This window comes from Medicago sativa, chromosome 6 (assembly GCF_051527215.1).
Source record: "Medicago sativa cultivar Bolivia chromosome 6, Bolivia_mono, whole genome shotgun sequence".
Classification (NCBI taxonomy): domain Eukaryota; kingdom Viridiplantae; phylum Streptophyta; class Magnoliopsida; order Fabales; family Fabaceae; genus Medicago; species Medicago sativa.
The window spans coordinates 35,763,393-35,824,340 of record NC_140754.1 but is presented as its reverse complement, the minus strand read 5'-3'; the positions used below and the strand labels follow the sequence as shown (position 1 = coordinate 35,824,340).

The window sequence follows — 60,948 nt, the reverse complement described above, 5'->3', positions numbered from 1 at the left end:
TGGACCCTTAGAGAAAAATTCACCAAACATACAAAAAATAGAAAGCCTCCAAGGAGAGGCTGGCTAGCAATCATGAAGCTTATTTCTTGGAACCGTCGTGGGTTAGGAAACCCATGAGAAGTTAGGGCCCTTAAATGGATGTTGTTAACTCACAACCTGAATTTGGTGTACTTAATGGAGACTAAGTTTGCTTCTCTTGATCCATTTTACTCAATGTTGAAATCTATTGGTTCCTTAACCAATTGTTTTTCTGTTGACTAGACATGGCAAACCAACCCGCACCCACCGGGTCCCCCCGCCCCCGCCCCGATTTTTAACGGGGAAAAGCCGAATTAACTGGGTCCGGGTGCGGGTCTGGGGAAAACCCGCAGGTTTAATGCGGGGACGGGGGATACTCGCACCAGCCCCGCCCCGCACCCGTACATGAGAATTTACAAAGAAAAAAAATAGTGTAAAAATATGTCCCACATCAGGCATTTCATAGATATTGAAAGGAATGGGTGCTTATAAATATAGAAGCTCAACACTTCCATTGAGAAACAAGCAATAATACTAGTATGGTGGGCCCATTACTTACTTTTATGTAGTGATGATGGGCCATGTGGTGGCTCATCTCTTTAATTAATAAAGTGATGTTGTGCTTCCCAAGTCCAAATAATTAGTTTAAATTTTTATGTGACTATGGTTTTTTCTGCTGGGTCTGTTGAGAGAGAACAACAGAGTTTTGGCAGTTTTGTTTTTCTGTGGCTGCGGTTTTAATTTGTATCCGTAGCAGTTTTTTTTTTTGCTGCTTCTGTTGTACCGCGGGTGGGGGTGGGTGCGGGGCCGGGGAAACCCGTCCCTGTTGGGGGCAGGTTTGGGGGTGAGTTTTCTATCCCCGTCGGATCTGGGGGTAGGGGCGGGGCTGGGTACCATCAAACGGGGCCGGGGTCGGGTGTGTTAAAACCCGCCCCCGCCCCGCCCCGTTGTCATGTCTACTGTTGACTGCAATACTGCTGGTGGTAGTTAATCCATTACCCATGTTTTTCTGTCTAGGAAAGACTTGGTGGACTATGCCGTTTACGGTCTATCTCTCTTACCTGGGAAGTCAACCATACTCTACATATTGTATTTTACTGGGTAGAAGTAAGGTTTTTGTAAGGACATAAAGATATAGATACTTTGAGGTTATAGATTGTAATTGGCACTCAATTTAGGTGAATGGAATATGTTATGACCAAAAAAGTTGATATGATGGATTCTTGAGGAATGATATAGTGCTTAGAGTTTGAGTTGCCATGATTTGATTGAGAGTGCATATAGATTTGCATTGAGGAATGTGTAAGTCCACTGCCGTGTGTTTGAGCGCATGAGGTTGATCAGCTGCCTGAATCTTGACGAGGATGATTATTATTGCGCGCTTGGTTAGACTATAGTCGGGACCCAAAGAGCTTGGTTAGACTACGGTCGGGACTCGAAGAGCTTGGTTAGACTATAGTTGGGACTCAATATTTTGAATAGGGGCAATCGACTTATAACACTTGGACTTCATGTGAAGTTAGGTGGCGTAGCTCTCTGAAATTGGGACTACGTTTGTGGCAAGTGGTCTCGTGATATTCGTTATCCGAAATTGAGATGAGTATCCTTGACAACGTCAAAAGGCCTGAGTCAACATATAGTTATGCAATGCATGGGAACATATAGACTATATTTTTGGGATAGAATTTGATAGAGAAATAATTATGTTCAATAAGATGGATATAGATAGTTAAGTTTGATCTAAGAGATAGTTAAGTTTGTTGTCAAAAAAAAGAGATTCACTTGAGTATGATAGATATAATTCAAGATGAGAGATATCCATCAAAAGGATGGTACGTTTGTATGACTGTTTGTGTTTGTCATGTATATATTGTTGTCTTACAAGCCCATCCCCTCTGTTAAACTGGTACTTAAATCTTAGCTCCTATGTTTTCTTGTCTTGTGTTTTATCTATGCTTTTAGATCCCGGTGAAGAGGAGTACAAGGCTGAATACAAAGTGTTTCTTTCTACTCCTTATGCAGCAGGCGATGTAGACGTCATTATTTCATCATAAGTATGGTCTTGTTTGTATAGCCAGGGTGTATTTTGCGGTTTTATCTTTTGAGTCTTTTGATTTATAATGTATTCTAGATAATTGGTTTATCGAGTACCACGCAGTATCTGATTGATCTGCATACAACCTTGTACTTATGACATAGATATATAAATAATATATGACTGGTTCTGCTTATGTGTATTTGATGTATATACGTTTAATTTTAAATTCCTCCGTAATTCCCAATGGAGAGAGATTATTAATATAAGCGAGTTAGGATGGTTAATAAGGTTTCGCCGAGACGTTGGGGCGTCTCACAAATCGCCTAAAACTTCAACCTTTATAAAAAGGCTCTGACGCGGCCAAATTGCCTAAAACGTCAACCTTTATAAATGGCTCTAACTCGGCCAAATCGGCTCAAACGTCAACCTTTATAAAAAGGCTCTGACGCGGTGAAATCGCCTAAAACGTCAACCTTTATAAAAGGTGTTGACGCGGCCAAATCGCCTAACATGTCAACCCTTATGAAGGGCTCTGATGCGGCCTAACGTGTCGACCCTCTCCGACATTGATTAAAATGCCAGTTCTTACAAAGAGCTCTAGCGCGGCCAAATACGTCAACCTCCAGAGGGGGCTCTGACGATGAAACATCATCAACAAATCGACACCAAGAAATTCCACCAATGATGAAGAAATTTAAAATAATAAAGGTTGAATACAAAAATACATCAAGAAAGCGAATGACATCCAAAGACTAACAAAGCAATTACCATAAGGTTGGGATAACACTGAGACTTCCGAGGTGAGCCTATACTAGGTTGGATCATCTCACTAATATGATGTTCAAAATATACTCATTCATCCAATGTAGAACGTTAACTCACATTTGACACATCATCTTTACTTAAAATGTCTTAAAAGCATGTATTTTGTCAACTAAACATAACACATCTACAATTTTTCATTGTTAGATTCCACCAAAGACCAAAAGTTAAGTAATTTGAAACAATAGATGGTAAATAAATAAAAATAACATCAATCCGAATGACATAAAAAAATAAAATTTAAGATAAAAATTAAACAAATTATAAAAAAAACTAATAAAGAAGTTAATCATAATGTTTTTAATTTCGTGGGAGCCCTAAGTTGGATTGGATAATCACGTTAAGCTAAGAGCAACCATAAAAATGAGATTGACACCGCATATTCATCCAAAACCTTAAAGCATTAGGTATATGTGTCATCTCATTTATAATTTTCTCACCATCTACTCTTGGATCCAATATGGAATTTTAACTCATGTATGACACATTAACATCTCTCTCTCTCTCTCTCTCTCTTTAGTGTGAGACTTTCTGCATCTCTAATCCGGTGACATAGAAAATAAGGTTAGAGTGGTGCACAACATGATAAGAAAATATGTGTTGATGGTGGTTTCATGGAGGGAGGTTTATGTTCATTTCTTTCATGAGAATGAAGAAAATAACTAAGAACAAGAAAGAAGGTGAAAAAGGATTTTTAACATGAGGGAATTGGTAAGGAAAACTAAGGAGTGTGTGCTTTGACGGTAAGAGTATAATGAATAAAGTGAGTTTCTGGTAATTTTATGGGTTTGTTGAAGGATTTGAAAATTTTCGGGTAGTTATTTTCCCAAAAAACCAAACTCAATTAAAAAACGCCACATCATTTTAAAATTAATATTAAGTACGTATTTTGTTAACTCAGTAGAACACATCTGCATTTTCCATTGTCAAATTCCACCGAAGAACAGAGTGAAGGAATTTGAAATTACGAAGGTTGAATAGAAGAAACAGCAAGAAAGTGAATGACACCTGAAACTATAAGTTAAGTAAAACAATTAAACAAATGACATCTAAGAACTAACAAAAGATGTCATCATAAATTCAAGTTATCCTACACTGAGTTTGATCACCACATTAGATTAAAATCAATCACACAAGTTTGATTGATATAGCTTTTTCACCCAAAACCTTAAGACATTAGGTATATAGATCTTATTTCGTATATGTTGTTCAAAATATTTTCTTCCATCCAATATAGAACTTTCACTCACACTTGACATGTTAACTTCTTTTAATCAAGTGTGCAACTCTCCACGTACTTAATCATGTGACATAATCAAACAAGGTAAGACGGAGGCACAACATGTTCAAAGAGGTAGGGTGCATGTTCCTTTCTTTCATGAAAAGAGAGAAAGGAAATTAGAAGTAAAAAAACATATACGAAAAAGGAATTTGAACATGAGAGAGCATAAGTGAAACAAATAACTATTGTATATTTTGCTCGTGAGAGTATAAGAAATATCGTGAGTTGTCAGTGATTATATGGGTTTATCGAAGGAGTTGGATATTTTTGGGTAATTAGTTTACAAAAAATCATATTCAATTAAAAAAACACCATATAATTTTATATGTCTAATAAACAAGTATTTTATCAAACCAGGATAACACATCTACAATTTTCCATGGTCAGTTGCCACTAGAGACCAAAAATGATTGAATTTGAAATAACAGAGTTTGAACGAAAATGTTCACATGAAAGAAAATGACAACCAAAAACGAAATTTCTGGGATCTACCATGAGGAACCATCATGCTTCACGACAAAGTCGAACCGGGCTATGATACCATCGTTGGACCTTGTGGGGGAGCCAACACTGGTGTGCGTCGATTCATTGGACAAAGAGCAACCACACAAATGAGAATGATACCACATCTTCATAAAATTTGCCATAAATGTCTTAAATAGTTTTTATGTGATTGATACCATATTTTTTATATGATACCATCGTTGGACCTTATAGGAAACCAAAATTGAACAGAGAACAACCACAAAATTGAGAATGATACTACATCTTCACCCAATATTTTAAATTAAACGAAATCCTAACTCGTGTTTGGCATGGGTTTCCATACTAGTTTTATTAATAATGACTCTGGAAGTGTCACAAAATACCATTAATCTAATTCTTGAATTCAATCAAACCTATAACTAAGTAGGATTTTAGTTGAGTGACATAATGTCATATGAAACTGGTCAATTGTGACACATTGTAATATGTTTTTTTTTCCAAAGCAATTGACTTATGTGTCACAATTGAATTCGTCAATGTCATGCGACATTTCTGCCATAATGTTACTGAAGTGCAATCTAACTAAGCATTATAAATCATATCATTCAAAATAAACTAAAGCAAGCATTCAAATCATTCAAAATAATCTCAATTCGGATTAACATGACCTATGACCTTTAGCTGTGTAACTCAAAAAAAAAAAAAAATTGAAGGAACTATGCAACTGATGTGTTAGTTATGAATTTATAAATTTGATTAAGTTAAAACGGATATGTCCTTGTCTCAATAAGCTAGATTAATAATTTCTCAAAGCAATTCTACAATAGTTTCTTTTAGGGAAATTACAAAGTCATTCAAACAATAATAACAACTTAGATTAAACTTATATACATTGTACCTCAACATATATGTACTACAATTTTCTCCGCAACTTTCTACTATTTTATTTTTATTTAATGCAACTATCTACTTTATTATTAGTAAATTATGAAATAATAAAAAAACATGTGTTGGGCACAACCCAAAAGCCGCCACCTCCTATCTATAAATAATTACCCAACCTAGTAATCTTAAATCATTCCCACAAAGAAATCAAACAAAGATGGCTAAGAATAGTGTTTCCATCACTTCTTTCTACTCTTTGCTTTTGATATCTTCCATTCTATTTGCTTCATACTTCCATGCCTCTAAGGCACAAACCAATGCCCCACCAGTAGTGAAAGGGTTGTCCTATAATTTCTTTACCCAAACATGTCCCAACCTTGAAAACATTGTAAGGAACCATCTCACCAAGGTGTTCAAATCAGACAATGGCCAAGCTCCTGGCTTACTCCGTATTTTCTTCCATGATTGCTTTGTTCAGGTAATATATGTCACCAGTTATTCATGCAAAAAAATATTATTTACTATTTTGAGCTATATAAATTAATATTAAAGTGAAGAATAACAAAGAATGAATTGAGATTGAGTTTAGCAGAAGAGACTAGACTTATATAACATGACAAAACAATTGTCCGAATCTCAAAATATATACGGGCCAAGGTTTTTATCGATGGTAGGGTCCATAGGGAAAAAAATATCAATATAAAATAAGGATTTAGTTGATATGTTTTTGACTCTCTAATTGTTTTTAACACTGGAAATAATATAGGATCATGAAAAATATTTGACATTAATTGTATCTATATTAAAACCTATTTTCGTTAGTTTAGTGATGTTGGCTTAAAATTTTGGAGTGTGTTTTTCTCAAGTTCTTAGTTTTGATTTTCCCATACAAATTTTGTTAGGTTAGTTTGACTTTTTAAAAAAATATTGTATCTACGCGAAAATTCATACAATAATGATTTGTGATCGATTGGTAGTGTAAAATATTTTTATTCACGGTGTCTAAAATTAATATCGTTAATAACTCTTATATTATTACATTTAAACTTGTATATGTTCTAGTTAATTTTCCTAACAAAACTTTTTATATTCTCAAGTTTTCTTGCATGACTTAGTAGTTGATATATATGTATGTAGGGATGTGATGGATCAGTGCTACTGGATGGAAGTCCAGGAGAAAGAGATCAACCACCAAATGGAGGCATGAGAACAGAAGCCTTGAAAACCATTGATGACATTAGGGCTCTTGTCCATAAAGAGTGTGGAAGGATTGTTTCCTGTGCAGATATCACTGTCTTGGCTGGCCGTGAAGCCGTTTTCCTAGTAAACTCTATACTCCATTTTACTTTTATTTTATACATTTTTTTTTGGTACATAATTTTTTTCCCTACTAATCATGTTTTTGATGTTTCCCCTACTAATTTTTTGATACATTACTAATAGAAAAAATTGAAATAACCACAAAATTTTGTCTCTAATATTACTTTCAAACGATTTTTGAGATGAAATTAATCTTTTTTCATAACTAAACTCTTTTCATATTTCAATTTGGTCTAGTAGTAAATATAATTTGTTGTATAGAGAGTGCATATATTTTCCTTAAAAAAAAGGGAGTGAATATATTTATTGTTTCAAAAATAGATCAATGGCTCTAAAATAGATTTCAAGTTAGTGAAATTATTTCTTTGAAATAAAAAGTCATGTGGAGTTATGGTGAGAGACGATGGAGGTGACATTTGAGTGTCAACCTAGTTGGGATGTTTTTGTCTCCTCTTGATACCGTTACTACTTCTTTGCCTATTAAAAAAAAAAAGTTATGGGGAGAGTATAATTTATATTATTTTCAAAGGAAATAGGAGACAGTGGTTTCATTTCATTGACCTTTGTTGTCACATTAAACAGTTATTAGCTATAAGTTTATTATAAAAGTTATTAATATTGTGTACCCCAAAAAAAATATTCATTTTAATAATATGTAAACTTCACTTGTCATGAAAATAAAATATCATTACTAGTCACAACACACACATATATAAAATAGTTTCTTATACATATATAGTACCGTTGATACATACTTGATCAAGATTGTGATGAGTTTTACTTGTAAGACTATAGATTTAAATATTAACACACACTAGACAATCCGACAACTGATCGGTAGGTGAAAATTACAGGAATAGAAAGAAAAAAATAAGCAGCTAATTAAAAAATTATTTTGATAGACCCATATATTAATTGAACAGTGATATTTGTACAACTATTTTATAATAAATTATTGAACAACTTTCTCCTAGTTTCGTTATTTTTCTTAAACAATAGTGAGAGGAAACGAAAGAGAGAAAGTAAAAACGACATGAGAACATGAGAAAGACAGTTGTTCAAAAATTATACTAAAATAATTACAATATCATTTCTCATATTAATTTATTTTTGAAAGAAAATATAAATTAATATGAGAAATGATATGAAGACTAGAGATATTAAAAAACTTGAGTTTAGCTAGGTTGGTAAGGACAATGCATGGACAATGCATGATATATGCAAGGTCCGGTGTTTAAACCCCGGCCACCACCAAAAAAAAACTTGAGTCTTTTTTTATTACAAAATATTGACAGATTTTTTGACAAAAAATTTCTCACAAAGTCAAATAATCGAGTTATAAACATCGGAAATATATAAAATACAAACATAAAGTTGAGTCTAGCATAAAATGTTAGACTCTCATGTGTGACGAACAAATTATTTGGATATTGATATTGAGTGATCCACATATTTAATCGATGCTCAACAATATTTCCAATTTGATTTACTCAAACAAATATTTCCAATTTGATTATCTCAAATGTATGCAAACTTAGAAAAGAAAAGCAGACAAAATATAATATTTTTTCTTTAAAAAAAATATAATATTTTTATAGGAAAATATTTAGTAAAAATCCTTATAAAATATTTTACGCGGCGCCAGTCATTCAAAAAAATTATGAGCATATAGATAAGTATATTCTTGCCTCACAGAATATAAAAATTTGGCCACTTGATCAAAGACTTTGGTTTTTTCTCCCAACCAAAGTCTTGCTAGAAGTCTAGAATATATCTCAAAAGCTCAAACCCACGTTGCAAGACTTAAAAGTAAACTTTAATTATTATTTTTCAGACAATTGTTCTAACAACTTTTGACCTTTTCTTTTGTTTGACAACTCTTTTGTCATATTCTAATCCTTAAACTTCAAAGTATGATTAACTTTTTACATTATTATACTCTTAGTTTTAATTTTTTAAATATGCTTTACCTAAAGGTTATTATTTTATATTGACTATGCTAATACAGCTTTTTTGTAATATAATTAAATTAGAAGACAGCTTTAATAAAAGAGAAAAGGATTGAGTTATTTCTGTTGATACATGAGGAAAATGATGCTAATAGTAGATAAAACATAATATAGAATCAAAAGCATCTCCCATCATAAAAATAAACCAATCAAAAGCACCTCTCCAAAGAAATAATCAAAAGCATATTTCAAAAGCCAGCTTGTATTGGACTTTTCTGTTTGCATTGAACTTTGGATGTCTAAAATCGATTATACCAAGAGTTGCAAGATTGAACTTTGGAAATAATTGTCTCAGAAAGGGTAGTGTTAATGAGTCTCACTTAGTATAAGTGAGAGCAATCATTACCTCAATGGCTAGTATTGTCGGGTTGTGTTAAGCCAACTTCAATTTTTAAGATGGTATCAGAGCCTCCATTTAATATTTTCTAACATTATTTGACATAGTGATAAGGGAAATGTTAACGAATGCCCTCGGGGCGTTCTTTAAGCACCAAAAGTAGTAAATTTTTATGAAAGTTTGTGCATTTATTGCATTGATAATTGAAGTCATAAATTTTTTTAAGAATAATTTCTTTATTAGGAATGCTTAAAGAGTGCCCCGGGAGCACTCATTAACACACTACTAGAAAAAGCAAAATTAGAGAGGGAAATTAGTGACGGAAAAAATAAAATCCCTCATAAATTTCTTGGTCGCAAAATTTAGTGATGGAATTTGAGAGGGATTTCATGTTTTCCCTCACTAATTTTTGTTTTTTTAGTAGTGACATGACCCTTAAAGAAATAATATTTTGCTATGATCTTATACTTAATTGTACATTTTTCATTTTGTAACCATGATTTTCCTTTCTACAGTCAGGAGGACCTAATTTTCCAGTACCACTAGGAAGAAGAGATGGAAAAACTTTTAGCATTAAAGAAACAAGCAATCTTCCACAACCATTCAACAAAACAGATGTTACACTCAAAGTTTTTGCAGCCCAAAACTTTGATGTCACAGATGTTGTTGCATTATCAGGTGCACACACATTTGGTCGTGCACATTGTGGAACATTCTTCAACAGACTCTCCCCAGCAGACCCCACAATGGACAAAACCCTAGCCCAAAACCTTAAAAACACTTGCCCTAATGCAAATTCAGGCAACACTGCAAACCTCGACATTAGGACCCCGGCAAAATTCGACAACAAATACTACCTTGATTTGATGAACAAACAAGGTTTGTTTACTTCCGACCAAGATTTGAACATTGATTCGAGGACGAAGGGTTTGGTTAATGACTTTGCTGTTAATCAGAATTTGTTCTTTGAGAAGTTTATTAATGCTTTTATTAAGGTGAGTCAGTTGAATGTTTTGGTCGGAAATCAAGGAGAAATTCGTGCTAAATGTAATGTGGTAAATGGTGGTAAGAAATCTGTTTTGTCTACTTTGGTGGAAGAGGGAATGGACTTGATTGAGCAATTTTAAATTTAAGGCATAGTTTGTTAATTACTTATGTTGTCCTTCTAGTATGTTGTTGTTGATGTTGGTTTTTGGTGTATTTTGGGGTTTTAATGTTTCTTGGTTTAATGTATGACTCTTGTTGTAATAATAAGAACGGTTCACTAGTTCAATATGTACTTGAGTTTGCTATGGAAAGAAAATCTTGTTTTTCTTTCTTGTATTTCTGTTACTTAATTATACTTTTCAATTTTAATTATTGGATAATTGGGTTTGTCAAACTATTGAGAATCATTATATTAGAGAAAAACGAGACAAAACTTAGGTTTGTATTGAAAAATAATGGGAATGATACAGCAAGGAAAAGTTTGATACAAAATGGATAATTCTCTACCTTAGTATTATATAATAAACTAAGTTATGAGCCAATCTACTTATATTTCAACAGCCTCCGTAAGCTAGAAGATGTTCACAACACCTCACTAAGAAAGAAAGAAGAAAAAAAAAAACAATCAAAATAAAAAAGAATAATCCTCAAACTGGTGGAAGTTTAGGATCATAGCTCCTAAAAATCTTTGATCAACTTTTGGGTCCTTTCAAGCTTGTTTGACCACAACATTCATTTTTTTTTCTTTTTTAGATTTTTTTTGACAAAAAACTGGGATTTATTGATTACTAAACTTGTTGGAACATGTGTGGAAATTGAGTAAAAAAGACTAAACACAAATTCTCATGTTGGGTAGAACTAGTGTTGTGTGAATTGAAAAAAGTGGAAGTCCCACATCGGATGGAACACACACATTAGTAGTATTTATATAGTGGGGGTGTACCTCTAATTAATGGGGGTACATAAGCACTAGAGAAAAAATAAATATTGATATATATTTTATTATTTGGTTTGGAAATGATAAATTAAATAATTAATTTAATCATTATTAGAAAGTGCTTTCTTAGTCCTCAAGTTTTGCTAAAATATTTTGGTACATAATATAATATATTTTTGTACTAAATTTAATATATTTTAGTACTCAATTAAGATATTTTTGTACTAGATCTAATATGTGAATTACTTAATCGCAAAGTAATATGTTACTTGTTCCCAAAGTTTCTCATATTACTTGTTCCCAAAGTTTCTCACTTATTAGTTGTGAATTTTCTCTATAAATAGAGAGCTCACACAATGCATTCCACACACCAAAGAGTTTCATTGAGTTGTCGGGAACTCTTTCTCTCTTCTCCCTTTTTTGACTTGTGTTGACGAGTCTTTCATCTCTTCTCCCTCCTTCGACTTGTTTAACAAGTACTTCTCCTTTTTCTACTCCTTTATGTCCCTTCGGAATTAAGAGTGTTCTTAAGACTATAGTCCCTTTTTGGTTTAATGTCCCTTCGGAATTAAGAATGGTCTTAAGTTCATAGTCCCTTCGGTAATATATGTCCCTTCGGAATAAAGAGTACTTTTAAGATCATAGTCCCTATTTGGAATAATAATGTCCCGTCGGAATAAAGAATGATCTTAACGGTATATAAATATTATAACAATATTTTTCTATTTGAGGAGAAATGGTGGTAACACCATATTTGAGTGGTCATAGTACCATATTGATAGTTTGGAGAGCTTAAAGGTTAGAATGGTGGAAACACCATATTTGAGTGGTCTTAGCACCATAATAGAATGGTAATAATACCATATTAAAGTGGTTTCAGTATTAAAGTGTGGTCTTAGTACCATATTTGAAGGTGTAATTCTCGAACGATTTTCTACAGTGCAGTAGTTAATCGAACAGTTGTAGTTGGGCTTGTTTTATCCTGGAGGCGGCGTGGTTGATAGTCTACCTTGCACAATTTTGGGTAGTGCCACGAAACGTCTTAAAGAGAGCGACCTGGTCGTGACTCAATCTAGTAACAACTTCGGTAGATAATAGAATTTGGAAATCCAAATACAACAGTTTGGAAATCCAAAAACAACAATTTTAAGACGTTTAGATATGCTATGTCTACCGAAGAAGTTACTTATTGAGGTTCAATTGTCCCTAAATACAATAAGGATAAATCAAACTATAGATATACATCTTTTGACTGAAACGGTGAAGTGATTGTTGTTAAAACAACAACACTAAGAAATTCACATATCTTTTTTCATAAAATGTGAAATTAATTGTGGATAATTATAACTGCCCCTTGGAACATCACGTAATTACTTTCCCAAAATTCTTATGATTCGTGGTGATGTTGCTGCTTATTCTGTGAAGGGAATTGGACAAAATCATATGATATTAGCAATTACTTCTGGTTCGGCAGTAGGTTGGTACTCTTTGTACTGTTTTACGATTTTTTTGAAAATTGGAAATATGGACAAATTGTTGCCGCCTCATTTGAAAAAACAGAACATAGGTAAGCTGCTAACAATACAATGTTTAGAGTTCCAAGCTCCAAACCTATAATTATGCAATAAAGGAAAATAAATGGAATTGTGAAATTCTACTTTAAATTAGAAAGAATTTGAATTTCAGATTTCTATTGAATAAGATTGAGTTGACTCAGACTTAAAGAGAGACTTGTCTACCATACATTCTTGTGCAAAAAGATTGCACCTTTGATGGTATGTTCAAAATTAAACTCTCCTTCTATTTTATTAGTTGTATGATTTTAATATTTGACATATCAAAATTTATTGTGTGAACAAGCGTTTAATTTTAAACTTGAGTAACTTGGACTTAATTCCAACGTTATATGATTAGACAATTTTATTTATTGCAGTCAAGAAATATGAACCAAAAGTTCATATAAATCAGAATTTAGAGACATAATAAATTATGATATGTGTGAATTTGATGACACATAAATTAGAAATGATAAAATGATGTTTTTATCATATTTATTGATGACTGTGAATTTTGGAAAATAAAATGATATGCTCGAATGTTCAATTTTTATAACGAAAATTGAAATTTATAGAGTACCCAAGTCTAAGAACAAAAATTCTAATTAAGAAATTTTTGAAGAAAAGACAATCCAACTTGTCTTATTTTTGAACTTGGGATTGTCCGGACTATATTTGGCTTCAGGACCCCAAGAGAGTTAAACTCACTAGTAGAGCCTATGAATGTGTATTCATTAGGTATGTTATAAATAACGAAGCATATAGGTTTTACGACCTAAATGTTAAAGTGATCATAGAATTAAAGATGATGATTTCTATGAAGTAAGTACCCCTGTAAATTAAAGAATAGTGGGGGCACTAGTGGGGGTAAACTAAATCCCCTTCTAAAAATTAAGAAAGCTAAAAATGCTGAAGAGTATGAACTTGGTTTATACATTGGAAGAAGATTCATTAAGCCTTAAAGAAGTTATATCCTCATTGGATGCTCATTGGATGCTGAATTATGGCAAAAAGCAATAAACGATGAAATGAATCTTCTAGAGTCTAACAAAACATGACACTTGGTTGACTTGTCTCATAGTTGCAAAATCAATCGGTTGTATTTGGATTTTGGAAAAAGGAACTAAAACCTGATGGAACGGTTGATGAATACAAGGCTCTCCTTGTAGTCAAAGGTTTTAGACAAAGAAAAATATAGACTTCTTCGACATTCATTCACCAGTCACGAAAATCATATCCATAAGAGTACTAGTCCCTTTAGCCGCCGTTCATAACTCGATAGTACTCCAAATGGATGTGAAAGTTGCCTCTTTTTATGGTGAACTAGAAGAAGAAATCTATATGAAACAACCTGAAAGTTTTGCGATTCATGGACAAGAAAACAAGGTCTGTAAGTTAGATAATTATTTGTATGGTCTAAAATAAACTCTTAAGGAATGACATGAAAAATTTGACATTCTAATGCTATCGAATGAGTATAAAGTGAATGAAAGTGACAAATAATATTTGCACGATCATAAGTCTCTATAAAGACGACTTGCTCATATTTGCTTTAAAGATTCATTCAATGAATTATGTGAAATCATTGTTTATCAATAACATTGATAAGAAAGACCTAGACAAAGTTTAAGTAATTCTTGGTTTCAAGATTACTAGATCAGAAAAAAGAATTTTTTTTGATAAATCTCGCAAAGTTGAGAATTTCTTAAGGAAATATTATTATTTCACCGTAAACTTGCAATCATATATTATGATCCAAGTGTAAGAACACTTGAGATGGAGTTAAACAAACAGAATATGCGAGCATCATTGGCAGTCCTTAGGTAAGCCACTGATTGTATTAGACCCGACATTGCTAATGTCGTGAAACTCTTGTGCAAGTTTACTAGTAGACGGATGAGAAGCATTGCCATGCTATAGAAAGAGTCATGAGGTGCCTTAAGAAAACTATGACTCTAAGATTACTTCACTAGGAGTAACCTATTGTACTTTGATGAGTCATAGATTAGTATATTTTAATGCTTTATTTAGTTTAGTTTTAAATAAGATTTGATTTAATTATATTGCATTTTATTTCCTTTTAGAATATTTTACTTTAAATTGTCTTTTATTTTATTTTAGGAATGAATATATGGTGGAAGGTGCCTTGGAGCGAAAGAAAGAGGACTGGAGCAAATACAGCGCAAGAATACGAAGATACGGGACAAAAATATGTTTCCCCAATGTCAGAAGCTGGGCACGGCCCGTGCCAACATGTGGCATGGCCGTGCCCGTCCCCAGATTCACTTTTGCTGCTTTTTCTTCGGGCCCAAGTTATCCTGTTGCAGCTTTACCGTTTTATCCCTTTAGTTGCTTAGTTTCTAAGTCAATTGTAAATCTATAAATAGAGTAGCTCTCCACCATAAACATTCACCCTTTACTTTGTTTATTTCAAGTATTATTTCAATAAAAAGTCTTTATTTTCCTTTTACTTTCTTTGCAATTTATTTTACTGTTTTTCTCTCTTCTTCCCCCATGTCTACGATGAACATGAGTGAGTAGACTTCCTCGTTTTGGGATTGTTGGGGAGTCTAATGACTCAATCCTAAACAAAACAAGCCTAAACCCTAATTTCTATGTAACCCTAATTTCTAATCTAGATTCACCGTCTTAACGTGGATTAACAATTATCAAACTGTGGAAGCGAAAGCGGAGGGTTTGATAATCGTTAATCCATCATCCCAAACATCAATTCATAAAGCGAGAGCGGAGTCTTGATGTTGGAACAAGTGAATCTAGACAATAATTGCAAAACAGTGAAATAATCTTTGCAATTATTGAGATAAAGAGTAGTTTCAATCCTCTATGCATCTTCTAGTAATCATGTCAGCGAAATAGGCTTGGTTGCTAGAGGTAAACTCTCACCGGACTTTCATCGGAAAGGTGAGGGGCTAAGGGAAACCGGTCTTTAGAAATTAGTGTGTAAACCATGAAATTAGATGTTTAGGTCTTGTCTAGTGAAGGATTTGTCATTATGATGAACCAATGATCCAAAGGCTTTTTATTAATATTGTTTTTATCTTCAGCAATCAAAACCCCTTTTTACTAAACTTTCTCTCCCTCTAATCATTCACTAAAGGTTAATTAAGTTGAACAACTCCCTAGCGGAACGATACTTTTACTTACTACTATTACTTCGATAGGCCGTGCACTTGCGGTTTGGCTCTATCAAGTTTTTGGCGCCGTTGCCGGGGAGTTAACAAATTTAATTAGCTTTTTCTTAGTGATTAGAATTCTCTCCTTCTTTCTCTTTTCTCTTTCCTTTTATTTTTAGCCTTTTATTTTTCTGTTATCGTTAGCTTCTTGGGCTCTCAATTTTTTATGCGAAAAACCAGAAATCGAGTTGTAATAATCAACGAGATCGAAAGGTATTTGCATAAACGAAAGAGAGACGCACGAAATAACACCGCCATGGCCATTCGCACTCTCAAAGAGTATGCAACGCCGTCTACGACTGAGCCACAAGCTGTTATTGTGTACCCAACGGTTGAGGATGACAATTTCGAAATTAAGCCTGCCCTACTTAACTTGGTGCAGCAAAACCAATTCTCGGGATCCCCCACTGAGGATCTCACTCTTCACATCTCTGTTTTCCTACGAATTAGTGGAACCATGAAGGAGAACCAAGAAGCCGTAAGACTTCATCTCTTTCCCTTTTCCTTAAGGGATAGAGCTAGCGCTTGGTTCCATTCCCTCGAAGTCGGTTCCATTACCTCATGGGATCAGATGAGGCAAGCATTCCTTGCCCGTTTCTTTCCACCATCTAAAACCGCTAAACTTAGAGACCAAATCACGCGGTTCAACCAAAAAGATGGGGAATCTCTCCATGATGCGTGGGAGCGTTTCACACCATGGCCTAGAGAAGTGGCTTATTGTCCCCACCATGGCCTAGAGAAGTGGCTTATAGTCCACACTTTTATAATGGCTTGTCTTATACCACTAAGATGTCTGTTGATGCAGCTGCAGGTGGAGCACTTATGAACAAGAACTACACGGAGGCGTATGCCTTGATTGAAGACATGGCTCAAAATCATTACAAATGGACCGACGAGAGAGCCATCACTAGTTCTTCATCTTCCAAAAAGGAGGCAGGTATGTACGAAGTCTCTAACTATGACCACCTTGCTTCTAAAATTGATACACTAACTGAAAAACTTGAAAAACTCAATGTTAGTGCTATCAACTCTGCTTCTACTCCTTCTTGTGAAATATGTGGTATAACTGGTCATGCTGGTGTTGATTGCCAACTAGGTAGTGCTATTAATGGTGTTGAGCAAATGAATTATGCTCAATACAACCAAGGGATGCGACAAAATCAAAATTTTTATAAAAACCAAAATCCCTATGGACAAGTAGTACCACCCGGTTATGCAAACAACCAAAGATTCACTCAGAAATCCAATTTGGAAATTTTGTTGGAAAATTCTATTGCCAACCAAACTAAACAACTCCAAGAACTTAAAAACCAAACCGGATTTCTGAATGATTCTCTTTCCAAGCTCAATACCAAGGTTGATTCTATTGCTACTCACTCTAAAATGCTTGAAACTCAAATCGCTCAAATAACCCAACAAGTGGCTACCTCTTCCCAAACACCGGGAGTCTTTCCTGGTCAAACCGAAGCCAATCCCAAAGCCCAAGTTAATGTCATATCTTTTGGGGGTAGTAAGTTAGGCGAAACTTTTGCTAAGGTTAAAAACATTGGGAAAGAAAGTGTCAAGCCTTTAGATGATAAAATTGTGATAGAAGAAGCAAAACCGCTTGAAGAAAACAAAACTCCATCCCCCTTAAATCTTGATAAGCTTAAACTAGAGGGTAAGTTTGAAAAATTTGTTAACATACTTAGGAAGATTTGCATTAAACTTCCCTTTGCTGAAGCTTTGTCTAGGATGCCTCTATATGCCAAGTTTTTAAAGGAAATTTTTTCAAAGAAAAGGCCTATAGAGCATAGTGAGACAATAGCTTTGGCTAAGGACACTAGTGCAATCATTCAAGAAGCACCCCCTAAGCTTAGAGATCCAGGTAGCTTTGCCATACCGTGTGAAATTGGGAATGAAACCATAAACAAAGCCTTATGTGACTTAGGAGCTAGTGTTAGTTTGCTGCCTTTGTCTCTTCTTAAAAGGATAGGGATAGGAGAATTGAAACCTACCAAAATAGAGTTGAAGCTAGCTGATCGTTCTACCATGAAACTTGTAGGATTTGTCGCGGACATACCCGTTAAGATAGAAGGGATATATATCCCAACTGATTTTGTAGTCGTTGACATTGCGGAGGACGAAGACGTCCCCATAATCCTAGGTAGACCTTTCCTAGCCACTGCAGGAGCTCTTATAGATGTCAAGAACGGTAGGATAGTCTTTCAAGTGAGTGATAAGATGGTAGGATCTGAGTTGGAAAATGTTATGAAGGGTCCCGCTCTTTACTCTTATTGTATGCTTAACGATCATGTTGTGAAAGAACGTTCTATAGCGTCATCTACACAATATGATATCTTTGATCCATTCTAAGGACTCTTTCTAACCGTCAAGCTAATGATATTAAAAGAGCGCTTCGTGGGAGGCAACCCACGCATTTAATTGCTTTTGTTTTGTTTTTCTTTGTTTTAAGTTGTTTTGTAGGTAATTGTCTAAGTGTGATTCGAAAAAAAATCAAGAAATTGAAAAATTCTGAAGCCTCAGGACCAGAAAGGTGGCACGGCCCGTGCTAGGTATGGCACGGCCGTGCCAAGTTTTTAAGGAAAAAATGATGGTTGAAGTTAGAAAGATGGCACGGCCCGTGCCAACAGGTGGCACGGCCGTGCCCGACCTCTACACCCCATATATACACAAATTTTTCTTTCTTCTTCCTCATTCACAAACAACAACCCTCTTTCATCTTTCAAACTTCATTCTAAACCTCCATAACCTTCAAACCTTCAAACCCTCATATCTCCCTCAAATCTTAACCAAATCACTCAATTCTTTCACCAATCAACCACAAACTTCATCCAAAACAAAAACCACCAATCAAAAACATCTTTCATCCATCCAAACCCATAATTCACCAAAACCCTAATCTTTCAAAACCTAACCCAAACACCACAAAACCTTAACCAATCTCCATATCCAAACCAACAAACCTTCCTTAAACATCAACCCCAACCCTAAACCAATCCTTTCCACCAAAAATCCCCCCAAACCCTAAAACTTCAAACCAATTCCAACAAGGGTCAATGGCTTGAAGAAGAAGTGGCAAGGAACCAGCAAGCTCTCAAGGAGGACCTCCCCCAAAGAAGCAAGCACAAGTGAAGAATCATGGAATCCAGTTCAAAAACAACAAGCAAAGGGACAGGTATAAAATTCTAATCTCTAAACACTTGCATCCTTCTCGTTATCCTGATCCCAATACTTTGGATGCGCTAGAGCTTTTTGATGATGTTTCTAGGTTGATAGGAAAATTAGGTTGGACTGAATTGCTGAAACCTATGCGGGGTTATGAAAATTTTACTTATGAATTTTTAAGCTCAATTGTTTTCACTAAAGATAAGATGGATTATGATAACCCTAACCATAGAGTTGTTTTCCGGTTGATGAATATTGATTATGACATGTCACTTCAGCACTTTTGTGAGGCCTTAGGTTTTGCAAATGAAGGATATATTCATGATCATTGGGATCCTAGTCTAAAACCGGTTAACTATGACCCAGCTGCCTTTTGGACACGTATCACCGGCGTTTCCAACTATGTTCCTAGAGCCAACAAAGCTAGCAACATCCACAACCCCGTACTTAGGTACCTCCAAAGGGTAATGGCTTGCACTATTTGAGGTAGAACCGAGCTAGGAAATACTAGAACCGATGAGTTGTTCATGTTATGGGCAATGCTCCACAACCACCCCGTCAACACATGTTTCTATTTGATTGACTACCTAGACTTCTTAGGTAATAAACCAGCCGGTAAGGGAGACATAGTGGTGGGTGGCATCATCACATACATAGCTAGGTGTTTTGGAGTAGGTGAAGATGAGGGGATCAAACCAATTGAGGGCAACAATAGACTCAACATAGATACCCTCATTGCTATGAACTTCATTAAACAACGTCCACCCCTCCATTACCAACTCAAGCTAAATGTGCCTATCTTGTTTTTACTTCCTAACCCATCTCGGACTACCACCGAGGTGGAAGAAAATTGGTTGTATGTTGATGATGTGCAGGTTCTAGAGCAGCAAGATGATGAGGGAGAAGGTGCTAACTTGCACCAAGAGGGGCACCATGGCCATGAAACCGGTGAACTTGATGAACATCAAAGATGGGCATGGATTCACAATGAGATCGAGAGGATGAGCAACGAGCAACAAAGGTAAGGTGTTGAGTTATCCGGGCTTCGAAACGATGTCCAAAGAGGCAACCGTGTGAACAATGAAAACAATGAAATGCTCCGAAGGATGATGCAACACCTCCAACTTCAAGGTCCTCCTTATGGACCTCAATAAATTGTGAGCTTTCCTCTTCCTCTCTTCCCTTCTCTCTTCTCTCTCTACTACTCTTCTTCTACTCCTTCTTTCTTCTTCTTCTTCTTCTTCTTTTTAATTTCTTTTCTTTTTGAATCATTGAGGACAATGCTTCCCCTAAGTGTGGGGGGGCCTAATAAAGTGTCTAGAGTCGTAGTGTCCAAACTCCCTTGAACTTTATTCTTTTGTTTTGTTTTTATAGTGAAAGGCATGACTAGTAGCTTGTTTTTAATGTAAAAAAATTGGCATGAAAATTTTTGTTTTGTCTCTTCTTTAAAGGTTGCTTCTTGTACATGAAAGTAGTTTCTTGTGTTTCACCCATGTCTTGTTTTATTGTGAAAATCTCCAATGAGAAAAGCACTCAGTTGCAATCTTTGAGTAAATGTATGAATAGGTATTTTAAGGAGCACGTTCTATCTTTAGTGTTAACTTAGACCCTTTAAAGTCTTCAGAGTAAAAGTAATATAAGTTTGTGTGGGAAAATCAAATGTTCTTAATTGTTATATGCTTAAATTGTTAAAGTTATAATGGGGCGGGAGAATGGCACCAACATGTGGGGGAAAGGACATTCCCTAACTTCCTAATTGTGGTGGTGACTCCCTAATTTGAACTTAAATTAAAACAAATTCATCAATGCTAGGGGGAAAGGACAATTACATCCAAAAAGACTTCCTACGCGGAGATGAAACAAATAAAATTTTGCAGCACTGCTTAGGGTGATTTTGAATCTAGGGGGAAAGGACAATTACATCCGAAAAGACTTCCTACGAGGATAGATAGCCCCTAAGCATCTGCAGCCCCTTGTGCTTAATTGTTAATCTAATCTGATTTTAACTTAAATTCCCATCACTCTTCTATGAAATGAAGAAAGGACTTTTCTCGGTTACTTTAGCACTAAGGATGGAACCTATTCCTCATAATATATGTCTTATACAGGAGCAAGAAAAGGGTTGGACTGCACACACACACTCACTTGAGACTTGATGTTGGGTAGAATAGGTTCATGAGAAGTATTTGAAATTATAATTAGTGTACTTGAAGCAGAACCTTTCTTTGAGACATGTGTTCTTAATATTGCCATGAATAAATCTTTTGTTGCTGCTATGTCTATTGCCTTTTGCTTGAGGACAAGCAAGGATTCAAGTGTGGGGGAGTTTGATGAGTCATAGATTAGTATATTTTAATGCTTTATTTAGTTTAGTTTTAAATAAGATTTGATTTAATTATATTGCATTTTATTTCCTTTTAGAATATTTTACTTTAAATTGTCTTTTATTTTATTTTAGGAATGAATATATGGTGGAAGGTGCCTTGGAGAGAAAGAAAGAGGACTGGAGCAAATACAGCGCAAGAATACAAAGATACGGGACAAAAATATGTTCCCCCAATGTCAGAAGCTTGGCACGGCCTGTGCCAACATGTGGCACGGCCGTGCCCGTCCCGAGATTCACTTTTGCTGCTTTTTCTTCTGGCCCAAGTTACCCTGTTGCAGCTTTACCGTTTTATCCCTTTAGTTGCTTAGTTTCTAAGTCAATTGTAAAGCTATAAATAGAGTAGCTCTCCACCATAAACATTCACCCTTTACTTTGTTTATTTCAAGTATTATTTCAATAAAAAGTCTTTATTTTCCTTTTACTTTCTTTGCAATTTATTTTACTGTTTTTCTCTCTTCTTCCCCCATGTCTACGATGAACATGAGTGAGTAGACTTCCTCGTCTTGGGATTGTTGGGGAGTCTAATGACTCAATCCTAAACAAAACAAGCCTAAACCCTAATTTCTATGTAACCCTAATTTCTAATCTAGATTCACCGTCTTAACGTGGATTAACAATTATCAAACTGTGGAAGCGAAAGCGGAGGGTTTGATAATCGTTAATCCATCATCCCAAACATCAATTCATAAAGCGAGAGCGGAGTCTTGATGTTGGAACAAGTGAATCTAGACAATAATTGCAAAACAATGAAATAGTCTTTGCAATTATTGAGACAAAGAGTAGTTTCAATCCTCTATGCATCTTCTAGTAATCATGTTAGCGAAATAGGCCTGGTTGCTAGAGGTAAACTCTCACCGGACTTTCATCGAAAAGGTGAGGGGCTAAGGGAAACCGGTCTTTAGAAATTAGTGTGTAAACCATGAAATTAGATGTTTAGGTCTTGTCTAGTGAAGGATTTGTCATTATGATGAACCAATGATCCAAAGGCTTTTTATTAATATTGTTTTTATCTTCAGCAATCAAAACCCCTTTTTACTAAACTTTCTCTCCCTCTAATCATTCACTAAAGGTTAATTAAGTTGAACAACTCCCTAGCGGAACGATACTTTTACTTACTACTATTACTTCGATTGGCCGTGCACTTGCGGTTTGGCTCTATCATACTTAAATGGTACAAGATATAAAATAGAACATCTTTCAGATGAATATTTAGCGACTAGTGTTTGTATATTGAGCATCACTAGAGGAATTGTTTGTTAAAACAAATGATATAGACTCAGTCCACTATGCAATGAATCTGAGATGAGAACACTAGAGAAAACTAGTGGAGAAGCAAGTTGACAAGATGCTTGCTAATTGATATCCCTTAGTGGATAAAACCGTTTCCAGAAGTGTTAAATCATTGTGATAGTCTGCAGCTATTACAAAAATTGAGGATCGTTAGAGACGATAATTAAGGCATGAACACATAAAGGATTAGAGAGCTAGCTACTCTCAAAAGGAACGGTTAAAGTAGATCATGTACGTACCGATAAAGAATTAGTCAATCCTTTGACGAAAGGAATTACTAAAAAGAAAGTCCTAAATACATCCAATAGGATGGGACTAATGCCCAAAGGTCACAAGTGATGGTAACCCGACCTACATGACTGGAGATCCCAAGAAATAGGTTCAATGGGTAATAACAAGTCACAAGTGATAGAACATGCTATTACAAAGGTAAGAAAGCATGAATCCTGCAGTGACAGAAGGATGGGATAATAGAAACTCTTAATGAGATCTATACTCTATGTGGAGTGGAGTACATAGCTACAGGAGTACTCTTGATAGACTCACTTATATGAATGTGGAACTGAGGCCGGTTTCTATGGGATTCGGGGCAGAATACCTAGAGCGTTCGTTAAATCGGGATACACGTGCAAGGCCATAAATGCACGGGCTTTTAGAATACACCTTATGAAAAGGTTTGTGTGTGGGTTCTATGTCTGAGATAGAGTTCAATGCTGTAAGCAACTCTTGTTAATCAGAATTTTACTCGCTATGCAAAGGTTCAAGTTGTAGACGACACCTTTGTTTACTAGCAAATCTTATGGAGACGTTTTTGACGTTATTTCAGAAACCATTTTTTAAATTCAAGTGGGGGATTGTTGGACCATGTGTGGAAATTGAGTAAAAAAGACTAAACACAAATTCCCATGTTGGGTAGAACTAGTGTTGTGTGAATTGAAAAAAGTGAAAGTCCCACATCGGATGGAACACACACATTAGTAGTGTTTATATAGTGGGGGTGTACCTCTAATTAATGGGGGTACATAAGCACTAGAGAAAAAATATATATTGATATATATTTTATTATTTGGAAATGATAAATTAAATAATTAATTTAATCATTATTAGAAAGTGCTTTCTTAGTCCCCAAGTTTCGCTAAAATATTTTGGTACATAATATAATATATTTTTGTACTAAATTTAATATATTTTAGTACTCAATTAAGATATTTTTGTACTAGATCTAATATGTGAATTACTTAATCGCAAAGTAATATGTTACTTGTTCCCAAAGTTTCTCATATTACTTGTTCCCAAAGTTTCTCACTTATTAGTTGTGAATTTTCTCTATAAATAGAGAGCTCACACAGTGCATTCCACACACCAAAGAGTTTCATTGAGTTGTCGGGAACTCTTTCTCTCTTCTCCCTTTTTTGACTTGTGTTGACGAGTCTTTCATCTCTTCTCCCTCCTTCGACTTGTTTAACAAGTACTTCTCCTTTTTCTACTCCTTTATGTCCCTTCGTAATTAAGAGTGTTCTTAAGACCATAGTCCCTTTTCGGTTTAATGTCCCTTCGGAATTAAGAATGGTCTTAAGTTCATAGTCCCTTCGGTAATATATGTCCCTTCGGAATAAAGAGTACTTTTAAGATCATAGTCCCTATTTGGAATAATAATGCCCCGTCGGAATATAGAATGATCTTAACGGTATATAAATATTATAACAATATTTTTCTATTTGAGAAGAAATGGTGGAAACACCATATTTGAGTGGTCATAGTACCATATTGATAGTTTGGAGAGCTTAAAGGTTAGAATGGTGGAAACACCATATTTGAGTGGTCTTAGCACCATAATAGAATGGTAATAATACCATATTAAAGTGGTTTCAGTATTAAAGAGTGGTCTTAGTACCATATTTGAAGGTGTAATTCTCGAACGATTTTCTACAGTGCACACTACAAGAAATTTGCCATATAGCAACGGTAGCCTTTAGTAACCGCAGTAAAAAGCGTTGCTATAGATAAAATATAGCAACTGAAATTTCAAACAGGGGTTGCTATAGGTTGAGAGAGAATGAATTTATTTTATTTAGTTTTCGTTAAGAGTACAATAGTTAGTAGATTTAAAACTTTAAGCCTTTCATTTTCCTCCATCCACGTTTTACTACACACAAAGAAAAATGACCACACATTTTTATCTTCATATTCTTAATTTCTTTCCTCTGCTCACGTGGCAGAAAGTTGTAGGACACTTAGTTTATTACTTCCACTTCTCTACACTAGCTGAACTCATCTTCCTCATTCATACAACCATCTCTCACCATCTTTTTCTTCTTCCAATTCCATTTTCCGGCAACCACATGAACCGATGGAAGATATGAAAACCATTTTCGAGCTCCTTGTCGCATAGGCTTTCTATTGGATAGAAGAAATCAACATTTGAAACAATTCTATCGGAACCCATTCTTTCTCATTCACGCGGCTCCATATTCAAAGTTGCGGTGCCGGAGAAACCGCAAAGATTGTGACCCTTTTAGCTTCAAGGGTGAGTTTTCCTCCTTCCATAATTCTTTAGTTGTGCTTAAAAATATGAAAAACACAGTCCTTGTTTGAAATTCTCATTACTCTTTAAAAAGAAAAGAAGTAGAATCAATTGCTTTTGGTGATTCATTGGAATATTAGGTTCAATTAAATTCCTACCATGATCTGTTCTGCTTGTGCCTGAACATCCTTTAAGTGAGGTTTAATTTGCTTCCACTATTAAAATCCAAACTTTAACTTCAAGGACCTAAACTAAATCAATATTGTAGTAGTTTAAAACCCATTATGGAGCTGAATTCTAAACTTTCCTTGTATTCTGTCACAATGTGTTGCTGGAAATGTTGTTATGACTTATGTCTTGTCCATCTTGTGCGGCTGCGATAAAGATTTGGACTAGGACATTACTCACCCAACTATCAACGTTCTGTACTTGCGGTTAAAGTGTATCTGGTAAAACGCTAAGGTAGGGGTAATGAATTGTATTAGTGTAGATTTGGGTTGATTGTTTGCTAAATTACTTGCGTATGATTATTTGATTGTTGTTGATATGAAACTGCTTGATTGTACTTTTATGACATTGGATTGTATTTTGTTAGATTGATTGAGTACTACCTTGCAATAAAGTCTGACCACTATTGTGAACCCCTATTGTGGTTTATCTTGTTGGTTCTATGTATAGTCATGCGTCCATTTATTCATTAAGTCGTAGGACTAATTGTTGAAATGTGCATATGTTCCGAATTTAATTTGGAATGGTTGGAATTTGATTTTGATTGACATCGATATAATTAAAAACTCTTGGTTCCTATTCGTGTTGTCCTTCGGAAAATAAATTCCAACCAAAATCATAGTCGTTGTTGTTTGACAATATGGATCGCCTTTTTAGGAGATTAGCAAAGTGTGAGGAGTAGGTGTGTGTGAGGCATGTGCCAATGGCTTAATGAGTAGCTACATTGATGTCGGTAATCCCTCTGGACAGCATATCTAATTTAACCCTCCACTAAACTAATTCGGGATCAATGCAGAGCACTCTAATGAAAATTCCGAGGAGTACCATGATGGTTACTACCATTTGAGGACTTGTTAAATTATGAGTTGCGCGTCTTGATTGCCATATTGACAAACCTTGACAACATTAGTCTCCATGGAGCGGTGTCCGTCTTAGGGGTCAGCATGCATACTCAAATAATTTTTTTTTTTTAAACTACTACTGTTGTATAAATGATTTAAATATACATAATTGGTTGTTTATTGTTATATGTGTCCCTATCTACTTTGACATATAGCAACGGTCACCTATAGGTTAAGAATGAAAAAGCGCCAGCTCATTTTTTTCCCATCTTTTAATTTTTTTTCCTCTTTCCCACGTTTTCTTTCTTTCACATAACAAAACTAAAAGAAAAAACAAAAAATAACAAACCTAACTTCAAATACTCACGATTGTAACAAAAAAAAAATCACTACTCTCTAAATCCATTGAACCTCCAAAGCGCAAATCACTTCCTTATAAAACGCAAATCTCTAAATCCTCTTCTTTATAAAACCCAAATCTCCAAAACGCAAATCACTTGCTTATAAAACCCAAATCTCCAAAACGCAGTGACCTCCATCCATCTCCCCGTCAGCCATTCTGCGACCGTTACCTTCTCTAACTTTTCATCAAACTTGAAGCTCACACTAATCTCACCTGTCTTCTTCTCTTCTCTCTGTATCGATCTCTGATTCCTCTTCATTTGTCTCCATCTCTCCCACAAACCTAACCGAGTAAGTGTAAATTTTTTTTTTTGTTTGATACTTACACAGCTTCGATTTCCTATTGTTTGTTGATGAATTTGGTTTTTTATTTGGTTTTCAATTTCAATTTTCTTATAACCCTAATCAAAACAAAAGGGGAATAATTTCCATTATTTTTGTTTTAGTTTGGTAATTATACTGCTTCAATTTCCTATTGTTTGTTGATAATTTGGTTTTTTTATTTGGTTTTCAATTTCAACTTTCCTATAACCATAATCAAATCAAAAGGGGAATAATTTCAATTTCTATCTTGCTTCTCAATTGATTGTAATGTTTCAAGTGTAACGTTGATTTATTATAGTTTGAACTGCTGGCTTGCTTATTCTTACCCTTTAACACTGCCAGGAGCCTCACAGAAATGTCTGATACAGAAGAAAGGGTAATAATATATTTGAATGAAACAATTTCTATCTTGCTTCTTCAATTGTAATGTTGATTTATATTAGTTTTGAAGTACTTGATTGCTTATTCATACCATACCAATACAGAGACATAGTTTATTTTGAAACTGAAATTCGCTTCATTATGAGTCTTTTAACACTATATGATTATATCAGTAATGTTGATTTATATTAGTTTTGAAGTACTTGATTGCTTATTCATACCATACCAATACAGAGACATAGTTTATTTTGAAACTGAAATTCGCTTCATTATGAGTCTTTTAACACTATATGATTATATCATTTTGATAAGTGCATGTATTAGTTCCGAGTCGGTTATTGATGATGGTTTAATACGAATGGTGCTGGAATCCGACGGTGTGCCTTATTAGATAAGAGCTATGAAGATGGAGAGATGACAGTAGTTTTATGGCACTGTTATGTAGTTGCTGCGGCTGCTAGGTGCTGTCTGCAACTTGTGTTTTGTTTCCTGCTCTAGGCTTTGGTTTTAGAGTTTTTTTAGTGTATTAGGTGAGCATAGCAGTTGCTGGTGTTTTAAGTGGGTATGTTGGTTCCTTTGTGTGGCTTTTCGGTTTCCTTATGTACCAGTAGACTTGGTGCTTCTTTATGTATTTGTACAATTGGCAACAATCCTATCCTTGTTCAGGTGGAGCGTATTCATATATTTGCTGTTTAAAAAACAACAATTTATATATTTTAGTTTATTTGATAGTGGCCATCCCAATTTTTTTCATCTGGCTCCGCCACTGATTTAAAGGTGGATGTGACTAAAAAATGAAGTAATTGCAGTTTGTATTTCTAGGTTATGAGATATAATTCTTCTGATAGTGTTGTTTATTAATAGTCCATACCTTAAGATATATTGCTGTTTGTAGAACATACAAAAGTTCTATAGTAGTGTTACTTAATTTTAGATGGAGTTCACTTTGCAATTGTGCATTGTTGATAAAAGTAGAAATATGAAATTAAGTTTAGTGAAGGATTTGATTCTATATTTTATCATTCCCTTTGTATTTTATCGTCAGCATACTATTTCTTTTTATGTTGATTACAATGTTTTAGTGAATGTTTTGATTCTATATTATGTTTGGTGAAAGTTTTGATTCTATATTTTATCATTCCAATTGTATTTTATGGTCATCATACTATTGCTCAAAATGTTTAGTGAATGTTTTGCTTTTTGTATGCAATTGGACTTGACTTATTACTTTTTATGGTTGTCATACTAGTGCAAGTTTGTGTTCATCACTCAATTTAAAGTATTGCAGCAATGGCAAAGAAGAGAAAATTGAATATTGGGAGTCGTAGGTTAAAAGACTCAAGCCAAGGAACTAGTGCAACTCATACAGCCTCAACTCATGCACAAGGAAGTAATGCAGAAGAAACTCATACAACCTCAACTCATGCCCAAGGAAGCAATGTTGAAGAAACTAGGCCCAACCCAAGTCATGTGGAAGTTTGTGTTCATCACTCAATTTAAAGTATTGCAGCAATGGCAAAGAAGAGAAAATTGAATATTGGGAGTCGTAGGTTAAAAGACTCAAGCCAAGGAACTAGTGCAACTCATACAGCCTCAACTCATGCACAAGGAAGTAATGCAGAAGAAACTCATACAACCTCAACTCATGCCCAAGGAAGCAATGTTGAAGAAACTAGGCCCAACCCAAGTCATGTGGAAGTTGTCACACATGAGTCTGAAGATTTCGACTATATTCCTTCAGATATAGAAGCAGAAGAAGAACTAGAAATTAATAAAGGTTTCAATTATATATAGTTTCTGTTTTTGTAATTTATTTTATATATAGTTTATGTTTGAATTATATAACATCTTCTGTTTTGCTTGTAGATGTTCAACCCAAGAAAAAAAGAGGCCCAACAAGAATGTATGATGTATGGGAAATGGATCCAAAAAGTTACATAGTTGTTAAGATGGACAAGCGCGGTCGATTCATTGGTGACGAAGGGTCAACTCTTACTCGTTTCATAGGGAGTTTGGTTCGAAGGAAACAATATGCTCCAATTAATCTCACATCTTGGAAAGATATGCCTGCTAAGAATAAGAATGACATGGTTTTTCAAATAGAGGTATTATATTAACAATATATTAAAATAATTATGTACCCAATTTTTTTTATCACTAATGCTGTATTTACTTAACACATCTATATATGTGTTGAAATTCTTTGGGTTTGATCCTCCTATGAATGAGACTACAAAAGAATATCTGTACATGAGATGAATATGAAGTGGAAACAATGGAAGTGTTCTATAAAAGGAAAGACATTTGACACAAGTAAAACGGAAGAAGAAGTTGCAAATGCTGTACTAGATTCTCGAGTTGACCGAAGTCAATATCGTGAATTAGTTCATCATTGGTTTTCTGAAGAGGCACAAGTAAGTCAAATTTAAAAGAGATATTATCATACTATAAAAATCTTCGAATTTGGTTCCTTCTTTCGACTAACATTATGTTGTATCAATTGTAGAAAGAAAGTAAAAAGAATAGTCAGAATCGTAAAAGATATGAAGATATTCATTGCATGGGTACAAAAAGTCTCTCAAAATTGATCAATGAGAAGGTTAGTTAATATTTGAACTTGTAATTGAATAAATTGTATTTATAAAACAAATTACTTATAATTTCATTTGTTTGGTATCAAAAAAGAAAAAGCCAAAGGAGTGTCGCCCACACGCAAAGAGATTTACATTGATACACGTACTCGTAAAGATGGTTCAATTGTTAATGAACATGCTGCAAGATTTATAGTAAGACTTTCTTTCGTTCATACCTTTTTTGATTCTATAACTTATACTGAAACGATATGTTAAATCAATGAAATTGGATCCCCGGTTGTTGTATAAAATTGAATTATGGCCGTAAGAATTGAAACCGGTTCAATTGTTCTGTTTTAATTGTTCTGAATTATGTTCTGATTGTGACATAAAATTGGACTTGCTTATTCAATTTTAATTGTTCTGTAACAATTGTTCTGGTTCAATTGCTCTGATTGAATTATGTTCTAAAGTTTATTTTGCAAGTATAGTTCAGTTAGTTCCCTTTGAATGATTTTTATGATGCCATTCAGGTGGGGAATTTTGTTATTTATATTGGCCTCATTTCGGATTGTCTTGTCATTATGCTGTGTGTTTTTATTGTTGGTAAAATTGAACTAGTAGTTACAAATAACTGATATATTCGAATGAGCGGTCCCCTATTCGAATGACCATCCACAACCATTACTTTGACCCTACTTATTCTGTTTTAATTGTTCAGGTTCAGTTGTTCTAATTTAATTATGTTCCGAATTTTGTTTTAAATTAATGAACTCTGTTTTGAATTCTGTTCTGAATTATGTTCAATTGTTCTATTTTAATGAACATTTCTGTTATGATTATGACATAAAAGTGACCCTTTTCAATTGTTTTGATTGTCATATGAATGAATTCTATTTTAAAATGTATTCTTATAATCTATATATCTTATAATTTTTCAGGAAGAACTAAACAAACATAATAATGAGGCAGAAACTTCTCAATCGGTTGGGACACAAAGTCATATGCCTTGGAAGAATGACATTTATTCCCGAGTAAAAGGAGCTGAAAAGAGGGGACATGTGCGTTGTATAGGCAATATTCCGATACCTAAGAAATCAAAAGCTACTTTGTCTGAAAATCAAGAATTGAGGGATGAACTTAAGAAAATGCGAGAAAGTCAAGAGAGGACAAATGTGTTTATGGCAAATATGATGTCAGTGATACAAAATCGATTATCTCAAGAAGATTTGAATGATATTTTACAAGCTGCAAAACAGGTATATTATATAATTGATATTTTACTTTTCGAGTTCAGATTTCGAATATTATGATAACATGAATTAAGTAGAGTTTGTAACATTTTATTTTTATTTTTAATAGGCCACAGATGATGCTAGTACTCCAAACCAGATAAATTCTTCAAGTCGATGCAGTGATGAAGACGGAAGAGAGGAAGATTAGAAATTGTTTTTATCTTGGATATGTTTAGGCTCATCTAATGTTTTTTTGATGTAGTATCTATTTTTGTGTTGATTATTATATAAAATTGACATTATTCTTTTTTATTTTGATATGTTTGTAAGACTTACTACTTTGATCATATAATTGAAATTTTCTTTGATGTTACCTTAAATTTTGTGTAGTGCAATAAAAAAGTATTGCAGAATATATTATTTTTTTGGTCTTGTGAAAATTTTATTATTATTAAAAAATATTTATATTAGGGTGAATTTTATTAAAAAAAAAGAGAGAAAGTATAAGTATAAAAAATATTTATATTATTATTAAAAAAAAAATTGTGTTGCTATAGCTCCGAAATCTATAGCATCAAGCTAATTTTCCGTTGGTATAAGCTATTGGGACGGCATTCTTGCCGTTGGTATAAGCATAGTATCCTAGACGGTAGCAGATGGGCGTTGGTATAGGTTTTATGACCTATACCAACGGTTTTTGAGACCTTTACCAACGGTTTCTGCCGTTGCTAAATGGCAAGTTTCTTGTAGTGGCAGTAGTTAATCGAACAGTTGTAGCTGGACTTGTTTTATCCTGGAGGCGGCGTGGTTGATGTAACAGCCCGATTTTCGCTAGTTTTATTTTATTATTTATTTATTTGTGATATATGTGCTCTTATGTGATTATTTGCCTTTGTGTGTATTTTTGGTTGGGAATTGTAGAATTCGGTGTAGAAGGGTATTTTAGTCATTTTGGACTTAGGGACATTTTGGTCATTTTGAGAGCAGGGGTAATTTTGGATGAGGATTATTTTTAGTGCTTAGTAAGAGTATTATTTCACCATTTTACTAGAGAGCGTAGTAATTATTTTATTTACCGGTAAGTGACCGTTAGTGATGTATTTTACCGTTAAGAGAGTAATAACATTTTTGAGGTTGGAATAGAAATGGGTTAGGCCCATTAAGGTTTGTGAGATAAGCCCAATTAAGTGAACCTATATAAACTAATGTTAGTAGAGAAATAGGGTTTTTCCACAACATTTTTCATTTGAAAAGAAAAGAGATAGAGGCTAGAAGGAAGAACAAGAACAAGGGTTAGAGGCAAGAGAGGATTCATCATCTAGGAGCTAAATTGAAGCTTGTGTTAGAGAGTCTTGGTGCTAGAGGTAAGAAGGTTAGAATTCAACCATAATTCATAACTTTTTCTTTCTTACCCATTTTTATGAAATTCATGAATTGAATCTAATTGTTGTAAATTCGTGCATGATTGTTGTTGTTATGTTTGAGAACATGATTTATATGATAATTGCAAGCTAGTATGTGAATTAACATGTTGAAATGCATAATTGTGGGTAAATTGTGTTCTTGAGCAAAAATTGATGAAGAATGAAGTTGTGGTTGTTGAATTGTTGATGAATTCATGTTCAAATGTTGTTGTTGTTGTTGTTGTTGTTTTAACATGTGTTGTTGATGAATTGATGCAATGAGTATCATTGAAATGATGAATTATGATGAGATTTGTTGTTGTTGTTCAAATTAGTGAAGTTTTTGTTAAGTTGTTCATGTGAAGGACCCCAATGAAATTTTGATATATGAGGTTGTTGACTGAGTTTTTGATGTTTTTGGATGAATTGGAATTGGTAGAATTTCTGTTTTCATATTGTGATTGTGTTAGTCGAGTTGTTTGGGAGAAAACGGGTTTTTCGTGTGAAATGTCGGTGTTTAAGCATTTTCGCAAAAGAAATGATTATGTGAGGTTTGAGAGAAATGATTTTGGGATGGTTGAAACTTGAATTTTTCTGTAGATTATGAGAGAGCTAAGTGTCAGGAGCGTATAGGCGAAAACGGCGTCGAAAACGGATTAACGGTTTGATTTTTATGCGCGAAAACGTGAAGGTTGAAAATCTGCTACAGTTCAGAAGCGGTTACTGTTCAGAAGCGGTTACTGTTCAGAAGCTGTTACTGTTCAGAAACGGTTACTGTTCATACAGCACGCCTGTTCTGCGTTCTTGCGTCTTTTTCTCACATTTTTGTTTTGATTTGGCTTTCGATGTAAACATGAAAGTTGTAGATAATTTTGTTAGCTTTCTCATAACTATTTCAGAGGCTTTGGTTTGACTTGAAAATGATTTTTGGTTTGTGAGTTATGAGGAAAATACTCCAAGGTGGTCTTAGGGAAATTTTACGAAAATTCCGCATAACTATTTCTAAGTCAACCCAAACTCTGTGGAATGTTTCTTAACTTCAAACTTATGTTCTCTAAGTTCAATTAAGGTGTTTTAGAGTATTCCACTGATGGTGGGATGGATCTAACTTGTTTTGATTCGAAAATGGAAATTTCTTGAAAAGTGATAAAGTGAGACGAATTTTGTGATTTTCATGATTTCGTCGCATTTGGCCGGTGAAACGTAATTGTATCCTCTACTGTACTTATAAGTAGCCTATAGGTATACTTAGTTGAGGCATTGAATCTTGTTTACTTAGTTTTGAATTAATTGATTCAATTAATTTTAAGTTTTGACTTTGAGAGACGAAGTTGACTAAAGATGACTTTTGAGAACCAATTGATTGTGAATCCTTTATGTGGAATTGTTATATGATATGTGAAGATGATTGGTGGTGCATTTATGTGACAAATTTATGTTGTGTGATTTTTGATGTTGTTGGTGATTGTATATGTGTTAATTGGTGATGAACTGTTGATGATTGCATATATACATGTATTGGTGATGGTGAGGTGATTATTGTATGTGTGAACATATGCATTTGTAGTTGAGTCATATGTTCATGCATTCATGACTGATGGTGGTGGATTTTATATCCAAGACTGATGGTGGCGGATTTTATATCCAATTGAGGTGAGTACGATGTTTTTGTTGCATCGAAGGTGACGACCTTGAGGTGTTTTGGTACCACATGCATCTAGAGAAGAGTCTAGAACATTGCATGCATTTGAATAATTGATGAGTTGTGTCATAATTGAATATATGACTTGGTGAATTTGTGTATTGGTGAAATTTGGTGAATGTTGTGATTGTGTGGATTGGTGTATATGTACATTGGTGAATTTTGTGGATGGTTGTGACTAATTGTATTATGCTCTAATTGCATGTCTTAATTGTTTGTGCTTATACACTTGGTGAATCAATTGATGATGGTTATTTTAATAATAATGATGAGGTGAGATTTGTATATGTATATATACATATATGATGTAGTGATGTTCTTTGATAATGATGATGGCTTGCTTATAACTTCGATATGACGAATTGTACTTGTTGAGATAAGCATGCTAGATGAGTAATGAAGTGAGTAATGTTTTCATTGATTGATGTTGATAAACGATGAGCTTTTGTTGATGACTTGATTAGAGGTTGAATATGCATGCTATGCTATGATAATAATGTGATAGCTTGAAATGTAAGTGATGGGGGATAATAATGATCATGTGATGCTAGTGTTCTAGGAGGGAGGGTTATGTATATGTGATACGTGTATGATACACTTGTTGATATGAACTTGGAATGATTGTATGGAATGGTTTGAATGGTATGAGAATCATGAATACTGTGAATACATGTATGATTTATTATTTTGTATTCTTGAATATATCTTTCATTTCCAATGTTCTTGTTTAAATCTTTTATGGATTATGATGATGTAATGCTAACCCTCAGTGGTATGTGGTGGACCGCCTACCTCTCTGTATGGATGGGTAGACGGCGTGCAGGATGCTTAGTTGTTGCTTGTTGATGCCGAGGAGTGGAGTTCCTCTTTTTCATGCAAGTGTCTAGATTAGGGCTCTGATCTAGGATAGTCCTTGCATGTTGTTTCATTTTGACTATGCATCTTGGAGTTGTTGATATATTCTGTTATTTGGGATTTGGAGAATACAATTGTATTTTGTTGAGATCTGGAGATGTTTTATGATTTTTAAGTATGTCCGCTGCTATGTTGTGTAACATGATCTTTATGCATGTATTGTATTGTGGTTTATTCAGAGACGTAGCATTTATTTCTAGAATATGTCTGATGTATTCGCGCGTTTTACCGCTTATTAAAAATAGGGTGTTACAAGTTGGTATCAGAGCCGTGGTCGGTCTTGTCCAGACCAAAACCCGTTGAATTTCCTGTTGTATGCGACATGTACGGAAGTACTGTCGGTACTTGTTGTGTTGTTCAGTTCTTTTAGGTGGGCTTGAGCTTAGTGGGGGAGTAGCAGGTTGCTTCAGGTTTGTTGGGTCTGGCAAGGGAAGGTATCTTTGGTTGCGGAGGCTCAGTTGGTTGTGGTTTGTGTTAAGGTTCTTGTTGATTTTGAGTTGGATCTTATGTGTCTTCCGTTGAAGCATATGGACTTGATTTTTGGTATGGATTGGATGTTGACTTTTGGTGTTAACATTAATTGTTTTCCAAGAGTGTAACGTTTTCTAAGCCGGTAGTTGAGGAAGGTAGAAGGTTCTTGACCGCGGAGCAAGTGAAGAAGTCTTTGGATGGTGAAGCTAGTGTGTTCATGATGTTTGCTTCCTTGAAGGAAAGTAGTGAGAAAGGAGTTGGTGATTTGCCGGTAGTGCAAGAGTTTCCAGAAGTTTTTCCAGACGACATTACCGAGTTACCGCCGGAGAGGGAAGTTGAGTTTGCAATTGATTTGGTACCTGGAACGAGTCCTATTTCGATTGCGCCGTATCGGATGTCTGCATTAGAGTTGAGTGAGTTGAAGAAGCAGTTGGAAGAGTTTCTTGAGAAGCAGTTTATCAGGCCAAGTGTTTCTCCGTGGGGTGCTCCAGTGTTGCTAGTTAAGAAGAAGGATGGAAGCATGAGGTTGTGTGTGGATTATCGGCAGTTGAACAAGGTGACAATCAAGAATTGGTATCCGCTTCTGAGGATTGATGATTTGATGGATCAGTTGGTTGGTGCAGAAGTGTTTAGCAAGATTGATTTGAGGTTAGGATATCATCAGATTAGAGTAAAGGCGGAAGATATATCCAAAACTGCGTTCAGAACGAGGTATGGACACTATGAGTATTCTGTGATGCCATTTGGAGTATCTAATGCGCCAGGTGTTTTCATGGAATACATGAATAGAATATTTCATCCTTTTCTGGATCGTTTTGTGGTGGTGGTTATAGATGATATTTTGGTGTATTCTAAGTCTGAAGAAGAGCATGCCGAGCATCTGAGGATTGTGTTGGGAGTTTTGAAAGAGAAGAAGTTGTTTGCTAAGTTGTCGAAGTGTGAGTTTTGGTTGCGGGAAGTGAGTTTCCTTGGTCATGTGATTTCTAAAGGTGGCATTGCGGTGGATCCGTCGAAGGTTGATGCAGTGTTACAATGGGAATCACCTAAGTCTGTTTTTGAAGTTAGAAGCTTTCTTGGATTGGCAGGTTATTATCGGAGGTTCATTGAAGGATTCTCTAAGTTGGCGTTGCCATTGACGCAGTTGACTCGGAAAGGACAAGCTTATGTTTGGGATGCTAAGTGTGAGAAGAGTTTCCAAGAGTTGAAGAAGAGGTTGACGTCAGCTCCAGTGTTGATTTTGCCGAATTCGAAGGAATCGTTTGTTGTGTATTGTGATGCTTCTAAGATGGGTCTTGGTGGTGTGCTTATGCAGAATCGTCAGGTGGTGGCTTATGCTTCAAGGCAGTTGAAAGTGCATGAGAAGAATTATCCGACTCACGATTTGGAATTAGTGGCCGTTGTGTATGTGTTGAAGATTTGGAGGCATTATCTATATGGTTCTAAGTTTGAAGTGTTCAGTGATCATAAGAGTTTGAAGTATCTGTTTGACCAGAAGGAGTTGAATATGAGGCAGACAAGATGGTTGGAGTATCTTAAGGATTTCGATTTTCAGTTGAGTTATCACCCCGGAAAGGCGAATGTTGTTGCTGATGCTTTGAGTAGGAAGTCGTTGCATATGTCTGCTTTGATGGTTAAAGAGTTGGAGTTGATTGAGCAGTTTCGAGATTTGAGTTTGGTTAGTGAGTTGACACCGGATGGTGTGAGGTTGAGAATGTTGAAGCTGACAAGTAATATTCTGGAGGAGATCAAGAATGGTCAGAAGGAAGATTTGGAACTTGTTGATCGTGTGGTGTTGGTTAACCAAGGTAAAGGTGGAGATTTCATGTTGGATGAGAACGGAGTTTTGATGTTTCGTGATCGTGTTTGTGTGCCAAGTGTTCTTGAGCTTAGGAGGCAGATTTTGGAAGAAGGTCGCAGAAGTAGTTTGAGTATTCATCCCGGAGCGACTAAGATGTATCAGGATTTGAAGAAGTTGTTTTGGTGGCCTGGAATGAAGAAGGATAATGCAGAGTTTGTGTATGCTTGTTTGGTTTGTCAGAAGTCTAAGATTGAACATCAGAAGCCGTCAGGTTTGATGCAACCGTTGTTTGTGCCAGAGTGGAAGTGGGATAGTATATCAATGGACTTTGTTGGAGCGTTGCCGAAGACTGCTAAGGGTTTTGATTCTATTTGGCTGATTGTCGATCGGTTGACGAAGTCGGCACATTTTGTTCCTATTAAGACCGGTATGTCTGTGGCGAAGTTGGCTGAGATCTACATTGAGCAGATTGTTAGATTGCATGGTGTTCCTTGTAGTATTGTGTCGGATCGGGATCCGAGGTTTACTTCTAAGTTTTGGGAGAGTTTGCAAGATGCTTTGGGAAATAAGTTGAGGTTGAGTTCTGCGTATCATCCCCAGACTGATGGTCAGACGGAGAGGACTATTCAGAGTTTGGAAGATTTGTTGAGAGCTTGTTTGTTGGAGCAAGGTGTCAGTTGGATTGAATGTTTACCGTTGATTGAGTTTACTTACAACAACAGTTTTCATTCTAGTATCGGGATGGCACCGTTTGAAGCTTTGTATGGCCGGAGGTGTAGAACTCCTTTGTGTTGGTATGAGTCAGGAGAAAGTGCTTTGTTAGGACCGGAAGTTGTGCAAGAGACGACCGAGAAGGTTAAGATGATTCAAGAGAAGATGAGAGCGTCTCAGAGTAGGCAGAAGAGTTATCATGATAAGAGGAGGAAAGACCTTGAGTTTCAGGTTGGTGATCACATGTTTTTGAGAGTGAATCCTGTAACTGGTGTTGGTCGTGCTTTGAAGTGTCGGAAGTTGACTCCTCGTTTTGTTGGACCTTTTGAGATTGTTGAAAAGGTAGGAGTTGTAGCGTATAGGATTGCGTTACCGCCATCTTTGTCGAATCTTCATGATGTGTTTCATGTGTCTCAGTTGAGGAAGTATGTGTATGATGCGTCTCATGTGATTCAAGTGGATGATATGGAAGTAAGGGATAATTTGACCGTTGAGACTTGGCCAGTTAGGATTGAGGATCGTGAAGTGAAGCGTTTGCGTGGCAAGGAGGTCGTTTTGGTTAAAGTGATTTGGGTTGGACCAACCGGTGAGAGTGCCACTTGGGAATTGGAGAGTAGGATGAGGGTTGCGTACCCGGAGTTGTTTCCTTCAGGTAATTTTCGAGGGCGAAAATTCTTTTTAGTGGGGGAGAGTTGTAACAGCCCGATTTTCGCTAGTTTTATTTTATTATTTATTTATTTGTGATATATGTGCTCTTATATGATTATTTGCCTTTGTGTGTATTTTTGGTTGGGAATTGTAGAATTCGGTGTAGAAGGGTATTTTAGTCATTTTGGACTTAGGGACATTTTGGTCATTTTGAGAGCAGGGGTAATTTTGGATGAGGATTATTTTTAGTGCTTAGTAAGAGTATTATTTCACCATTTTACTAGAGAGCGTAGTAATTATTTTATTTACCGGTAAGTGACCGTTAGTGATGTATTTTACCGTTAAGAGAGTAATAACATTTTTGAGGTTGGAATAGAAATGGGTTAGGCTCATTAAGGTTTGTGAGATAAGCCCAATTAAGTGAACCTATATAAACTAATGTTAGTAGAGAAATAGGGTTTTTCCACAACATTTTTCATTTGAGAAGAAAAGAGATAGAGGCTAGAAGGAAGAACAAGAACAAGGGTTAGAGGCAAGAGAGGATTCATCATCTAGGAGCTAAATTGAAGCTTGTGTTAGAGAGTCTTGGTGCTAGAGGTAAGAAGGTTAGAATTCAACCATAATTCATAACTTTTTCTTTCTTACCCATTTTTATGAAATTCATGAATTGAATCTAATTGTTGTAAATTCGTGCATGATTGTTGTTGTTATGTTTGAGAACATGATTTATATGATAATTGCAAGCTAGTATGTGAATTAACATGTTGAAATGCATAATTGTGGGTAAATTGTGTTCTTGAGCAAAAATTGATGAAGAATGAAGTTGTGGTTGTTGAATTGTTGATGAATTCATGTTCAAATGTTGTTGTTGTTGTTGTTGTTGTTTTAACATGTGTTGTTGATGAATTGATGCAATGGGTATCATTGAAATGATGAATTATGATGAGATTTGTTGTTGTTGTTCAAATGAGTGAAGTTTGTGTTAAGTTGTTCATGTGAAGGACCCAAATGAAATTTTGATATATGAGGTTGTTGACTGAGTTTTTGATGTTTTTGGATGAATTGGAATTGGTAGAATTTCTGTTTTCATATTGTGATTGTGTTAGTCGAGTTGTTTGGGAGAAAACGGGTTTTTCGTGTGAAATGTCGGTGTTTAAGCATTTTCGCAAAAGAAATGATTATGTGAGGTTTGAGAGAAATGATTTTGGGATGGTTGAAACTTGAATTTTTCTGTAGATTATGAGAGAGCTAAGTGTCAGGAGCGTATAGGCGAAAACGGCGTCGAAAACGGATTAACGGTTTGATTTTTATGCGCGAAAACGTGAAGGTTGAAAATCTGCTACTGTTCAGAAGCAGTTCAGAAGCGCTACTATTCAGAAGCGCTACTGTTCAGAAGCAGTTCAGAAGCGGTTACTGTTCAGAAGCGGTTACTGTTCAGAAGCAGTTACTGTTCATACAGCACGCCTGTTCTGTGTTCTTGCGTCTTTTTCTCACATTTTTGTTTTGATTTGGCTTTCGACGTAAACATGAAAGTTGTAGATAATTTTGTTAGCTTTCCAGAGGCTTTGGTTTAACTTGAAAATGAGTTTTGGTTTGTGAGTTATGAGGAAAATACTCCAAGGTGGTCTTAGGGAAATTTTACGAAAATTCCGCATAACTATTTCTAAGTCAACCCAAACTCTGTGGAATGTTTCTTAACTTCAAACTTATGTTCTCTAAGTTCAATTAAGGTGTTTTAGAGTATTCAACTGATGGTGGGATGGATCTAACTTGTTTTGATTCGAAAATGGAAATTTCTTGAAAAGTGATAAAGTGAGACGAATTTTGTGATTTTCATGATTTCGTCGCATTTGGCTGGTGAAACGTAATTGTATCCTCTACTGTACTTATAAGTAGCCTAGAGGTATACTTAGTTGAGGCATTGAATCTTGTTTACTTAGTTTTGAATTAATTGATTCAATTAATTTTAAGTTTTGACTTTGAGAGACGAACTTGACTAAAGATGACTTTTGAGAACCAATTGATTGTGAATCCTTTATGGGGAATTGTTATATGATATGTGAAGATGATTGGTGGTGCATTTATGTAACAACTTTATGTTGTGTGATTTTTGATGTTGTTGGTGATTGTATATGTGTTAATTGGTGATGAATTGTTGATGATTGCATATATACATGTATTGGTGATGGTGAGGTGATTATTGTATGTGTGAACATATGCATTTGTAGTTGAGTCATATGTTCATGCATTCATGACTGATGGTGGTGGATTTTATATCCAAGACTGATGGTGGCGGATTTTATATCCAATTGAGGTGAGTACGATGTTTTTGTTGCATCGAAGGTGACGACCTTGAGGTGTTTTGGTACCACATGCATCTAGAGAAGAGTCTAGAACATTGCATGCATTTGAATAATTGATGAGTTGTGTCATAATTGAATATATGACTTGGTGAATTTGTGTATTGGTGAAATTTGGTGAATGTTGTGATTGTGTGGATTGGTGTATATGTACATTGGTGAATTTTGTGGATGGTTGTGACTAATTGTATTATGCTCTAATTGCATGTCTTAATTGTTTGTGCTTATACACTTGGTGAATCAATTGATGATGGTTATTTTAATAATAATGATGAGGTGAGATTTGTATATGTATATATACATATATGATGTGGTGATGTTCTTTGATAATGATGATGGCTTGCTTATGACTTCGATATGACGAATTGTACTTGTTGAGATAAGCATGCTAGATGAGTAATGAAGTGAGTAATGTTTTCATTGATTGATGTTGATAAATGATGAGCTTTTGTTGATGACTTGATTAGAGGTTGAATATGCATGTTATGCTATGATAATAATGTGATAGCTTGAAATGTAAGTGATGGGGGATAATAATGATCATGTGATGCTAGTGTTCTAGGAGGGAGGGTTATGTATATGTGATACGTGTATGATACACTTGTTGATATGAACTTGGAATGATTGTATGGAATGGTTTGAATGGTATGAGAATCATGAATACTGTGAATTCATGTATGATTTGTTATTTTGTATTCTTGAATATATCTTTCATTTCCAATGTTCTTGTTTAAATCTTTTATGGATTATGATGATGTAATGCTAACCCTCAGTGGTATGTGGTGGACCGCCTACCTCTCTGTATGGATGGGTAGACGGCGTGCAGGATGCTTAGTTGTTGCTTGTTGATGCCGAGGAGTGGAGTTCCTCTTTTTCATGCAAGTGTCTAGATTAGGGCTCTGATCTAGGATAGTCCTTGCATGTTGTTTCATTTTGACTATGTATCTTGGAGTTGTTGATATATTCTGTTATTTGGGATTTGGAGAATACAATTGTATTTTGTTGAGATCTGGAGATGTTTTATGATTTTTAAGTATGTCCGCTGCTATGTTGTGTAACATGATCTTTATGCATGTATTGTATTGTGGTTTATTCGGAGACGTAACATCTATTTCTAGAATATGTCTGATGTATTAGCGCGTTTTACCGCTTATTAGAAATAGGGTGTTACAATTGATAGTCTACCTTGCACAATTTTGGGTAGTGCCACGAAACGTCTTAAAGAGAGCGACCTGGTCGTGACTCAACCTAGTAACAACTTCGGTAGATAATAGAATTTGAAAATCCAAATACAGCAGTTTGGAAATCCAAAAACAACAAAACTAGTCCATATCTTAAATGGATATGGGTTACGATAGACAAAGAAAAGTTATGTGTCCATTATTGGACAACACTTGGGTGCATTGTGGTACTCATTCTTGTTTTAGGCAATGAAAGCACCAATATGGTGAATTAAGCTACTGCTGGTATTAGAAAACTACGGGAAATCTACAAAGAGATAGACATTCACTTTCCCTAAAAAAAAAATTAAAAAAAAAGGAGATAGACATTCTTAAATAGCTAGGGATCCCAAGACTATAGATCATAATACAAATTGGGCCAAATGCCACCACTTAAGGAAAGCAATGGCTGCTCAATACTTCCTTCAAATTACTCCATTGATCATGTCGTACGACTCGATCATTTTTCTTTGCTTGAAACTCCGACCTGTTGTAACTCTTGATCGAATTTTTCTATAAATATGAGCAATTTTGAGAGACCTATTGAGCAACCATCAAGAAAAGCAACTGAAATTGTACAAGGTCCATTACTAAACAAAGCCCCCCTAAATTACTGAATAAAGTTCTAGTGGCAAACAAGCTTAGAAGGTTGTTGTTCCCAATTCAGCATTTACTATAAAACACAAGGAAATTGCACCTTCACCACATCGGCAGTTAACTGTCGTCAGATCTACGCTTACAAAAAATGTCACATCAACAGTTAACTGCCGCATAAGAGGCAGTTAACTGCCGCCATGTAAGTTTTGTAGCAATCTCAAAAATGGAAACATTAACTTTCACAGGCTTATGGGTCTCTCTTTTAGGATTATTTAAGCCCAATTTCAACTTCCTATGTTATAAAATCTTCAACCAAAAAAAAAAAGACTATTATTTTTCCATATCCCTTACTAGCGCGTCATGTAAATTTTCCGAAAATGCCCTTGAGCAATTCGGATTTTGTAATCCGAATTCTGTTTTTCCTTTGTTATAGGGTCAAAAAATGAGTTTCGAATTTTTTCAGATTACACAATCCGAAAACTTCAAAAAAAAATAGGGCGCACTACTTATTTTTTCGGATTATATAATTCGAACACCCCTTGAACACTCTTTTTCAAGGGAAAAACAGTTCGGATATATAATCCAAACTGTATCAGCACAAATTCTAAACATGTTTGTAACATGAATTGTCATTTTATGGACAATATTAATCTTTCTAACTCACATCATTCTGTTTTAGGTCATTGTTAGCTGTTCTTAGTCAAAAATCGGGTTTTCGAGCTACTTGATCAGATTGCTCCGAAACTTCCCCATAAAATCATAAAAAAAATCAAGGATCAACAAATGTGAAACATAAGCCATTTCAGAATTGCTGATTGCTGAAATGTAAAAAAAAATCAAAAATTCAAAACTGCTGAAATGTGAGAGATTCTGATTGCTGATTATACATAAGCATATTTCGGATTATAAAATCCGAATTAGTGAAACATGAATTCGGATTATGAAATCTGAATTGCACAAGGGCATTTTAGGAAAATTTACAGGGCGCGCTAGTCATGTAAAAGGTGGGAAAAATAATAGCCAAAAAAAATAATAAAATTTTAATGAAGTGTTAGAAATATGTTATTGTTAGATATTTCTATATTAAGGTGCATAAAAGTTGGGGGGTTGGGGGTGAAGCGTGGCAGTGGTGTAGGAGTTTGTGGGTTTGAAATGAGGAGCTTTTAGAGGAGTGTAGGCTTTTACTTGCTAATGTCTCTATGCAACCTCTTTCTTATGATGTGTGGCAGTGGCTTCCGGATCCCTCGGATGGATATTCTGTTCGTGGTGTCTATGTAATGCTCACTGATCAGGAGTTACCGCAGGATAGACAGGTTGTTGACTTGATTTGGCATAAGCAGGTACCGCTTAAGGTGTGTATTTTTGCCTGCTGTCTGCTTCGGGATCGTCTTCCTACTAAATCAAATTTGGTGAATCGCGGTGTTCTTGATGGTGAGGCGCACCATTGTGTGTCTATTTGCGGTTTTCGCGAGGATGCCCGACACTTGTTCCTGTCTTGTTCCAGTTTTGGTTTGTTGTGGCCTCTAGTGCGACATTGGATTGGCTTCGATGGCGTTGACCATTATGATATTTCGAGTCACTTTGTTCAGTTCATTCATTCCATAGGTGGCTTGAAGGAGCGAAGGTCATTTTTGCAGCTTGTCTGGTTGCTTACCGTGTGGGTCTTATGGAACGAAAGAAATAATATATTATTTAATCAGAAAGAATGTTTCATGCCTCAGCTGTTAGAAAAAGTAAAATATTCCTCATTGTGGTGGTTGAAGGCTAATAAGGCTGTTTTTGTTTTTTGTGACCATTTGTGGTGGTCAAGTCCATTGTCGTGTTTAGGCATTGGCTGACCTCTTGTTGTATTTTTTACTGAAGTGCTTGTTCTTTTCTTCTAGTCTTTTTGGTACACCTTGTCCTAAGAAGACTGCTATATCAGTGTTAATATAATCCATTTTTGTTTGTTCAAAAAAAAAGTTGCATAAAAGTTAAACTCTATTGTTTAATATACTCATTCTCAGTTTTATAGGATTGATAATTTGATATATCATTACTTTTCTTATCATGAGTTGATAATTTTGTATAAATAAGATTAATTTTTTCTTTTTTGAAAGATTATATGTATTTTTTAAAGGCGATTAATGTATACGATTAATTTTTTGATTTTTTTTTTACGAAAAGAATATATACTTAATCTTTTGTCAAAATAAAAAGAATATATACTTTCCCTCAAAAAAAAAAAAGAATATATACTTAATCTGGTTTTTTTTTTTTGACAATATATACTTAGGCTCTGTTTGGTAAAAATAGCGGATAGCTGATAAGCTAGCTGATAAGCTAGCTGATAGCTTTTAGCTGATAGCTTATAGCTGATGACTGATGACTGATAGCTGATAAGCTAATTGAAGTGTTTGGTAAAAATAGCGGTTCAACTAGCTGTTAGATGTAAAATGACATAAAAGGACATTTTTATTCATACTATAATTCATTATTATTATTATTCTTCTTCTTATTATTATTATTATTATTATTATTATTATTATTATTATTATTATTATGATTATTATTATTATTATTATTATTATTATTATTATTATTATTATTATTATTATTATTATTATTATTATTATTATTATTATTATTATATGTATTATTAAATATTTACCAACAATGCATAGTTACATAATATTATCTTGAGTAATTTTATTATACTGAATTGTTATAGTTACGTAATAAGACTTTTTTTGAAGGAAGTTACGTAATAAGACTTAACAACGAAAGTAATATTCAGCTTTAAAAAAAATGAAAGTAACATTCTTATAGGAAAAAAAAAATCAAAACGTACTCTATAAAAAAAAACTATGGAAGGCATTTTCTCAAAAGAAAAAAAAGACGGAAGCGCAACTGATAATTATTTCATAACTATTTTAGTTTGAGTTAAAAGGATAAAAGTGGACTTTAAATAAAAACATAAGGGTAAAACTGGAATTAAAAGTGAGACGCTATAAGCTATAAGCTCAAACGCTACTTGAAGTAGCTTCTGAAAAATAGCTTATAAGCTCATGGAAATTCTTGAAATAAGCTATAAGCTCGTTGTAAAAAATGTTACCAAACAGAACTTATTTTGGCTCTGTTTGGTAAAAATAGCGGATAGCTGATAAGCTAGCTGATAAGCTAGCTGATAGCTTTTAGCTGATAGCTTATAGCTGATGACTGATGACTGATAGCTGATAAGCTAATTGAAGTGTTTGGTAAAAATAGCGGTTCAACTAGCTGTTAGATGTAAAATGACATAAAAGGACATTTTTATTCATACTATAATTCATTATTATTATTATTATTATTATTATTCTTCTTATTATTATTATTATTATTATTATTATTATTATTATTATTATTATTATTATTATTATTATTATTATTATTATTATTATTATTATTATTATTATTATTATTATTATTATATGTATTATTAAATATTTACCAACAATGCATAGTTACATAATATTATCTTGAGTAATTTTATTATACTGAATTGTTATAGTTACGTAATAAGACTTTTTTTGAAGGAAGTTACGTAATAAGACTTAACAACGAAAGTAATATTCAGCTTTAAAAAAAATGAAAGTAACATTCTTATAGGAAAAAAAAAATCAAAACGTACTCTATAAAAAAAAACTATGGAAGGCATTTTCTCAAAAGAAAAAAAAGACGGAAGCGCAACTGATAATTATTTCATAACTATTTTAGTTTGAGTTAAAAGGATAAAAGTGGACTTTAAATAAAAACATACGGGTAAAACTGGAATTAAAAGTGAGACGCTATAAGCTATAAGCTCAAACGCTACTTGAAGTAGCTTCTGAAAAATAGCTTATAAGCTCATGGAAATTCGTGAAATAAGCTATAAGCTCGTTGTAAAAAATGTTACCAAACAGAACTTATTTTGTCAAACGAGCTTATAAGCTATAAGCTATAAGCTAGTTATGTGGTCTTACCAAACAGTGTCTTTGTCAAACGAGCTTATAAGCTATAAGCTATAAGCTAGTTATGTGGCCTTACCAAACAGTGCCTTAATAATGTTGAAAACATAGGAATTATTAAGAATTGATATACCATGGATTTAAAAACCTTTGACTGTGGTAGTTTTAACATACACAGCTCACAGTATTATTGAAACAGCAGTCATTAGTGATAGTAAGTAAATATCAAGAGATTTGTCCTAATTTATGTAAGTTACTCGTTGACAACGATAATTTGATATCATGACAAATATTACGTATGCTTGGAAATAATATTTAAAACAAAAACCAATGTACCATAGGATTGTTGTTTAGCCCGTGAAATACATTTTGATGCAGCTCAATTCGCAAGGAGGAGAACGTGTGCGTTTATGTTCATAGTGATATAGGATAATATACTTCTTATGAACATGTTCCGATTAATTCTATTGAAAATATATTAATAAATAATCTTACTTATGAATGAATTATTTGTAATAAAAAATGTAAGAAAAAAGACATTTGATTAATTAAAAGGACTTAAATTTATTGATCCATTGAAGGCATAAAAAATCTTATGACCGGCTTGTACACTAGGATATGTTTGACAAAAGTAATAGATAGCTTTTTATAGGGTTTTTTTTACTAAAAATAAACAATATTTGTTCAATCAAATTGATAGAACATATGGATACAAAACAAATTTACTCAAAATAAAAAGATTAATACGCAAACAAACCCACAACATCCATTTTAATGTCATAATTCATAAAACAGCAAAGTACATAAATATATAAATACAACTACATTGAAATCTTCGAAATACTAATGCATTTATATTTGTAAAGGTTATGACACATTGACACTAAAGTCATTGATTGGATATGCACTTGATTGAAGTTGATCTAACAATCAAAACTGAACAAACACAAAACAAAACAAAGTAACACTAAGATGAAGAAATCATGAAAGGAGAAACTAACATATGTAAAAAAAAAAAAAAAAAATCACTTATTTAAATAAAAGGAAAAGAGAAAAACGACTCAAAAGGTGATTTTGAGTCACAAAATTGATTTGACTATTGCGGAAAATGCAATAACGTTAATTATTCGTTGTAATTTGATCCGGCTATAATGTTTCTATTATCAGAAATTCTACTTTCTTTCAATGAGCTTATCATGCTTATAAAAAAAAAGATTATCATGTATACGTAATAAAGATTATTATAGTCATCCCCAAGTTCTATAAAATTTAATATTTAACTATATAAAAATTTGTCTCATTTTCCCATGAAAAAAAAAAGAAAAGGTGTGTCTCATTAGTCTCTAGCACCTTAAAAACAATCATTAACAGAATGAATTTTCATATATTTTAGAGATTACATTTTTATAATTAGAAGGGAAACAAAAGAAGAAGATTATATTCTTCTTATTTTCATTTATATACTTATAGACCAAGCGAAAGAGAAAGTGATATTTGATGAAGTAAATATTAAGGTCCACAAGTCGTTAATGAATGAAAATTATTTCCCTTATATATCCTTCTTCTTTTTCTAAGTAAAGTTTGCACAATCACTTATATATCAATAATAGTTAAATTAAATTTTAAAGTAGTTAAATTTAATTAAACTATTGTACACAACATTTTATATATTGGTGATTGGTGAAACAACACAAACAATATCTCAAGATTTCACCACACAAACAATATATTATCAAGAACAACGTATTGCGACTTCAAGAGAACAAGAGTATTGCATGTTAGAACCCTCACCTTAACATATTAAATATCATTGCAGCTATTATATTAACAAACTTATATTTTTTTTTTCGAAAATTAAAATTTTATTGATAAAGGGCCGAACTCAACATCAAAGCAAGTGAAACTCTATCCACCTTCTATAAAGGGTTGCAGAGAATCCACACAATCATATATTCGTAAGTTGGACAAAACACCATACAAAAGTTTTGATACACCAAAAGTGTCAGAGTATAGGTCACACTTCGCCAACAAGATAAATAACAATTAAACCAAAGACACCTATGGCACGATGTTACATTTTAATCTCACCATTGTTATCAAAAGGATATATACATTGTAAGTAATGTTTTTTTCTCCGTGAATAATAATACAAAATAGTAATAAACATTGTTTTTCACAAATTATTATTGAAAGATGGCGAAATAGTTACAAATGGAAAATACAAAATCGCAGTTTCTTATCTCCGTTTGGATCGGTCTTATTTTATTCTAATGCAAATAAATAAGTTTTTACGTTAGTTTATAAATTTTTACTAACGAAAATTGTATCTTTATAAACTGTTTTTTCATAAACTACATTTACGAACTTATGAATAATACATAAAAAAAATTATTAATTTGCACAATCTATTTTGCATAACCTCCAAATAAGACTAATCTAAACGGACCCTAAATATGAAAATACTAGTTATGAATAGGTGGTTTTCTCCTAACTGCTGCATAATCCATATTGGAGAAAACATAATCTTCATATTTCTCAACTTTCTTTGAAATCACAACTCCTCCATTGCCCTTATCCTTATGTCTTGCATGAAATTCAAATGAGTCTGTCCTCAAATTTCGTGCATATGCTACAAATAAAAATAAATAAATAAAACTAGGTTACACAAGCTTAAAAATAATTTCCACTTCTTCAATATTTGGATGTTAATTACAAAACTGCTAAAATGTTTATTTTTTAAATAAAATGAAGAAAACAACATACACAAAATAAAAATAGTTATTATTATGTAAAAATATTTAAAAATAGAATAATACAAAAAGTAATGTAATAGACTAATAGTGAACCTTGGTACCTTACAAACCGTTTTTGTAAAGATGAATTAGATCTAATATACAAAACTTCATAAAATAAGAAATAAAACTAGAGGAAAATAAGTATACCTCCAATAGGAAGTGATGAAAAGCAGCATATAACTAAGAATGCTATTAGAAGTAATGCTTTTCTTGAGTGTCCTAGCTTCATTTTCATGTCTTTATTTCTGATGATTTATCAACAAAAAAAAAAGTTGATGGCTTTTACTGGACCCAGAATTGAAATAGAATTTATGCTTTAATATACTTCATTACTTCCTTTGATATACTCTGATATTCTTAATTGCTAAGTTCTAAATTCTTGATATTCTTAAGTGCTAAAAAGTGGACACGATCATATGGAACCAAAAAATGGCATGTATTTATAACATATCGTAGTAAGCATAGATACAACAAATCTGTGTGTTTACATGCCATCACACTCCCAAAAACCAGAAATGGAACTTAATCTGTGTGTTTTCAAACTCATAAAAGGGTAGCATGAAACAAATAGTCCTACTTTTGTCTCTAATTAAGTTAATTTCATATTAGTTTTCATATTTTGTTAATTTAAAAAAAATAGTTGCAATGCTTGCTTCGTGTCATAATCAATGGTTTTGTTTTTTAGTAGTGTTATATGTAGCAACAAACTAGACTTGCTAAGTTCGAGGTTCAAACCCCGGCCACCACCAAAAAAAACTAGACTCGCAAACACCTCGAACTCATATCTTTCACATAAAACAAGCTCAGAGAGCCAATAAAATCAGTTCACTATGCAATTCATTATGGTGAACGCGACATGGGACACCAGTTCCAGGGTTTGAACTCGAGTGTTGTCATTTGAGTGTGCTTGATTTTATTCTATTTTTATTTTTGCAGCATTTCGACTACGCTAACCATAAAAATAAAAATAAAAATAAAAATAAAATAAAATAAAAAAATATATATATATACACACACACACACACACACACACACAGACATACATACATACATACATACATACATACATACATACAATAACCCAACAATCAAAGACGCAGATCTAATTGAAATATCAATTTAAATTTATTCACTTAAACTTTAAAAAAAATGATATTCAAGCTATAGGTTTTTTGTAGTTTCGCATAGGTCACCAAGGTTCCTTCCACTTCCACTTGAGGTGCTATTCAAGACATATCGAACACTAAATGTGGATAGCTCATCTAACCGATATTCAATCCTAATTCACCACTATTTTAAGTGTCTAGTACAGCACTATTTTCGTTAATACATAGCTTAAAAATATATACAATTTAAATACAGATAAAAATCAAAACAAACTTAACCCTTAATGTTAAAAAGTACAAGTAGAATAAAATCAACCCCCTTGAAGAAATTTAGAATACAAAAAAAAATATAAAAAAACAAAGAGCAAAACCGGCGTCAACAACTGTAAATCGCCATATGGATAGAATCTGTGGACAAATACAGATTTACAAGGGAAACTTCTAAGAGAAGCAACCCCTGAAATCTAAAGGTTCAAAATAAAACGCATTGAAAAACTTTACAGAGGACATTTAAGACTCCAAACCAATCGCTTGGTCGACGTAAGCATACCAAAAATGTAACAAGAATTAGCTCCACCCTCTTATCATTTCTTGCACGATCCAAAGAGCAAGCAAATCCAGACAAGGAATTGTGATGGTTGTTGGCTTCTTTTGCAGAAGATAGGTCAGATAAAAAATTTAATGGGCAAACCAATAGACAAGAATAGGACTAGTCTGCATGCATATCCATGGCAGAATCATTATTGGAACTAACTGCATTTGATTCGCTGCTTTGATTGTGCAGAAAGCTGCGATTTCCACCCTCACCAATTTGATAAAGCTGAAGATTTCGACGAACAGGGCTTGATAATGCATTTGAAAACACCGAGTTCTTCGGCTGAGTTTCACAATAATCAGAGCGGAGTCCTTGCCCGGCCCCAGCTATCGTTTGGCCAGAAGATCCTGAAGTGACTGGAAAGCCTGAACTGGTGACAGGCATCATTGGTTGTGGCTGCTGGTTTTGCGGTGGTGCTCTGGGTGACATGGATGGCTCTTCTCCACAATAATCTAACTCATTCTGCAAGTAGTGAAATAAAATTTAATACATGTATTTACTTAGGTACCAAAATCATGTACCAATAATTTTAAAGAATTAAGCATCCCGAATGTCACACTACATCTATATTATCACCCTCTTATTTGTTTAACAATGCATAACTGAATGATAACAAAATAACTACGACGCCTAGATACTTGATACGATTTTTTATATTAATAAATCACTCTGGTCCTATTTATAAGAGATATTTGGGTCAACAACAGTTGATGTATTTGGTCCAAATTCTTAACCAGATGCATCACCTTTTGTTGACCTAAATGTTTCTTCCATATAGGACCAGAGGGAGTATATAACGATATATACAGATGGTGATCATGCCATACAAAGACATATTCATAATTATAACAATAAGCCTAAATGCATATTTCTCTCTTATCAAATATAATATATAGATAAGGACTTGTGTATTATGATCTTCCCCCTTAATAGTTATTTTTTAAGAGAGGATTCCTCAAGTGCGTAGATACTTATCAAATGTTATCAAATCCTGCTTGTTGGTGTCTAAGAAAGGGCTACCTACAAATGGGCTGACCAAAAAGCCCAAATGAAACACCGCATAGAGGGCAGTCGTCGAAACATCAACTCTTGGGGGATGACCAAAAATCCCGAATGAAACACCACACAACTCTACCAATTCTAGAAAATGATCACTGCCATCAACAATGGATCATGTACATCTTCACCAATATCCCACAAGCATGTCTCATTTTTTAGATCTCAGAATAAATGGAGAAATTTGTACTTCACTTATGCTCACAACAAGATGAAGAAGAACAAGGCTGTACAAAAAGCTTTATTACAAGATCTTTTAGTTATACCCCAAAATATTGAAGTATCCTAAATGTGTCAATCAATAATTTCTTTTAAAAATTTGGAACATACTCCTAGGATGCGGATCAATGGGTATCATATGTATACTTGTGTCGGATATGATTTATTCCGTCAATTTTGGAAAACCTAACCATACAGATAAATGGAAAAATAACAACAATAGTAACAATCCCATAGTTCTATTTTCCGAGAATTCTCAATCACAGTCACCATTGCCAATGGAAGATGCCAGCCAAACAACCGCCGTCTAAAAATATGGCAAATAGTGTGGTCACTTTTGGCAGGTAGAATAAAAAATACAGAAAAAATTATTTTAAAAAAATGAAACATATACAGAGTAAATGTCTTCCTAAACCCCAAATATAATCATTTTATTCTCTATTTGGTAAAGCGGGCACACAACAGTAATACAGAATTGAATTTGAAGGAGATATAAAAAAAAAAAAAAAAATACAAAAGGAGATGGAAAAGAATTTAAAAAGAAGAAATGAGGGAATAAAAAAAAATAACAGCATTAAAAAAAGAAAAAATAAAATTAGTGTGATGAACCCCGACTCAAATTCATTTTGACATTTAACAGCCACCACGTGAGATAGCTAACGGTCAGCTTAACTCACATTCAATGGCAATGAGTAAAATGATGAACTGGTAAAACATTTTGAAAATAAGGAACAAAATGAATCTTTTAAAAGATAAAAAAAAAAAAAGAGTGAATTTTAATCAACAAAAGCATGTTATCCAAAAATATAAGAAGCAATGGAGAGAAAAGGTTAACAGCATACAAACGGAAAAAAAAATGAAAAATAAAGAGGTAAATAAAAGGTTTAACACACATTGTCAATATAAATCCGTGTTACACTTGCATCGCAATGAGATGCCTCCATTTTTCCATTCATACCATCAATTTTAAAATGCAAATATAAAAGTAGGGTGAAATTGTAAAATGGTAGATTTTCATCGGATGTAGGTGTAAAATATCCGTCAACTCTGAAAAAGACTTTGAAAGAATAGAGAAAGAAAAGAAAACATAGTCGACCAGAGGACGCCATCAGAGGACACTCAACGGAGAAAGTTGCCAGAAGATGGTCTCCGGAGAAAAAGAATGAGAGCAATGGCACGCATTTGAAAGTTGAAGATACAGAACAGAGGTGAGAAACAAGAGGTTGCAGCCTTTTTAACTTCATAGGATTTTATGTTAGCTTGGGCCTAAGCCTAGTGTTTTCAGGTTGGGTCGTATGACCCGATCACTGATCACAATCCTACAAATACTGAACATAGCAAGCGAGAGAGAAAGGAGATTTTTATTGTATTCTTTATCATATACTCTTTAATGTTCACCAGTCCCTCGCGCAATTCGTACCATCTCAAGCCCACAAGAAAGGATAACAACTTCCAAAATAATCATGTTTGCAAAAATTTAAAATAGCAGAGTTATGCTTATAGAAGCTACCTGTTGTATAACTATTGAAAATGAAACATGGAACACAACACAACAGGTTTTAGCATCAGAAAAAACAAGATGCATTTTCCCACTTAGAATTTTAGCCGATTCATTGACCCTTTCCAATATGAAAACATTTCAACATCAATCAAAATACTACACAGAATAAGAGGTCACATTAGGGCAAACCACAACCACTTGACAACCAAAAAGGGCAAACCATCCCATAATCACGTCAATTACCATATGGAAGGCGTCCACAACCACTTTCGTGGCTGTATCAGCCAAATATTCCCAACAAATTTACAAATATAAGCTATTCCATGCAATTGCAGCTGTACTTTGAAACAATTGACTGTTACACAGCTGTACTTTGAAACAATTGACCGTTGCAGCTGTACTTACACTAATGCATAGTTTGAACCATAGTAGTTAATAGCGGCGCTATAGCGGCCAATAGCGGCCGCGCGGTGCGGTGCGGTACCGGACCGCTATGCAATAAGCCAAGGCGTAGCGTTATGAGATAGCGGCGCAATAGCGGCCGCAACACTGCATAGCGGTTTTGCACTCTTGCACCGCTATTTCATTTTACGTGAAAATACAAGATTCTCCTTGGTTTTAAATAAAAAAACAAGGGTATTTTTGTCATTTTCGTCAAACCCTAATAACTTCACTTTCTCTCTTCCTTCTTTCATTCATTACTACATCGCCTTTCAGATCTAAAAAGCATCTTCTCTCTAAAAAGCATCTTCCTTCAGATCTGTTCGCATCTGCTCTCTCAGGTTTGTAACTTCTTGACAAACATCCTCTGTTTTGTTCTCTTCTATAAACCTTCCTCTCTGTTTGCTCTCTTCTATAAATCTTCCTCTCTGTTTTGTTCATAAACATATCACAAACATCCTATGTTTTGTTCATCCTCTCTTCTGCTTGTTCATAAACATATCACAAACATCCTCTGTTTTGTTCATCCTCTCTTCTGCTCTCTGTTTCCTTATTTTTTCCTTATTTTTGTTGCTTTTGTGGACAACACAGTCATGGCAACATCAGCTTCTGGTGTTCAATCAAACTCTGTGTCTGTTGACTCATGTGCTCAAAGACATAAACGGACCGGTGATAATCTCAACATTGCTTGGCAATTTAATCATTGGAAGGATTTGAATGATAAGAAAAAGATTTACTGTGATTTCTGTGATAAGGTCAGCGGTGGAGGAATTAGTAGGGGAAGAAGACACCAATTAGGAATTTCGGGTGATGTAAACTCTAGTGTATTATTTATATAATTTGTCCAAAAAGTTATGAAATAGCGGTCATAGCGCTAGGCGCTATCCCGCTATAGCATTTTTGGGGTCGGCCGCTACGCGCCGCTATCCGCTATTAACTACTATGGTTTGAACTAAACCAGCTTTACGAAGCTGCTTCATGTTCATATACGATACATTTGCAATAATTCCCTTGTCATAACTTCAATCCTTTGTTACAGTCAATCTCTCTCAAAACGCAAATGTTTACAAGTTTCTCTACAACACACCAGTACTATGCGTATATGTTTTGTATTGAATGTTTGTTATTTCCCCCACTTCCGATCAGCAGAAGCATGCATAAATAAATGATGCAATAATACTATAGAAAACTAACCTGAATGTAGTTAACTACATCAACTGTTGCAACCCTCGACCCTCCTTCTTCTTGTTTCCAAATCCACTGATAAAGTTTTTCCTGATATCATTAGAACATTCCACATTGATAAATTATCAATACATTGTCGAAACAGCAAAATTAAAAGAACATTCCACTCAAACTATTTCCTCAACAAATTGTTCTTGTCTATAAACTAAGATTAAAGCATTTAAAAAGAATTTTCCAGCTTTTAAATCCATAACATAGCACAATGCTGTAAAAGATAACAATAAAAAAGACAAATTTCCATCCAAAGAATCAATCCTAATGTCATCAATTGCAGATAGCAGAAAATAGTGGATTGCTAAAATTCAACTATGCAATAGTGTTATAGCACCACTATAGCCGCTATCTGACAACATTTTGTACTGAATACTGTACTGTGAAACAATAGTAGTTTGTTCAAAATCCTCTATGAAATAGTGGTATAGCGCACCACTATTTGACAACATTTTGTACTAAATAGCGTATTGAGGAATAATAGCAGTTTGTCGAAATTCCGCTACAGAGCCGGTACTTTATAACAGAAAATTAAGCATTGACACACTCCAATAAGAATCACAAAAAATGAAAACATAACAACCCACCATCTCTTCCCTACAACATGAGAAAATTCAACAATAAACATAATATTTTATCACACCAATGACATTACAGCAATAAGCACCAAATTAAAGTTAAAAACAACAAACAAAAACAACGTGGGAAAAGGAGGAATCCTGAGTTCAAACCCGAGTAACCACAGAAAATGTCTACCCTATCAATTTCAGTAGTGCCAGTTGAGGTAGGTCTTACCGATAACATTACAGCGGTGAACACCAATTCAAACTTAAAAATAAAAAGAATAAAAAATAAAAAACAAGGGACGATCAAGCATTGACAAAAAAAAGAAATAAAAATCACAAAAAAACGCAACCCACCAACTTTTCTCTACAACATAGGAAAATTCAACAACATTACAACAGTATCAAACCAATGTTTAATTAAGTGGCAAGAACCACCTTAAAACTCACACAAAGCAGGAATCCTGAAATGCGACCCGAGTAACTACCGAAATGTCCCGTCTAACAATTTCAGAATTGCTAGTTCAACTAGGTCTTTCGGAAACATAACATTTTATTAGACCAACAACATTACAACCAAAAAACCCAAAATCAAACTTAAAAACAACATTTAAACAAAACAAAAACCTGAAGAAAAAAAAAAAAAAAACATACAGCTAAATCAAAATTACATTTTCCACCCAAAAGATAAATTGTAACAGAAAATTAAGCATGCATGCAACATGAGAAAATTCAATAACAGCATCAAAACAATGTTTGATTAAGTGGCAAGTATCACCTTAAAACTCATAAACACAAAGGACAAATCCTGAGTTCAAACCCGAGTAACCACATAAAATATCCAGCCTAACAATTTTGAAATTTACCAGTTGAGCTACATCTTACGAACACGCAACATTTTATTAGACCAACAACATTATAAGCATAAAATCAACAAGGGAAAATCAAGCATTGACACACTCACATAAAATCACAAAAAATAAAACAAACCAAAAACTCTTCTCAACAACATGGGATAATTCAACAACATCAAAACAATGTTTGATTGGCAGTTAAGCTAGGTCTTACAGACATCATAACATTTTATTAGACCAACAACATTACAACCATAAACACAAAAGTAAAGTTAAAACAAGTAACATGGGTATTTAGCAATCACAGATATATGAAAATAGTGGATTGTCAAAATTCTGCTGTGCAATAGTGTTATAGTGCCACTATAGCCGCTATCTGACAATATTTTGTACTAAAGAGTGTATCGCAGAACAATAGCTGCTACGTTGTAGCAGTATGGGCGCAGAACAAAATAGTGTTTCACAATGTTGATGGGACAAACCGCTATTGTTCTGCAATACACTATTCAGTACAAAATATTGTCAGATAGCAGAGCCATACTGTATGGCGCCGCTATAGCTGCTATTTAACAACACTTCCAAACAAAAAAATCAAGCATCGACGCACTACCATCAACATAAATAAATCAAAAAAAAAAATAAAATAACACAACCCACCAACTCTTTTCTACAACATAAGAAAATTCAATAACAAAAACATCAAAACAATGTTTGATTAAGTGGCAAGTACCACCTTAAACTCACATCCAAGCGGGAATCCCGAAATTCAAATCCGGTTAATCATGAGACATATTCGGCGTAACAATTTCAGTATTGGCTATTGAGCTAGGTTTTAACAACATTTTATTAGAGCAACAAGATTACAACCATAACCACCAAAATTAATTTTTTTTTTTTTTTCAAGAAGTTAAACTAACCCACCGAAAGTGGCACCGGGGAACCTGAGACATTGAGAGGAGCATAGTCTAAGATTCTAAGCCAACAACACCAAAATCAAACTTAAAATCGACAAACAAAAAAGAAAAACATTTAAACAAAACAAAAGCCTGCATAAAACCAAATACAACTAAGGGGGTTTTGAGTTCGAATCCGAGTAACCATGAAACGTCTAACCTATCAATTTTGATATTGTCAGGTAACCATTTTATTAGACCAACAACATTACAACCATAAACACCAAATTAAACACTTAAAAACAACAAACAAATAAAAACATCAAAAAACAAAAACATGAATAAAGACACATACAACTAAATCAAAAACACATTTTATTAGTGTAATTATATGTGTCGGTGACATAGGTACACCGTACACGTCTAATACAACGAGTGTCCGTATTTCACAACTTGAACTAGGTCTTTACAAAGTCTCACAGACATCATAACATTTTATTAGACCAACAACAATACAACCATAAACACCAAATCAAACTTCAAAACAACAAAGTTAACCAAAAAAAACCTAAAAACAAGAAATCAAATACCACCTTCAAACTCCCACACACATAAGGGAATACCGAGTTCATGTAAAGCACGGACACCGGACATGACACAAACACTAACACGCCAACACCGTTAATAATTTGAAAAAATCACATAATTCAGTGTAATTATATGTGTCGGTGTCGTATCAACTCTAATAGCTTCATAGCTTGAAGGTTTTACAAAGTCATACAGCATCATAACATTTTATTAAACCAATAACATTACAACCTTAAAAACAAAAACAACATTTCAACAAAATAAATAAAACCAAACACAACTAAATAAAAATTACATTTTTAAAAATAAATAAATAAATAATTTAAAAACAACAAAAAAATTCAAAAGGAGAGAAAGAGATTTGGTGTATTCATACAAGAGCGTTACGTTCACCAGCATGAAAAGAAAGCTTCTGATGATTCATGGCATGAGAGTAAAGCTGAGAAAGAGAATTAGCAGCGGTGGAGAAGGAAGCATACATGGTCCGATCGACTTCGTCGAGACTAGACGCGGCGGACTTGCGTTTCTTCGCCATTGGAATCGGCGGAGATCGGTGGTGGATGGAGGAATGAGGGTTGTTGTTGATTCGGCTTTTAAAGGGGAGATTATGGAAAGAGAGGGACTCATGGTGGGTGTGTTTTGTGTGAGAGATAGGTTATAATTATTGTTGGATGGTGATGATTGAGATTGTGATGATAACTTCCTTTTTCGGCTAGTATTTTCAAATTGAAAAATGACATATGGACAGTCCTAGATTCATGAATGGTGGGTTTGATTTGTTAAATGGTAAACACAACGCTTGGCCAGTACACTACATACAAGTTGGATTAGTCGTCCATCGTTGATGCGTTGGTAATCGGTACAAAAACTAAAAAAAAATAAAAAAATAAACACAGCATCATAAGATAAAACAACATAATACGGGTAAAACATTATATTACAAATATTTATGGTATTAATTTTTAGCCTAATATGATTTTTTGTGGACAAAATGTTATCTTGGATATGAGACAAAAAGTTGTGTTGTGGTTTAGTGATGGACAAGAATTTTAGTTTTTTTTTTTTGTCTTGTCCCTTGTCTTTATTTTATCATGTCTTTTGAAACAGTTTTACAAATCAAATATTGTACAACTGAAGGTATCTTGTCATGTCTTTTGTTGTTTAGCATATCAAACGCATTTAGAGTGTACACTACATTTGAGAGAAAAGATATAAAAGAGAGATGATCAATATGATAAATTGGTGTTTTATTTTTGTCCGTGGGGAATTGGGGTTTGAACCTTAGACATCTCACTTATTCATCTTAAAAGATTAATTTTTAGTTATTAAATTACTTAAAAAAAAATATATGATAAATTCGTGATTTGTTTAGAAGAGAGATGGATCGCAAATAAGAAGTTAAAGAGTTCAACCGAGAATTTTCTACTCATGGATTAGTGTGTCTAACTTGGAGTAATTTCATTATGAGAATTTTCCGCAAAAGTGTTTGAGAGACAAGTTATGCCTAGTATTGCATGTAGTCCTTCGCATTGTAGGGAATTTGTATATATACTGTTAATGTAAATAAAAACTACACATGCATTCAACAAGTATTGTCACATCAATTAAACAGGTTTGAAAAATCATGTGTTTTAACTTATTAAATGATATAACAACACATCATTAAATGTATGAGTAAAACTTTTATACGTTGACGATGTATATAAATAAAATTCTAGACATTTTATTTTGACAAAAATAAACGATATTCATTCATTCATCAAATTGATAGAGTTATAATACAAATCCAAATTCGCTAAAAACAAAAAAGATGAATTTGTGAATAAACTCACAACATCCATGTTAATAGCATAAAATGGCAAAGTACATATGCCTACAAATATGACTATATTCAAGTCTCCGGAATACTCATGTATCCGGATCTGCAACGTTGACGACGACAAAGTCATTGTCATTGATCGGATCTGCACTTACTCAAAGCTAATCTTTCAACCTGAATCAAATAAACACCGCACTAAGACAGAAAATCAGAAACACACCGCACAAAGACAGGAAATCAAAACAAACAGAGTCGTTCAGAGACGACG

At 34.2% G+C, this 60,948-nt stretch overlaps 3 protein-coding genes, 1 long non-coding RNA gene and 1 pseudogene across 7 annotated transcripts; 3 read left to right on the top strand and 2 right to left on the bottom strand.

Annotated features, from left to right (window-relative positions):
* Positions 1-5,723: 5,723 nt before the first annotated feature.
* Positions 5,724-10,520, top strand: LOC146914811 (peroxidase 12-like). The gene is made up of 3 exons (XM_085717515.1): positions 5,724-6,009; positions 6,669-6,854; positions 9,713-10,520. Exons 1-3 carry the CDS (start codon positions 5,749-5,751, stop codon positions 10,322-10,324), a joined length of 1,059 nt encoding a protein of 352 aa, XP_085573641.1. The 5' UTR covers positions 5,724-5,748; the 3' UTR covers positions 10,325-10,520.
* A 5,970-nt stretch (positions 10,521-16,490) lies between these two features.
* LOC146914810 (small nucleolar RNA R71) lies at positions 16,491-16,606 on the bottom strand (annotated as a pseudogene).
* An 8,401-nt stretch (positions 16,607-25,007) lies between these two features.
* On the top strand, positions 25,008-31,604 carry LOC146914809 (uncharacterized). Of its 4 annotated transcripts, none has more exons than XR_015014400.1 (5): positions 25,008-25,242; positions 25,625-25,701; positions 28,705-29,193; positions 29,283-29,830; positions 29,923-30,015. XR_015014400.1 is itself a non-coding variant. In XM_085717513.1 (5 exons), the coding sequence occupies exons 4-5, from the start codon at positions 30,994-30,996 to the stop codon at positions 31,430-31,432; spliced, it is 336 nt and encodes a 111-aa protein (XP_085573639.1). In that variant the 5' UTR covers positions 29,670-29,830; positions 29,923-30,015; positions 30,102-30,202; positions 30,931-30,993; the 3' UTR covers positions 31,433-31,604. The 4 variants fall into 4 exon arrangements, 1 of the variants encoding a protein (XP_085573639.1); XM_085717513.1 differs by lacking the exons at positions 25,008-25,242; positions 25,625-25,701; positions 28,705-29,193 and adding exons at positions 30,102-30,202; positions 30,931-31,248; positions 31,352-31,604 and having other exon boundaries at positions 29,670-29,830; XR_015014401.1 differs by lacking the exon at positions 25,625-25,701.
* Positions 31,605-51,126: 19,522 nt separating this feature from the next.
* On the bottom strand, positions 51,127-59,513 carry LOC146914807 (uncharacterized). Its single transcript, XM_085717512.1, has 3 exons — positions 59,238-59,513; positions 55,922-56,002; positions 51,127-51,972 (listed from the first exon to the last, which is right to left on the bottom strand). Exons 1-3 carry the CDS (start codon positions 59,394-59,396, stop codon positions 51,625-51,627), a joined length of 588 nt encoding a protein of 195 aa, XP_085573638.1. The 5' UTR covers positions 59,397-59,513; the 3' UTR covers positions 51,127-51,624.
* LOC146914808 (uncharacterized) lies at positions 54,931-55,381 on the top strand. Its single transcript, XR_015014398.1, has 2 exons — positions 54,931-55,068; positions 55,319-55,381. It is a non-coding gene; the product is annotated as an uncharacterized LOC146914808 (long non-coding RNA).
* Positions 59,514-60,948: the final 1,435 nt, after the last annotated feature.

What these genes read in the sequence shown, in the direction of transcription:
- LOC146914811 (XM_085717515.1), top strand. Translation starts at nt 5,749, where the DNA reads ATGGCTAAGAATAGTGTTTCCATCACTTCTTTCTACTCTTTGCTTTTG. An exon ending in TCCATGATTGCTTTGTTCAG is followed by an intron (nt 6,010 to 6,668) that starts GTAATATATGTC and finishes ATATGTATGTAG; the next exon opens with GGATGTGATGGATCAGTGCT. An exon ending in GCCGTGAAGCCGTTTTCCTA is followed by an intron (nt 6,855 to 9,712) that starts GTAAACTCTATA and finishes TCCTTTCTACAG; the next exon opens with TCAGGAGGACCTAATTTTCC.
- LOC146914807 (XM_085717512.1), bottom strand. Translation starts at nt 59,396, where the DNA reads ATGGCGAAGAAACGCAAGTCCGCCGCGTCTAGTCTCGACGAAGTCGAT. An exon ending in CTGGTGAACGTAACGCTCTT is followed by an intron (nt 56,003 to 59,237) that starts GTATGAATACAC and finishes TAATGATATCAG; the next exon opens with GAAAAACTTTATCAGTGGAT. An exon ending in ATGTAGTTAACTACATTCAG is followed by an intron (nt 51,973 to 55,921) that starts GTTAGTTTTCTA and finishes CACTACTTGCAG; the next exon opens with AATGAGTTAGATTATTGTGG.
- LOC146914809 (XM_085717513.1), top strand. Translation starts at nt 30,994, where the DNA reads ATGCCTTGGAAGAATGACATTTATTCCCGAGTAAAAGGAGCTGAAAAG. An exon ending in TTTTACAAGCTGCAAAACAG is followed by an intron (nt 31,249 to 31,351) that starts GTATATTATATA and finishes TATTTTTAATAG; the next exon opens with GCCACAGATGATGCTAGTAC.